The sequence below is a fragment of the Symsagittifera roscoffensis genome, chromosome 6, assembly GCF_963678635.1.
Source record: "Symsagittifera roscoffensis chromosome 6, txSymRosc1.1, whole genome shotgun sequence".
NCBI classification, from domain to species: domain Eukaryota; kingdom Metazoa; phylum Xenacoelomorpha; order Acoela; family Convolutidae; genus Symsagittifera; species Symsagittifera roscoffensis.
Window position 1 is genome coordinate 8877517 of NC_087067.1, and position 72089 is coordinate 8949605.

At 36.5% G+C, this 72089-nt stretch overlaps 2 protein-coding genes and 1 long non-coding RNA gene across 3 annotated transcripts; all 3 read right to left on the reverse strand.

The window, feature by feature from the left end:
* Positions 1–8128: 8128 nt before the first annotated feature.
* LOC134847777 (E3 ubiquitin-protein ligase RNF217-like) lies at positions 8129–29438 on the reverse strand. The gene is made up of 4 exons (XM_063864994.1): positions 28514–29438; positions 10133–10462; positions 9372–9585; positions 8129–8533 (listed from the first exon to the last, which is right to left on the reverse strand). Exons 1-4 carry the CDS (start codon positions 28940–28942, stop codon positions 8370–8372), a joined length of 1137 nt encoding a protein of 378 aa, XP_063721064.1. The 5' UTR covers positions 28943–29438; the 3' UTR covers positions 8129–8369.
* Positions 29439–37682: 8244 nt separating this feature from the next.
* On the reverse strand, positions 37683–41711 carry LOC134848308 (uncharacterized). Its single transcript, XR_010162921.1, has 3 exons — positions 41375–41711; positions 38442–38633; positions 37683–38086 (listed from the first exon to the last, which is right to left on the reverse strand). It is a non-coding gene; the product is annotated as an uncharacterized LOC134848308 (long non-coding RNA).
* Positions 41712–51359: 9648 nt separating this feature from the next.
* On the reverse strand, positions 51360–53840 carry LOC134847683 (UDP-GalNAc:beta-1,3-N-acetylgalactosaminyltransferase 1-like). The gene has a single exon (XM_063864854.1). The coding sequence runs from the start codon at positions 53384–53386 to the stop codon at positions 51971–51973; it is 1416 nt and encodes a 471-aa protein (XP_063720924.1). The 5' UTR covers positions 53387–53840; the 3' UTR covers positions 51360–51970.
* Positions 53841–72089: the final 18249 nt, after the last annotated feature.

Here is a 72089-nt window from a genome sequence, read left to right on the forward strand (position 1 = left end):
AAAATTCAAGAAAAACTCACATTTTTTTGCACAATTTTAATTTAAAAGTTTTTTTTTCGTAGCGTGATAACTCATTTGGCCAATAATACTTTTTGGTCAAACTCGATCACACTGTTTTTTCTTGGTCAAAACGGTCAATTTGAGTCAAGAATTTCGAAACAAACCAGTTTTGGTCGAGTCAGTCGAAACATAAATCGCAAACCACGACCCAGGAACCAAAATTAAAAAAAGGAAGTAAAAAATTAAAAAGATCTTTTAAGATCTCCATTTATTTATTTACTTATGAAATTCAAACTGCTCTTCACTTATCAATAGTGATTATTACAAATACGTTAAAAAAAATCAAAATAACCCGGTTCGAAGTTTGTTATTTGTATCTCAACCGAGATGGGTCGAACAATGTCAGCTTTCGACGAAAAATCCACAGTCGAGAAAGCCCTAAAGGTGAACTCACTGTCAAAAAACAAGTCGCTTCGGTCGAAACATTGTCGAGCACAAAGTTGCAAACTAAAGTTGAACGCAAAGTCGAGTTAATCGAAAATGAAAATCGATTTCAATTTTATGTGTTGAAAATTCCGATAAAGTTTTCGAACGCTTTCGTGAAAAACATTGAAAAAAAACTTTCGGCTCAACGAAAACCCTCCATTTCAGAACACTGGGCTTACTTAAAGTCACTTCAGGTGATTTGTGAGTGCAAACCGTCATTTTCAAAAAGTTCAGCTGAAAAATTAAAGTTTTAAGGGCTCCTGCGGTAGTTAATAGTGGTTTGCAAGAAAATTTTTTAATTGCTCCTAGTTAATTAAACAATTTTGTCGCAAAATTCAAGAAAAACTCACATTTTTTTGCACAATTTTAATTTAAAAGTTTTTTTTTCGTAGCGTGATAACTCATTTGGCCAATAATACTTTTTGGTCAAACTCGATCACACTGTTTTTTCTTGGTCAAAAACGGTCAATTTGAGTCAAGAATTTCGAAACAAACCAGTTTTGGTCGAGTCAGTCGAAACATAAATCGCAAACCACGACCCAGGAACCAAAATTAAAAAAAGGAAGTAAAAAATTAAAAAGATCTTTTAAGATCTCCATTTATTTATTTACTTATGAAATTCAAACTGCTCTTCACTTATCAATAGTGATTATTACAAATACGTTAAAAAAATCAAAATAACCCGGTTCGAAGTTTGTTATTTGTATCTCAACCGAGATGGGTCGAACAATGTCAGCTTTCGACGAAAAATCCACAGTCGAGAAAGCCCTAAAGGTGAACTGTCAAAAACAAGTCGCTTCGGTCGAAACATTGTCGAGCACAAAGTTGCAAACTAAAGTTGAACGCAAAGTCGAGTTAATCGAAAATGAAAATCGATTTCAATTTTATGTGTTGAAAATTCCGATAAAGTTTTCGAACGTTTTCGTGAAAAACATTGAGCAAAACTATCGGCTCAACGAAAACCCTCCATTTCAGAACACTGAGTTTACTTAAAGTCACTCCAGGTGATTTGTGAGTGCAAACCGTAAATTTCAAAAGGTTCAGCTGAAAAATTAAAGTTTTAAGGGCTCTTGCGGTAGTTAATAGTGGTTTGCAAGAAAATTTTTTTATTGTTCCTAGTTAATTAAACATTTTTGTCGCAAAATTCAAACAAAAAAAACATACATTTTTTTGCGCAATATTAATATAAAATTTATTTTTTCGTAGCGTGATGACTCATTTGGCCAACAATACTTTTTCGTCAAACTCGGTCACACTGTTTTTTCTTGGTCAAACACGGTCAATTTGAGTCAAGAAGTTCGAAACGAACCAATTTTGGTCGAGTCAGTCGAAATATAAATCGCAAATTGCGACCCAGGAACCAAAATTAAAAAAGTAAACTAAAATGTTTAAAAAGATCTTTTTAGATCTCCATTTATCTATTTATTTATGAAAGTCAAACTGCCCTTCACTTAGCAATAGTGATTAATACATTTTGCGATCATGATCATTGTTGAAACCATTTATAAACTGTCAAATATGGAATTTTGTTTTCCTATATTTAAATACTTGCTTCGAATCACAGAATTTTTCTAATAGGTGCTTCAAGCTTGACAAACTGGATATGTTTTCGGCCATGCAACAATTACAATATACAAAAAGTTCTTGAATTTCGTTGGAGTCGCATTGGTGCCACTTTTTGAATTCCGTAAGCATAAGAAATATTCAATAGATCCATAAATGCTAAAGAAGAGTATTAATTTTTAGTGAAATAACTCCGAAACATGATTTTTTCTTGTTTTGGCATGAATTTTTTGTGTCAAAACAATTTTTGCAAAGAATTTACTTGCAAACTTAATTTTTGTGTATAACATAGTCCTGGGTACACGAGTATTAGATTTTTCCTTTTCGTTTATTATATTTTTCAAAAACGCTCAAAACGCTTCTTTTTTTGTATGGAAGTTTATGTATGCCTTGATCAATGTCTGGTAAATTAGGAATTCAAAATTTAGATTTAATCATCTTGAAAACTTTTGCCAAAATTCAAAAGTTTGATACTTTCGTTGTATTATATGTGTGAGACAGAATGAAGAAATTCCAGTCCGCTTCCAATCCATTTTTAATGCAAGACAGTCAAACCTTTGGCTACTTTACATTTTTCTACATGATTTCTTTGTGAAAGTCAAATTGCCCTTCATTTATCAATAGTGATTCATACATTTTTCGATCAAGATCATTGTTTAAACCATTTGTCAACCGTCAAATTTGGAATTTAGTTTTCTTATATTTAAATACTGATATTAAAATTTCATCCTTTTTAGCGATATTTTGATTGTTTCCTGTTTATGAGAAAATAATGAAAAAAAAAATTTCAATAGAATGCAAAAATGGATAAAATGCAGATTTTCCCAGGTGACAAATTTTGCAAAAAAAATATAATAACCTCTCGGAAAAAATTAATAGTTAGGACAGAAAATTTATAAACTAGACACGATTAGAGTTAAAATAACAGGATTAAAAGCCAAGAGGATTGGCTGGAATTTTTTAACCAAACTCTAAGTGATAGTATCTCACTAAAAAACCAAATCGGCAACGCATAAGCAATCAAAACAAAGGCGAGGGATGAATGCAGGGACTTTGTGAATTTCATCGATTGGGTTTCTTAGACTTGCAGAAAACTCAGTTGGTATGAAATTGAACCAATACGTTGAAAAAAATCAAAATAACCAGGTTCGAAGTTTGTGATTTGTATCTCAACCGAGATGGGTCAAACAATGTCGGCTTTCGACGAAAAATCCATAGTCGAGAAGGCCCTAAAGGTGAACTCACAGTCAAAAAATAAGTCGAGTCGGTCGAAACATTGTCGAGCACAAAGTTGCAAACTAAAGTTGAACGCAAAGTCGAGTTAATCGAAAATTAAAATCGATTTCATATTTATGTGTTGAAAATTCCGATAAAGTTTTCGAACGCTTTCGTGAAAAACATTGAGCAAAACTTTCGGCTCAACGAAAACCTTCCATTTCAGAACACTAGGCTTACTTAAAGTCACTTCAGGTGATTTGTGAGTGCAAACCGTAAATTTCAAAAGGCTCAGCTGAAAAATTAAAGTTTTAAGGGCTCTTGCGGTAGTTAATAGTGGTTTGCAAGAAAATTTTTTATTGTTCTTAGTTCATTAAACATTTTTGTCGCAAAATTCAAACAAAACTCACATTTTTTTGCGCAATTTTATTTTAAAAATTATTTTTTCGTAGCGTGATGACTCATTTGGCCAACAATACTTTTTGGTCAAACTCGGTCACACTGTTTTTTCTTGGTCAAACACGGTCAATTTGAGTCAGGAAGTTCGAAACAAACCAAATTTGGTCGAGTCAGTTGAAATATAAATGGCAAATTACGACCCAGGAACTAAAATTAAAAAAGTAAAGCAAAATGTTTAAAAAGATCTTTTTAGATATCCATTTATCTATTTATTTATGAAAGTCAAACTGCCCTTCACTTAGCAATAGTGATTAATACAATTTTCGATCATGATCATTATTGAAACCATTTATATACTGTCAAATATGGAATTTTGTTTTACTATATTTAAATACTTGCTTCGAATCACAGAATTTTTCTAATAGGTGCTTCAAGCTTGACAAACTGGATATGTTTTCGGCCATGCAACAATTACAATATACAAAACGTTCCTGAATTGCGTTGGTGTTGCATTGGTGCCATTTTTTGAATTCCGTAAGCATAAGAAATATTCAATAGATCCATAAATGCTACAGAAAAGTATTTTTTTTTAGTGAAATAACTCCGAAATATTATTTTTTCTTGTTTTGGCATGAACATTTTGTATCGTACTAGAAGAAAGAAAAGTATGTTTGAAATCGCTCCCAAAAATTTTTTGTTTTTTTTGAGCGCAAACTGATTTTTATACTCAAACAAACATTTTTTGCAAAAAATTTACTTGCAAACTTAGTTTTTTGTGTATAACGTAGTCCTGGGTACACGAGTATTGGATTTTTCCTTTTCGTTTAGTATTTTTTTCAAAAACGCTCAAAACACCTCTTTTTTGTATGGAAGTTTATGTATGCCTTGATCAATGTCTGGTAATTTAGGAATTTAATCATCTTGAAAACTTTTGCCAAAATTCAAAAGTTTGATACTTTCGTTATATTATATGTGTGAGACAGAATGAAGAAAATCCAGTCCGCTTCCAATCCATTTTCAATGCGAGACAGTCAAACCTTTGGCCACTTTACGTTTGATTTATTTATGAAAGTCAAACTGCCCTTCACTTATCAATTGTGATTAATACTTTTTTCGATCATGATCATTGTTGAAACCATTCGTCAACCATCAAAAGTTGAATTTTGTTTTCTTTTATTCAAATACTTGCTTCAAATCACAGAATCACAGAACTTTTCCTAATCGGTGCTTCAAGCTTGACAGACTGAAAGTGTTTTCGGTTCTGCAACAATAACAATTTACAAAAAGTTTCTGAAAAGCGTTGCAGTTGCATCGGTGCCATTTTTGAATTCCGTAAGCATAAGAAATATTCAATAGAGCAATAAATGCTACAGAAAAGTATTATTTTTTAGTGAAATAACTCCGAAATATTATTTTCCGACATATCTGAAATAATAAACTGAAAGAGTTTAATTTTAAGAATAAAGCTTCTGGAAAGTATGGTTTAGACCATGTAACGCAACAATATACCCAAAATTTTTCAACAATTTCTAGCTTTGGCATATAGTTCTCGGACTTACGCATTATTCCAGACAATTGCAATTAAATTTCAGATAAACGCAATATATTTTCAGATTATGGCGATCATAAGAGCAGTCGTGGTCAAGTGGGTTAGGCACATCTCTCTTAACACGAGGGTTATGCGTTCGAATCCCGCTTCGGTCACGGCTGGAGGGGTCCCAGTGTCATCCGCCTCCTCAAGGTGGGACCGGCTGCGGCAAAATGGATGACATCTCCCCCTCCCCCACGGTTGGTCCTGCACTGAGCAGGCCGGGGGCAAATAAAAAAAAAAAAAAAAAAAATCATAAGGCGACATATCCACCAATTTTGTCCATGACTGTCCATGACATGCGGAAAGTCCACCGGTGCAACTTCTTAAGACTGGACATAGGTCGCATACCCGCGTTGTGATACTCAATTTGTATCGAAAATTTGTATCTCATTAAAAACATCTTTACGAGGCCAAACTGTGCACTGGATAGGCGCACATTTTGGTGTTTGTATGTCTCTGGAAATCAGAGACAAGTCTTTAACCACGTTAAAATTTTGTCGGAACGATTAAAGAAAACAAAACAAAAAAAGAAGAACAAAGGTAGCTTGCTTGTTGCGGAATCTGCTGGCAACTCCCTAAATACACAAAACCAAAAAAATTGCTGGACAAAACCAGGTATTTTTGGAGCTTCTCGAGCAAACTCGGGTATGTTGCCCCCAAAATGTTTTTTTTTGTGTTTTTTTTCAACCGCAAATTGATTTTTATTCTCAAACAAACGTATCTGTGTACAACGGTATGTGTGTGTCTAGTAATTTTAAAAAAAAATTTTTTGAATAATCATCTATGAAAATTTTTGCCAAAATTCAAAAGTTTGATATCCTCGTTATATTGTTTGTGTGAGACAGAATTAAGACATTTCAGGCCATTTCCAAGGCACTTTTAATGCGAGACGGTCAAACTTTTGGTTACTCTACGTTTGAGTAACCAAGGTTTTTGTCACTTTCGTTCGGTTACGAACACAACCAAAAAATTTTGAGAAAGTAAAATGTAGAAAATCGAATTTTTTGGTGTATGGAAAACTGCTAGTTATACAGTTTCCATATACGAAAAATCACTAATCAGAGACCTTTCATGCAATTTTCTGTACTAATGGAATTGCATGAAAAATGTATAACTAGAATTTTTCCATATATGAAAATTGTCTGACTAGTTTTTTGGGTCAACCCGGGCTCCATAAATCCAAAATGGTTATCTTACATTTCCATACATCAAATGTAATGAAAAAAGCTTATTTTACAATTTTCATACAATTTCAAAAAAATAATTGAAAAAAGAAATTCGAACAAGTTTCTAGGGCTATTTGAACCAAAGTCTGGTGATAAGAACAACTAGGTTTCTTTTTTTCTTGGAAAAAAATGGTTATCATACAATTTCCATATATAAAAATTGTATGACTAGCATTTTTTTGATGGCGGCAACAAAAATTTTTCCAAGTATTTTAATTTTTTGTCTGCAACTTTTACACAACTCAGGTCGTTTCCAATGCATTGTAAATGCCAGACGATCAACCCTTTGGTGACTCTAGTTTTGATTAAACCATGGTTTAGTCACTTGTGTTCGGTCACGAACACATCCCAAAAATTTCGAGAATTAAAATTTTTTTAAAAATAAACTTTTTGGTTTATGAAAAAATGCTCGTGCTACAATTTCCATTATGGAAAAATGCTTATTTTAGAGTATTCTTAACTTTTTCTTTATCTATGGAATTGTACGAAATTGAATGATAAGCATTTTTTAATATATGAAAATTGTTTGATAATCCTTTTTGGTCAACCCGGGTCGACCCAAACCCCTGGGTCGAGTAATTTGTTTCGGTGAAGCACTGAAGTTGTACTCGACTTGAAAAGTCAATACGTAAAAAAATGTTAAAAAAACACATATCAAAAATAACCAGATGCTTTGCAATTTGCACAGAATGCTCCAATAATGTGATTTTTTATGCCAAAAACTAAGAATAAAAAAAACTGTCATTTTTTTTCATTTTTTGTTTTTTTTAGGTTGGTTGATGAGCGATAGTAACCAGAAATAAAAAGCTAGAAAAAACATAAACGCCAGAAAAAATGGAGGAAATTTTAGTTTAAAAGTTCCGCAGTCTGAAAAAAAAGTAGCCTGAAAAATGAAATTTTCAGCCTAGTTTTTCTCCTCACTGAGAGAATTTTTTGGAGTTTTTTAGAAACTGAATCAAGACCGATGAATGTTTAATATGATACCACACATGATCTTCTCTTAAGCTAATCTAAAAAGTAGAAAAAAACTTCGCCAGTGTTTCGGAGCAAAAAGAAATTTTAGAAATCAACAGACTTTGACTGTGGTCAGAAGCACATAGCACGAAGTGATTTTTTTGAAAGAAAAGAATTAAAAATAAAACGAAGGTGTCAACTCTAATTACAACTTTAGCAAATTGATTTAGATAAACCAGAGCAAGTTAAGGCAATACAACCCCGGTTTGAAAAAGAAGAGGAAATCCTTTATAGATCGATGCAATACTCAATTTAGCTTCAGTGCTGAAACCAGGGGCGGATCTAATTTTTTCTCGAGGGGGCGGGGGCGGATTTTTTTTATTTTGGTCGACCAAATGCTTTCCGAGCTCCCCTCAAATATACTATTATTTGGCGCCCAAGGCGCCTTGATTTTAATGACCGTCGGCCATACATGGAGATCTCAAAATAGCACAAAGGGGGGACCCTTTGGGTCGATAGGGGGTCAAATCCCTGAAAAAAAGAAGGCATTAATACCCCCCCCCTGGGTAAATCCGCTGGTGACTAAAACATTGATCAATAAGAGTTTTTCATCAATGCATCAACTTAATATCAGAAACAAATTTGCTTTTCTTTTTTAGAAAATATCCAGTTATATAAAATTACATACTACTTGCGATTGCTGATAAATATTCCACGCAAACGCCAAACGTCACAGCAAATGGTCTTAGAGCTAAATTGCCACCTGCCAGAATCCTATACAGAGAGGACATTTTACCGTTAGAGCAGCGGAGAAACATTGATTTCCTCTGCGATTTCAAGCCGAGGCCGAGCTTGTTTTAACTAAGATTTGATTAATTTTTATTTTTGTCATTCGTCTTGTAATTTTTAGGATTAATGATCGCTGACAGTTATGATCATGCAGGCACAATTTGTTCCTGAGTTTGTGCTTTGCAGCAGATTTTAGCAGACGACATGAATAGCAGAATGGGCAGGAATGAGATCACGAGGAATGGGAGTACAGCTAATACTAATACTCCCACCACAATGAAACACGGGAGCAGAACCAACTTCTTCGCGGCTAAAACAAAAAAAATTGAACCTAAAAAATTAATTAAAAAATGCATGCAATTCTTAACCATCAGGGACAAAACGGTGGTTCTCCGTTGGAAAAGAGAAGCTCGTATGTGGGTACTTCAACATGTGAAAGAATAATAGTCTTATTCTATCTAAATTTTAGAAAAAAAAACTGAACCATTTTGTCAAATTCAGAAGTTTTGTCAGATATAACCAATTATAGCTGAAAATGCTAAATCTAGACCTAAGAAACAATTTAAAACGGAACATCCCTATGTCAGAAGACCTTGGATGTACACACTACATCGTGGCAAAAACTCAACAAAAAGGAAATTTAAGGATTCAAAAGCTGTCTAAAAAAATTCAATGTATTTTTTTTATTTCATTATAATTATTTTATTATCAATTAGTTAATCATCATGCCAAAATTTGGAGCAAAACTTTTTGGAGCTCTCCTAAATTGACTTTTTCTCAAATGCTCTATCACCAGAGAGTTTCAAATTTGGCGAAAAAATATACTCTGTGGGCAAATTGATTAAAAGTTGAGCCAAAAAAGCGTCTTTTGGAAAAATTATTTAGACTTGGGTGGCCAAAAAGTGATGGAAAATCGTCCCTTAGGATTATGGTGTCAAAAAAGCAGTGAGTTTTTGTCAATAAGAGACCAAAAATGTGGTCTTACAGAAGCCCGTAGATTCTGACTATGATTCTGACTATGATTCTGACTATGATTCTGACTATGATTCTAGCCGTGAATCTGGCAATGATTCTAGTAGCAGACAATAGTCAATTCGAAAAAGCATGTGCAGTTATTTGTCATTAAGAAAAAAAATGTGTGCTCTTACAATAGACCATGATTCTGACCGCGTTCCTTTTGACCCTTGACTCCGGATACAATAAAGTGGGACATCCGACAATGCTGTACTTGTCGTAGTGATCCCCCACCAGCATCCGGTAGACCACACCCCCTTTGAAGGCCCTGCCACACTTGTAGCAGAAATCAGTCTTGCACCTCGTGCACTTCATATGCGTGCAACCGCCATCACGCTGAATATTGATCTGCAAAAAAATTATACACGCTTTTGCCTAATAAATAATAATCATCGTTGTTGTTTCAGTAACAATCATGATTTCAAAAAAAAAAGAAAAAAATTGAACAGTGTTTTTTTCCTTCCAGATACATATTAGCCAAAACGTAATTAAAAGCGTTTTTATTTCCAAATAGATCAAATTATCACCCTTTCTCCGAATTTTTGGTTCCGTAACTCCGAATAAGCAAATTTACCTGAAGTCATTTAATCGGTCGACCACCCAAAATTTACCCCTTTGCTAATCAATTTGTCGACCTATGAGAGGATGATACCTTTGTCGAAGCCTTCCTCCTGAACTACATCTTACTCGGATCTAGAAAAATCCTAGATCCACACTCTGACCTTAATTTACCAAATTTTGATTTGGTTGATTTTCTTTTGTGTTTTTTATCCTGAGCATATGCTTTCAAAATGCCTGAGTTTGCTTTAAAACTGCTAATTAGGTTTCAAAAATGGACGTCGTGACATTAGCTCAGGGGTGGCATTTGAAGAGGGATAAAAACTGTTGCAGCTACCTGGCATTTAGGACATTTCTGGGCATTAGGGTTCCAGTCAGTGTCCAGAGTTGCTCGCCACTCACTGAAAGTGTTGTCTGGTCTCTGATATTCTTTACAATTTTTGCCCTTATGAGACGGAGAGTGGCAGTAAAAGCACCAATTTAGCCCACACTGGCTGCATATAACATCCAGTGAGGCCTCGGAAGATTGGGGTTTGGTTTTGTTTGGAGTCACTTTTTCCAGGAAGTCGCAGCGGGGACACAGTTTCTCGTTCTTCTTCAGGTTTGCAATCAGAAGAAGACGAGCAAGCACTTTTTTCGTTTTGTCGTCAAGACAATCGAGGAGGTCCTGTAATTAAAATTTGCAATGTTACTCAAAAAATGTAAAACTGGAATAACTTTTATTGATTTTTTTTAGCTTTCTTCATCAATTATACCACAACTTTTTGTATTTTAGACCAAAATTTCTGGTCTCATAAAATAAAAGACGAAAAAAAGTCTTTGGTCTCATAAAATAAAAGTTAGTTAGTTTCTTTGGTTCAAAATGTTTGATTGTTCATAGTTTGAACAACTCGTTTAATTTTATAGTTATATATGTATTTATCAGATACTCATTTTGAATAAATTGAAGATAGTAGTCACGAGATAACTAAACTCAATAAGTGGAAAGATCCAATAAATCAAATTGATATATTTTTAGCGCTTTTTACCAGACCAGCAATTTACCAGATAGCTTAAATTAGGGCCTTTTATCATATTAAACATGCATTGAACACCCATGGGTTTTAATCGATTACAAAGGATTTCCGCGACAAAAACAAACAATTATAATTAATTACACATAAGAAATTCAGACCATCGATCCATAACAATTGATAAAAACCCATTTTTTAGAAATAAAACTGATTGTTTTGCGGCAAGTTTGTTGTCTTAAATGGGGAGCTTAATTGGGGGGAAGGGAATGTATCTCATGATGTTAAAACAAAAAAATATTCCATTCTCAGTAGAGTAGTCTAGTTCAGCGACAAACATCACTCATTTTCTCGCAAGTTAGACAAAAACGGAATAACAAAGATAAAATAATCAAGTCTCATCTTGAAATTGAAGAGGTTACACCGAACAGTAAAATAAAAATTTTACTGTAAAAGAAAAAATCAATACATATGTAGTGTAGAGGTTTTATTATGAATCTAAAACATGTTTATTACTTTTATTATAATTGTGTAACGTCGTATGACTCTCAAGGGCAACATTATAGTGACCGTACATTAAAACAAAACTTAGCAGAAAAAATCAATACAGATGTTGTGTAGAGGTTATACTATGAATCTAAAACATGTTTATTACTTTTATTATAATTGTGTAACGTCGTATGGCTCTCAAGGGCAACATTATAGTGACCGTACATTAAAACAAAACTTAGCAGAAAAAATCAATACAGATGTAGTGTAGAGGTTATATTATGAATCTAAAACATGTATATTACTTTTATTATAATTGTGTAACGTCGTATGGCTCTCAAGGGCAACATTATAGTGACCGTACATTAAAACAAAACTTAGCAGAAAAAATCAATACAGATGTAGTGTAGAGGTTATATTATGAATCTAAAACATGTTTATTACTTTTATTATAATTGTGTAACGTCGTATGGCTCTCAAGGGCAACATTATAGTGACCGTACATTAAAACAAAACTTAGCAGAAAAAATCAATACAGATGTTGTGTAGAGGTTATATTATGAATCTAAAACATGTTTATTACTTTTATTATAATTGTGTAACGTCGTATGGCTCTCAAGGGCAACATTATAATGACCGTACATTAAAACAAAACTTAGCAGAAAAAATCAATACAGATGTAGTGTAGAGGTTATATTATGAATCTAAAACATGTTTATTACTTTTATCATAATTGTGTAACGTCGTATGGCTCTCAAGGGCAACATTATAGTGACCGTACATTAAAACAAAACTTAGCAGAAAAAATCAATACAGATGTAGTGTAGAGGTTATATTATGAATCTAAAACATGTTTATTACTTTTATTATAATTGTGTAACGTCGTATGGCTCTCAAGGGCAACATTATAGTGACCGTACATTAAAACAAAACTTAGCAGAAAAAATCAATACAGATGTTGTGTAGAGGTTATATTATGATTCTAAAACATGTTTATTACTTTTATTATAATTGTGTAACGTCGTATGGCTCTCAAGGGCAACATTATAATGACCGTACATTAAAACAAAACTTAGCAGAAAAAATCAATACAGATGTAGTGTAGAGGTTATATTATGAATCTAAAACATGTTTATTACTTTTATCATAATTGTGTAACGTCGTATGGCTCTCAAGGGCAACATTATAGTGACCGTACATTAAAACAAAACTTAGCAGAAAAAATCAATACAGATGTTGTGTAGAGGTTATATTATGAATCTAAAACATGTTTAATACTTTTATTATAATTGTGTAACGTCGTATGGCTCTTAAGGGCAACAATATAGTGACCGTACATTAAAACAAAACTTAGCAGAAAAAATCAATACAGATGTAGTGTAGAGGTTATATTATGAATCTAAAACATGTTTATTACTTTTATTATAATTGTGTAACGTCGTATGGCTCTCAAGGGCAACATTATAGTGACCGTACATTAAAACAAAACTTAGCAGAAAAAATCAATTCAGATGTAGTGTAGAGGTTATATTATGAATCTAAAACATGTTTATTACTTTTATTATAATTGTGTAACGTCGTATGGCTCTCAAGGGCAAAATTATAGTGACCGTACATTAAAACAAAACTTAGCAGAAAAAATCAATTCAGATGTTGTGTAGAGGTTATATTATGAATCTAAAACATGTTTATTACTTTTATTATAATTGTGTAACGTCGTATGGCTCTCAAGGGCAACATTATAGTGACCGTACATTAAAACAAAACTTAGCAGAAAGAATCAATACAGATGTAGTGTAGAGGTTATATTATGAATCTAAAACATGTTTATTACTTTTATTATAATTGTGTAACGTCGTATGGCTCTCAAGGGCAACATTATAGTGACCGTACATTAAAACAAAACTTAGCAGAAAAAATCAATACAGATGTTGTGTAGAGGTTATATTATGAATCTAAAACATGTTTAATACTTTTATTATAATTGTGTAACGTCGTATGGCTCTCAAGGGCAACATTATAGTGACCGTACATTAAAACAAAACTTAGCAGAAAAAATCAATACAGATGTAGTGTAGAGGTTATATTATGAATCTAAAACATGTTTATTACTTTTATTATAATTGTGTAACGTCGTATGGCTCTCAAGGGCAACATTATAGTGACCGTACATTAAAACAAAACTTAGCAGAAAAAATCAATACAGATGTTGTGTAGAGGTTATATTATGAATCTAAAACATGTTTATTACTTTTATTATAATTGTGTAACGTCGTATGGCTCTCAAGGGCAACATTATAGTGACCGTACATTAAAACAAAACTTAGCAGAAAAAATCAATACAGATGTAGTGTAGAGGTTATATTATGAATCTAAAACATGTTTAAAACTTTTATTATAAAATTTGTGTAACGTCGTATGGCTCTCAAGGGCAACATTATAGTGACCGTAAATTTAACGTACAGCCAGTAGCTAGCGTGATTGTAGTGTGTTAAAATTGATTCTCTTTTTTTTTAATGCAGGCGAAAATATTAAGAAGTAGTGCAATGGCACATTTCTACAAGGCACAGTCAAATACGGATTCAGTCTATCGCGGCCCAGAAGATTTTTGGCATGGACCATCCTTGGAACCCCTGTTCTATGAGAGGATTGCATCCAGAGATTTCATTTAACTGTTATCGCAAAGAAGATATCGAGTAAGAAGACCTTCTCAATGACAATCTTTTCTCATAAAACGTTTACCCTACTTTGCACAGAGAAGCAAGCGGCACGAACAGAACAGGAGACAGGGAACAAAGAAACCCTTAATTCTTTCATTGGATGGCTACTCATAGTGAAAGACTACTCTGTTATGACTAATCTCGGGCCTTACTTTAGCCATTACGTATCAAAGCTACTTACGTATAAAGGAATCTTCTTCAAATAAGATGGTCGTTTCTGCACAGTTAAGGGCGCTAATCTTGTATTCGATGAAGGAATCTAATCAAGAAAAACAATTGGATTTATTTCTTAGAACCTTTGTCCCAAACCCAGTGAGCGAGTAAGTCTGTGTGGATCGCTTCTCTAATTTTCCGACGGTTCAAATAACTTGACGTACAACCGCAGCAGCAAAAAAAAAGAAATCGTAGAAAACTGAACTAAATTAAATGCGATTTCCAGTGTGAGAAGAGCGAACCAGGGGTCAGGTTTTGTGGCAAAAGCAATAAGCGAAATCTGTAAAAAAAAAACAGTATTTTAGTTAGTATTTTTAGTATTTAGTTATTATTTTATTAGCAGGTAATCACTGAGCCACAGGTCTGGTGTAACGGTGCATTAAAACGTTTCAACCAAAAACTAATGATATGTTCAATCCAAAAGCGAAAACCAGCGTTTAAATTGATAGTAATTGAAACTATGTACAATATAGTAACTACAATTCAGTCGATGGGAGATACACGGTTCGAAGCGCATTTCGATAGAAAAACGAATACTGTTTGGCACATGAAAACTCGCAACGCATCATTGGCAAACTTTTGATGGCAGCATGTTTTCTTTGCGATAAATCGGAACAAGAAAATGTTTTCTGTACAAGTTATGCAAGATTACGGACGATCAGATGAGAAATTCACCATGGGCGTGTTCGATAGGGCGAAACACTCCTTGGCTCCGAGTGCTTCAACCCAACGAACCTTGACGAATAAGAACAGCAACTTGACGCTAAATGGAGCACTAGTGTTGGATTGTCACAGAACAGATTATATAACTTTTCGGAAAACCAAGGATGGAATAAAATCGAATTCGTACTTTGAAGAGCTCAGAGACAAAGTTGTTCGGGAAACTGACCGTATATTTACTTTGGTTTCAGAAAAAATTATTCGAAACTTTGACATCTCGATAAATATAGGCACTCAGTCCAAGTCGCGAACAACCAGGTTAGCAATCAAGATCAGCCTGAAATTTCTGAGCCGTGATGCAAGGAAAACATCAGAGCTGACAGCATCGTCCGAATTACAGCCGCGAAGATCGGATCAAAACTACAGCAGATCGTCAGCAACCAACGACGGTTCGGACAATCACATTAGTTTCGACAGCTCGTCGGATGGTCACACCACAGACAGTTAAAACAGTGCCTCACTCGAGTTCCGAAGACGGTAGTGTCTCACGTAAGGAGGCAGCTCCCGAAGTCAGGCCAGCGAGCCCAGTTATGCTATTTTCGACGGACGAGGCAGAGGAAGAGGAATATGACCAGACGAGCGGTCAGGGGTCGTTTGAGATGGACACTCAGGACCCTCTAACACCTGAGGTAGAACTCAACTCGGCGAGGAAGAGAGCGATATAGAGATGGAAGGCCTGAGTAAACCTTCGCCAAGTGCCGGGGCAGTAAACAGAAGGGATTCGGTGAAGAAACACCGAAAACAGCAGTAACCCGACGCAACACAAGACCGTTACGGGAAAGTCGACCGCCAAAGGTTCTGGGAGATTGATTTTGTGCAGTATCAAAAAATACAAATAGAATCAATGCAGTCTCACAGCAAAATACATCTTAGGAGGAGCGAAACGTCTCGCCAAGAATTACGCCGTGCATGGTGTTACGAACTGCGAGCCGAGCGCGTGGTGGTAGCAATGTCATTGTTCGGGAGAGAAAGAAACCGAAAACCAGCAGCCCATCAAAAGAGATAACGAGTTAGAAGAAGCGCTGCGCTGAGGACACCTGCTTTGATAGGGTCATGTGTCGGTTCTACTCGGGGAGTGATTATGTCCAAGATGATATCCTGTGGCCGGATGGGGACGTATCTGGACGTTTTGTGGATGTGTTGGACAAATCTAAGCGAATTGTCAAGCTTACATTAGATATAACCTCTGTGATTGATTCGCATGGCGTCGCAATCGATAGTTTTAGATTGCAGTCCCTTTACCAAGGGTTAGAGGAAGTGATTTGCAATAGCCAGGAAGAACCCCAACCCAGGGAGGTTAGTCGATATCGCTCAAGCCGAGATCCAACGAACGCGAATATCAATTCACAAGGCAGGAAGAAAATTGATCAATAGGATCGGGTTGGAATCAGTGGTGTGAGTACCAATAACAAGGAGGATCAGAAGTGCTACGCCGGTTAAGTAATTGGAGCGCCAGGCACGATAGTGCAGTAACAAGGAATGATAAAACGATGGCTGTTAAATGATGAATTGACTGTATTCTAGTTCGCATAAATAAGAGAGTGAACTAGAGGTCAACGCATAACAGCTAGACAGTTCTAGGCTGATTGACAGGCAGGTACCAAACTCACACTTAATTATAGTGTGAGAACTCTCAGAGATAAGTAGATAAAGAAATAGCAACTAGGATGAATGACAACTGAACATTGTAGCCCCTGACATTTCCGTATGGATGTAAAATTTAAATACATAGTAATTTAAATTTATTATAATAATTAATAATATTCAACCTGCCGCCTCAACTAACACAATACAACAAACTTGAGTTTTAGGCTTATGGCCATCCCTCTCCCTGGGTAACGAGTTTTAAATGAGTTTTAAATAAGGTTCACTTTCCTTCTCCCCCTGGATGTTTTCCTTTTTGTTCCGCCCCTTGGATATTTTCGATCATGACTCCTCCCATTTTATCTACTGGCTTTCTTCTTCTGGTACTCCTTCTGGTCCCCGAGCTTTCACTTTGACTGCCAGATTCGACGTCTTTTTCTTGGCTACTATTCATAAGGCATTCTCTCGCCGCTAACGCCGGTCGGTCTTGGCTCCCCTTTCCTTAGTTTCTGTCCCCCTTTTCCTCGCCTCGCTTTCGTCCCTCTAGTTTTTGCTCTTGCTCCCGTTCCATGTTCTGCTACTGCTGTACTGCCGCTTGGGCCTTGTCCCGCCGCAATCGCTTCATGTCTCGCTAACACTTCTATTGGCAATCGTGCAGGGATAATATTTAGTGGCTGGTAATCTTCACTATCCGAACTGTCAGACTGGAAGGTGGCTACCGACACTTTTTTCATAGCCTTTGGTCTTTTTGATTTCGGGCTTTCGACTACCCCTTTCTTTGCGCTCGATAACATCTCCTTGAGCGTAGCCAGCTTCAGTTTCTTGGGAAGTATGGGTTTTTGCTTTTCTGCCACTGCACTTTTCCTAAGAACAGATCCGTTTTTTAGCTTGATAGCATGTTTGGATTCAGAGATAACATTAGATTTTAAGAGTTTGTACCGATTTAGGGTCTTGCTGGTTGTACGCTGGTACAGGTGGCGTGCGCCTCCACTCCCTTGGACGTTAGGGCCAGTGTCTTTACTCCCTTGGATTTTCGGGGCAACTCCTGATCCCTCCCCTGGACACGTGTCCATTTGCTGATCGCTATCAAGCATGATAGGGGCCCTTCTTAAAGATGGAGCGTATGTCAGATCGGACCTTTCCTCCCATTTCGAGTGCTGAGGGAATTCAATTTAACTCAACTCAGGATCATTTTCGTCTAAACACAAACATTTTTGTTTTAAGACGTTCTTCCAATTCAAATTTTTCAAACTTGGTTTTTTCGTAAGATTGCGTAAAACGCTGGTAGCCTCCCGGCCGTGGTGGGCTTCAAAAGGTGTTAATTTAGTAGTTGCATTTTTGGAAAATCGTAGCGCGCCTAGCGCTTTATCGACCATCGATTCTAGAGACTTATGCTCTTTGTCAGTCGCATAGGTTAGGACAAAATTCTTCAAACTCCCTATTGTCCGTTCATCGGACCCCGTGCCTCGATGATCGTTCACTGGTGAGTACAATAGCTCGATGCCTTCGCTGTTACAGAAGCTTTTAAACGTATTAGATGTAAAACATGATCCCTGATCAACGTGTATTTTCCGGGGTACTCCATGTTGAGTTATGTATTTATCGAGAAATTTTAAGACTCTATCTGACGTGTTAGTGGTAGTAACCATTGCTGATGGCCACCTTGAGAACCGGTCCGTAGCAACCAAGACATATTTCTTACTCTCGTTCAAGTAGTTTATTGGTCCCCAGAAATCCAATTGTATACATTCATTGGGTTCCCTTGGTTCAGGGACCTTCCCCATGTCACCCTTGGGTAATAACGATTTTAGATTCTTACCCGCTTCCGTGCATTGCTGACAGTACGTGGCCTTTGCTGCCAAACTTTTGTCAATAAGAGACCAAAAATGTGGTCTTACAGAAGCCCGTAGATTCTGACTATGATTCTGACTATGATTCTGACTATGATTCTAGCCGTGAATCTGGCAATGATTCTAGTAGCAGACCATAGTCAATTCGAAAAAGCATGTGCAGTTATTTGTCATTAAGAAAACAAAGTGTGCCCTTACAATAGACCATGATTCTGACCGCGTTCCTTTTGATCCTCGACTCCGGATACAATAAAGTGGGACATCCGACAATGCTGTACTTGTCGTAGTGATCCCCCACCAGCATCCGGTAGACCACACCCCCTTTGAAGGCCCTGCCACACTTGTAGCAGAAATCAGTCTTGCACCTCGTGCACTTCATATGCGTGCAACCGCCATCACGCTGAATATTGATCTGCAAAAAAAATTATACACGCTTTTGCCTAATAAATAATCATCGTTGTTGTTTCAGTAACAATCATGATTTCAAAAAAAAGAAAAAAATTGAACAGTGTTTTTTTCCTTCCAGATACATATTAGCCAAAACGTAATTAAAAGCGTTTTTATTTCCAAATAGATCAAATTATCACCCTTTCTCCGGATTTTTGGTTCCGTAACTCCGAATAAGCAAATTTACCTGAAGTCATTTAATCGGTCGACCACCCAAAATTTACCCCTTTGCTAATCAATATGTCGACCTATGAGAGGATGATACCTTTGTCGAAGCCTTCCTCCTGAACTACATCTTACTCGGATCTAGAAAAATCCTAGATCCGCACTCTGACCTTAATTTACCAAATTTTGAACCAATTTTGCGCAGTTTTGAAATATGTACGGAGGGGGGATTTTGAACGACTAGCCTGGTTGATTTTCTTTTGTGTTTTTTATCCTGAGCATATGCTTTCAAAATTCCTGAGTTTGCTTTAAAACTGCTAATTAGGTTTCAAAAATGGACGTCGTGACATTAACTTAGGGGTGGCATTTGAAGAGGAATAAAAACTGTTGCAGCTACCTGGCATTTAGGACATTTCTGGGCATTAGGGTTCCAGTCAGTGTCCAGGGTTGCTCGCCACTCACTGAAAGTGTTGTCTGGTCTCTGATATTCTTTACAATTTTTGCCCTTATGAGACGGAGAGTGGCAGTAAAAGCACCAATTTAGCCCACACTGGCTGCAAACAACATCCAGTGAGGCCTCGGAAGATTGGGGTTTGATTTTGTTTGGAGTCACTTTTTCCAGGAAGTCGCAGCGGGGACACAGTTTCTCGTTCTTCTTCAGGTTTGCAATCAGAAGAAGACGCGCAAGCACTTTTTTCGTTTTGTCGTCAAGACAATCGAAGAGGTCCTGTAATTAAAATTTGCAATGTTACTCAAAAAATGTAAAACTGCAATAACTTTTATTGATTTTTTTAGCTTTCTTTATCCATTATACCACAACTTTTTGTATTTTAGACCACAATTTCTGGTCTCATAAAATAAAAGTCGAAAAAAATTCTTTGGTCTCATAAAATAAAAGTTAGTTTTTTTGGTTCAAAATGTTTGATTGTTCATAGTTTGAACAACTCGTTTAATTTTATAGTTATATGTGTATATATATAAATATATACACACACATATATTGTGGTAGCAATGTCATTGTGCGGGAGAAATCAAGAAAGGAACCGAGAACCAGCAGCCCACCAAAAAAGATAATGAGTTAGAAGAAGCGCTGCGCTGAGGACACCAGTTCTACTGGGGGAGTGATTATGTCCAAGATGATATCCTGTGGCCGGATGGGGACGTATCTGGACGTTTTGTGGATGTGCTGGACAAATCTAAGCGAATTGTCAAGCTTACATTAGATATAACCTCTGTGATTGATTCGCATGGCGTCGCAATCGATAGTTTTAGATTGCAGTCCCTCTACCAAGGGTTAGAGGAAGTGATTTGCAATAGCCAGGAAGAACCCCAACCCAGGGAGGTTAGTCGATATCGCTCAAGCCGAGATCCAACGAACGCGAATATCAATTCACAAGGCAGGAAGAAAATTGATCAATAGGATCGGGTTGGAATCAGTGGTGTGAGTACCAATAACAAGGAGGATCAGAAGTGCTACGCCGGTTAAGTAATTGGAGCGCCAGGCACGATAGTGCAGTAACAAGGAATGATAAAACGATGGCTGTTAAATGATGAATTGACTGTATTCTAGTTCGCATAAATAAGAGAGTGAACTAGAGGTCAACGCATAACAGCTAGACAGTTCTAGGCTGATTGACAGGCAGGTACCAAACTCACACTTAATTATAGTGTGAGAACTCTCAGAGATAAGTAGATAAAGAAATAGCAACTAGGATGAATGACAACTGAACATTGTAGCCCCTGACATTTCCGTATGGATGTAAAATTTAAATACATAGTAATTTAAATTTATTATAATAATTAATAATATTCAACCTGCCGCCTCAACTAACACAATACAACAAACTTGAGTTTTAGGCTTATGGCCATCCCTCTCCCTGGGTAACGAGTTTTAAATGAGTTTTAAATAAGGTTCACTTTCCTTCTCCCCCTGGATGTTTTCCTTTTTGTTCCGCCCCTTGGATATTTTCGATCATGACTCCTCCCATTTTATCTACTGGCTTTCTTCTTCTGGTACTCCTTCTGGTCCCCGAGCTTTCACTTTGACTGCCAGATTCGACGTCTTCTTCTTGGCTACTATTCATAAGGCATTCTCTCGCCGCTAACGCCGGTCGGTCTTGGCTCCCCTTTCCTTGTTTCTGTCCCCCTTTTCCTCGCCTCGCTTTCGTCCCTCTAGTTTTTGCTCTTGCTCCCGTTCCATGTTCTGCTACTGCTGTACTGCCGCTTGGGCCTTGTCCCGCCGCAATCGCTTCATGTCTCGCTAACACTTCTATTGGCAATCGTGCAGGGATAATATTTAGTGGCTGGTAATCTTCACTATCCGAACTGTCAGACTGGAAGGTGGCTACCGACACTTTTTTCATAGCCTTTGGTCTTTTTGATTTCGGGCTTTCGACTACCCCTTTCTTTGCGCTCGATAACATCTCCTTGAGCGTAGCCAGCTTCAGTTTCTTGGGAAGTATGGGTTTTTGCTTTTCTGCCACTGCACTTTTCCTAAGAACAGATCCGTTTTTTAGCTTGATAGCATGTTTGGATTCAGAGATAACATTAGATTTTAAGAGTTTGTACCGATTTAGGGTCTTGCTGGTTGTACGCTGGTACAGGTCGCGTGCGCCTCCACTCCCTTGGACGTTAGGGCCAGTGTCTTTACTCCCTTGGATTTTCGGGGCAACTCCTGATCCCTCCCCTGGACACGTGTCCATTTGCTGATCGCTATCAAGCATGATAGGGGCCCTTCTTAAAGATGGAGCGTATGTCAGATCGGACCTTTCCTCCCATTTCGAGTGCTGAGGGAATTCAATTTAACTCAACTCAGGATCATTTTCGTCTAAACACAAACATTTTTGTTTTAAGACGTTCTTCCAATTCAAATTTTTCAAACTTGGTTTTTTCGTAAGATTGCGTAAAACGCTGGTAGCCTCCCGGCCGTGGTGGGCTTCAAAAGGTGTTAATTTAGTAGTTGCATTTTTGGAAAATCGTAGCGCGCCTAGCGCTTTATCGACCATCGATTCTAGAGACTTATGCTCTTTGTCAGTCGCATAGGTTAGGACAAAATTCTTCAAACTCCCTATTGTCCGTTCATCGGACCCCGTGCCTCGATGATCGTTCACTGGTGAGTACAATAGCTCGATGCCTTCGCTGTTACAGAAGCTTTTAAACGTATTAGATGTAAAACATGATCCCTGATCAACGTGTATTTTCCGGGGTACTCCATGTTGAGTTATGTATTTATCGAGAAATTTTAAGACTCTATCTGACGTGTTAGTGGTAGTAACCATTGCTGATGGCCACCTTGAGAACCGGTCCGTAGCAACCAAGACATATTTCTTACTCTCGTTCAAGTAGTTTATTGGTCCCCAGAAATCCAATTGTATACATTCATTGGGTTCCCTTGGTTCAGGGACCTTCCCCATGTCACCCTTGGGTAATAACGATTTTAAATTCTTACCCGCTTCCGTGCATTGCTGACAGTACGTGGCCTTTGCTGCCAAACTGCGGTACATGTAGGGATACCAGACGTCACGCGCTGCTTCATACATGTTCCTTTTACCGTGATGGTAATAATGTATCCGCGACTCAATTGGGACTTGTAATGGCAAAGGAATGACCAGCCGTCCATCTAGCCACACACAATCATCCCGCAATGACAAATCGTTTGCGTATTGGGCCCAGTACTTCCCAATCTTCAGGAGTTCTTCTTTCAAGTTAATCCTTTTCTCCAACGCTTCTTTTACTCGTACTAAGTTCACATCCGCCGGTATGTTTGAGGCAATAAATTCTAGATTAAATAATTCTGGTAACGCTTGGGATTTCTTGATAACCTTGCAATCCCGGGGAATGATAGACATAACTTGTTGATTTGGGTTAACGGTCGGAAAAAGCTCGCCTGGGAATTTCGAAGGTATAGAAAGTTCTGTATTAATTTTTGAATCCCGTGTATATTTAGTAATGGCAACAATTTCAGGGTTAATGACAGTTATTTCATCGCTACTCAATTAGTTTTCATCTAGTCTAAGCGGAGAGTTGATTTTAGAGTGTAGTCTATTCGGAGGGTTAGTTTGGGAATCGATTTCAACATTTTCAATTTCAAATACTGGGAAAGAACAATTCGACTCACTATCCATTTTGTTTGAATTATTTGATATAGGCCAATTTAACCGTCTTCCAAGGGAACAATATATAGAGCACACTGAATGTCCCTTGGATTTCTTTGATTTACGCGTTATGCAAACTGATCGTTTCCTATTGGTCGGTGTCTTCACGCATGACTTTCCGCCCTCAACCGTCGCTGTTTGTAAGCATGTTTTCCGTTCTCGCTTCTGATTGGATGAAAACTGTCTAGACTGTTTAGAACCAGTTCCTTTAATGTCCTGATGATTTCGTTCACCAAGGGCTTTTAAATCATCTGTGAAACCAAGGGTTTTTCTAATTGAAGCGATTTTTGCCACGGTGAACAAATTATCATATTGACTTATCGGTTTAGGGGGTTCGCTAGGATGCCTTGACAAGTAATCTGCTAATCCGATCTTGGCGCCTGGTTTGTGTTCTATTATAAAGTCAAAAGGAATCAGTCTGTCTAGCCAACGTGTCAGTCGTGAAAAGAGTGTTTTGTTTTTCTTGTTATTCCCGTTAAGTAATGAAATCAGGGCCTTATGATCCGTGATAACTGTAAAAGATCTTCCTAAAATGTAGTTTCTGAAATATTCGGCCCCCCATACCACCGCCAGCATTTCAAGCTCGTTAGTGGAATATTTCTTTTCGGCTGCGTTTAAGAATCGTGATGCAAACGAGATAGGGCGCCACCCTTCTGTACCCAATTGCTCTAGAACCGCTCCAAGACCATTATGGCTTGCATCGCAGACAACTCTAATGTCTTTATGAATATCAAAATGTTTTATTTCAACTATGTTTGCGACCCCCAATTTAATGTTTTGAAAAGCATTTTCACATTCCGCGGTCCAGTTATATTCATTTCACTTGCTGAGAAGTGGCCTTAATGGAGCTGACATCTCCGCTATCGCTGGTAAATATTTATACAAGCTGTGAATTGAGCCCATAAATGATTTCAATTGAGTGACTGTTTTAGGAGCATTTAATGCGTCTATCGGCGATGTTTTGCGTTTAAGCCGCGTAACCCCCGTTTCGGTTATACGATGGCCGAGCCACTCGCATTCTCTTTTCGCAAACTCGCATTTTGGTAGTTTCAGTGATATGTTTTCGCGATTTAGTTTCCTGAGGATCTTTTCAACCAAGGAGATGTGTTCTACATCCGTTTCCTTGGTTGTAACCAAAAGATCATCAATAAACGCGTTCGCTTGTGGGAATTTGTTCAAAATTGAGTCCATTACTCGTTGAAACTCTGCCGGCATGGACGTTAGCCCGTAAAACCCTGTCCGGAATCGGTATGATCCCGTTGACCGTCCGCCCACCAGAGAAAAATTACAGTGCACGCTTGTTTCTTCACTAAGTGGTAGTTGCCCATACGGGTACGTTAGATCCATCGTAGTAAAATACACCTCCCCTTGTTTTTTCTCGGAAATAAGTTGTCCTATTGTATCTACAAGTTCTTCTATATTTGGCATTTGGTATTCGTTTTTATGAACTTGTTTAGTAAGCTCTCGAGATTCCAATGCTAACTTCACGGACCCGTCTTTTTTTACGGTGATGACGATCGGAGAAACAAAATATCGATCCGAACATTCTTTCAACTTTTCTATATGTCCCTGGGTTAATAGCTTATCAATTTCCTTGTCCACCTTTTCTTGGAGCGTTACCGGCACTCTCCGTCCCTTCTGCTGCACTGGTACAAGATTTTTGAAAAATTCCACTTGAACCTTGTAGTTCCAAATTTTTCCGACTCTAGTAAAAAGTTTTGGGAATAGCTTACTGAAGTATAATTGCCATTGGTCCATCTGCTCATCCTCCGATTCGTTGTGCCCTTCCTCACATGAATTGTCTTCCGTCCCCTGGATGTTCATTACTTCCCCCCTTGGATCTGCTTGCATCAACTGGAGTCCGAGTTTTCCCATCAAATCACGACCCACGATGGATGGTCTGGTCCCCCCAATGACTCGGACTTCTGCTTTCGTCTTCCAGCCGTTTGATGCTAACTCGAGTTCCATTCTGCCCAACATCTTGATCCAATTGTTGCTGTAATCCCGGAATTCGTCATTGTCAGCGTCATCTTGTTTTAAGTTAATTCCCGCTCTTCCCACTGTTCTCCTCAAATCGTCTAATGTTAAGATGGATATCGGCGATCCACTGTCGATCCAGATGTTCATCGGGTGTCCATTGATATATATTTTGAGTTTAGGTCCGGCAACTTTCAATAAGGTCTCTTTCTTCCGTCTGATTGCCATAACCATGTAGTCGTCGGAACTTTCTGATGACCAGCTGTGGTGTTCTCGTTTAACGAAACTTACTGAATTCGTTGCAACTTGGGGCCCCACGTCATCCGAGGGGGTATCTTCTTCCTCGAATAGCTCATACCCTTGGATTAGTCCAACCGGTTGCCCCCCCTTGACTGTCGTTTTCCCCGGCAAGTCCTCTCAAAATGCCCGACCTTTTTGCAAAAGTTGCATGTGATGGCTCTTGCTGGGCATCGCTGTCGGTGTTCTGGTGTGAAGTTCGGTTGATCGCAATTGTAACATCTTCGTTCTTGCATTCGTTCTTGTGTTCGACCTCCTCCACGATTCGAGTATTGGCCCCGTCCCCTTGGCATTCCTCGTCCCCTGGATCCACGAATATTGCTGATTGGTTCCGTTTTGATCTGCAGGGAACCCCCTGGCGATGGATAAACCGCTCCCGTGGAACCGGATGCGACGCCCTTGTAAGTCTTTGCGCACTTGTCCCCTCTTTCATACGACATCGCGATTCTCAATGCTTCCTCCGGGGTCTTAGTTTCCCGACACAGATCGTTCTGCGCGTCCCTGTTCCTCATATTGAATATAAATATGTCTCTCACCATTTTCCGCTCCTGGGTGCCCAAATTGCATCTTGCCGCCATTCCGCTAAGTTCTGCATAGAACGATTCTAAGCTTTCCCCCTCCTTTTGTTTCCTCGATAACATCTGGTACATCTCGTACGTTTCATTTCGCTCTTTCTGGAAGAGAGCTACACAGGTATCCAAAAAACGTGGGTATCGTATTGTTTCCATATTTAAATGTGGGTGCTGATTATGCAAGGCTCTCTGTCCCTCGTGTCCCAGGCATAGGTACAGATTCGATATCAGTTTACGTTCACCTTCTTCCCTTGGTTTGCCACCAATGTCACCCAGGTCATTAATCTGTGCTTCAGTCAATGTCGATGCAAAGTAAAATTCCGACGAGACTAGTCCATGTTTCGCCACCATTGCCCAATGAAATCGTTGTTTCCAGTGTTCCCATAAGAGTTGTGGTTCCGCCTGATTCGGAGGCCAGAATGCCACAATTCCAAGGGGGTTTTTCCCCCCTTCATCCACTGGCTGCGCCATAACAAGGAATGATAAAACGATGGCTGTTAAATACTGAATTGACTGTATTCTAGTTCGCATAAATAAGAGAGTGAACTAGAGGTCAACACATAACAGCTAGACAGTTCTAGGCTGATTGACAGGCAGGTACCAAACTCACACTTAATTATAGTGTGAGAACTCTCAGAGATAAGTAGATAAAGAAATAGCAACTAGGATGAATGACAACTGAACATTGTAGCCCCTGACAGCAGAGTACACCCTTGGTAGTCAAAGCCAACTAAAATTGAGTCAATGAGAGATCGTGTGACAGCGCCAGCGGTAATAGCAGTCGAGGGATCGAAGGACGGTCCAGGAGTTTTGAAAGGAACAGACCTAGGAACCGGCGGAAGGGTGGGGGAAGAAGAAATGTAGATAGAAGATAGCCTGTAGGCTGCGAGCTGATTAGTATAAATTGATTATATACAATAAAGTTCAGTGCAGTAAAATTGATTGTTATTGTGATAATAAAAAGACATCCTAGAGCATGTCTTTTTATTATTGTTTAAAATTTACGAAACATTTCTTTTTTTAGTTCTAACGCTTCACTTATAGATTTTTGAGTATTTCACTTTCTTTAGCTTATCATTGTGAATCAGTCCCTGCATATCCCAGCTATCGGGGAAACCAATTTAGCTATCACCGGCAAACAGCGCCTTACCCCCTTCTGATTTTCATAAAAGGGGAAACAGATTTTAAAAAATCAGATATCGATGTAATAATTTTGCGAGGGTGATTGGGGGTGTCGTAATTTTCATACAATTTTTAAAAAAAAACTTTTTTTGGGGCAACCCAATCTAATCAGAGAGTATCCTCCTTACACTATACAAGTCAAATTTCCTCAAAATCTGGCGTTGCAGACAAAATATTATAAACGCTCTTTTAAACTTCTGCTAGTTTTTCGGCTGTTTTTGCGCAAAATCTTACCATGTAATGAAAAATTTTATTACTCAAATTAGTTTAAAAGCGTATTTTCAAACAATCGGATCTCTTTAAAATGAACTTTGCAATCTCAACTCATGTTAGAAAGCTTTGGTCTTATGCACTAAACGAACCAAATTCATCAGTTCTACATTCTCTTCAACTGAAATTAGAATGTGGTTGAATCCGATTGGCTAATTGAAGTTATTAAGTTATTAGCAGATAAAGTTATTAGCCGAAATGATTCACAGTTTAGAGTTTTTGTTTTGTCAAGCCATTTTACTAATTTTTTTTTTTGGCTGGGCAAGGTAGCACGAGTGTTTCGAAATTAATTTGATTAATTTACAAAATTCCACCATTCGGTAATTTTGGCTTATATTTTTATCTGCTGGAAATGTTGATCGGAATGCTTGACCGCGTTGCTTGATATTGATTAGCTAAAATCTGCCAGTCAGATTCGATCGCATAAATTTTAGCTCACGATATAGAAAAGTTGGTTTCGGACCGTTTAGTGCATCAGACCCGAAAACTTTCTAATCTGATGCATCTGTTCATTCTTTTTGACCTCTCATCTAAATTAGAAGCTAAAATTTTCAACAACTATGTTAAAACTAATTTTGAAACTTTTCGGTCCGAGATTGAAAGTGAGGAGGAACATTGAATTTGGATTTGTTTTTTTTTCTCCACGCAAACACAAATACCCTAAATTAACATCGATCGAAATGGATCGAGTGATTTTAAAAAAATTTCAGCCCTGGTGTAAATGATGCTTAAAGTATGATAACTTTGTCCCAGTGACGAGAAAAAATTTATTTTTCGAGTTATAGTTTAGTTAGCGACAAAGCGAGCAAGCGAGCAGACTTATTGTAGAGAATAAGCCAATAAATTTAGTTTTTCTTCCGTAAAATGAACCTTGAAGGTTTTTCGTCTATTTTGAGATTTGAAAACTTCAAAAAAATTCTGCAAACAAAATGAAATTTTTTGAAAGTTATGATTTTTTTGATTTTCTAGTCATTTTGCATTTTTCGACTAAAATTGCTGTCCAAATTGATTTTTTTACAATGACTATGTGTGTATATTATATTTTTGATTTTGAAAAGAAGAGCCTACCGTGTGTTTTACTGATTTGTCGCAAAAGGGACAAGAAACATCAAATATTCCACCAGAAATCTGTGTTTCAACGTGAAGTTTGAAGCACATATAGCACACAAAATTTTTGCAGCAGCTCAGTTTTTCACCGCTGGCTAATTCTAAGCAGATAAAACATAGCAGCCATGTTCGTCTCTCGGTCGAAAAACTGGCTTCGGATTGCGTTTCAGGTTGTATGATTGAATTATTGTGATGAGTATCATTAGATGATTCTAGAAAATTCTCTGTGCTGTAATTGGCTGATTCTGCGCTGAGTTGGATTTCAGTAAACTGTGACATTTCGAGCTCGTCTGGCGTTTCTCCGGAAGTTTCTTTCCCGGAAGAGTTGCCCTCTTCAACTTCCGTTCGTGGGTTCTCATTGTCAGGTTTTACAGGAATTTCAGAAGTCATAATTTTTCACCAGTATTACAATCCTCGAGTTAATTTTCAACTGGAGCAAACATAAATTTTTTTTACAAAATTGTTCATGTACCCGTTTAAGAACTAATTAAATGAAGGAAATAAAATCAAAACAAACGGAAAATGATATTTTAGATTTTGTCAATGATATAGACTTACTCAGCTCCTAAACCACGCCGATTTAACTTATCTTAAAACAAGTAAAATTCATCGCTCTTTGGTTTTGACGCGGAAATAATAACTATTTGGAAAACTTGATACTAAAGGAATCTTCTAAGTAAATTTAATTGAAGGCAAAAGGTGAATAACTTAAAGAGACTTTTTGCAGGTCTTCTGAATAATATTAAATTATTAATTTTGGCGAGATTTTCTTTTCAATCAAATGGTGCAGAATATTCACATGATGAAAATATGTAAAAGACCATTGTTTTGGTTGTATCTTTTATGGTTCTTTTTGGTCGCATTTGAGAAAATCAGAGTGCAAGTAAAAAAAGGTTTAAATATAAATAAACGTGCATCGCATGGTAAAACTAAGCACACATTTTTGATTTCCAATATTTTTACACAATGCATCGCAAAGCAGAGCTCACACAAATAAAAAGAAAAAATTCAACCGTTTGAAACTTAATAGGTGTATAATGCAGAATATCAAATTATCAAAAATTCGAAGGTGCAGAAAAACGCTTGAGTTTTGAAAAAATAACAGCGGGCCAAATAGCTAATGAGCCTAAAGTCGACTCTTTTTTGTTGTTAGGTTTCTGGGATTCTCCCTGTTAATATCATAGAAATATCTATTAGTTTTTTCAGTCCCAATACAAATCCGAAGCGTATTCAGACGTGGAAGGCTCTGTTACATATCAACAAACCGGTGCCAAGTAATTTGAATGAGTAAATATTTTAATTGCTACAGGATATCAAAATAGAAAAAAATGGACACAATTTGAATGAGTAAATATTTTAATTGCTACAGGATATCAAAATAGAAAAAAATGGACACATTACGAGGCCAAACTGTGCACTGGATAGGAGCACAATTTTGTGTCTGTATGTTCCTGGATTCCAGAGACAAGTCTTAAAATATGTTCCAAAATGTAAGTGGATTCCACAAACAAAATTTCAATTGATTCCGCATACATATACCTGTAAGGTAAATTTTGTCGCCACATTTGTTTTGTTGCGGATTCCGCAACAAGCAAATATAGCTAGTTGTTTTGGATTAGGCAACTGTAAGTGGATTTCGCAAAATGTATGCGCAATCCGCAAATTTATGTGGATTCCGCAAACTGTAAGTGGATTCCGAATTCTGTTCAATACTGAACTTGCATATGAACAATTAAAAACTTAGCTGGAATTCTTATCTCTAGCGATGCGGAATTTAAAAGCAAAGACTTGAACCTTGTCAGCGGAATCAACAAACAAGTCTTAAAACATTGGTAACCTAAATCGGTGGATGTCATCTTTTAGTATTTTGGAAACAAAACACCGAACAATTTCAATATTTGGAGTCATTGAGTTGAGAGTGTATGGAACACACATCATATCAACAAATTAGGTCAGTATTTGGGATTGCGTCAATCCCAAATACTGATTTTGGAAGCATAACGCCGAATAAATGCAGTAATTGTAGTAATTGGGTTGAGAGTGTATGGAAACACAACACACAGCATATCGTCAAATTAGGTCAGTATTTGGGATTCCATCAATCCCAAATACTGGTCAGTATTTGGGATTGATGAAATCCCAAAAACTGGAATAATGTGGAATAAATATGGAAAATATCCATTATTTGGAGTCATTAGGTTGAGAGTGATTAGAAACCCAACGCTTAGCAAATCGTCAAATTAGTTCAGTATTTGGGATTCCATCGATCCTAAACACTGGTCAATATTTGGGATTGATGAAATCGCAAAAACTGGAAATAATGTGGAATAAATATGGAATTTATACATTATTTGGAGTGATTAGGTTGAGAGTGATTAGAAACCCAACGCTTAGCAAATCGTCGAATTAGTTCAGTATTTGGGATTTCATCGATCCCAAATACTGGTCAGTAATTGGGTTTCCAACAATCTCAAACACTGATCTAAACTAATAAATTTCTATTCTAGTAAACTTTTATTCTAGTGAAATCAAATCATGTATAATGATATAATCATGATATAATTTTAAAGGCTACTGCACATATAAATATATCTAAAGGGAATCCGCAAACAAAATGCGGATTCCACTTACAGTTTGCGGATTCCACTTCCAACTTGCGGATTCCACTTAGAGTTGCGGTTTCCGCAACAGCTCAATTTCTTGATACAAATGTTTTATCATTTGTTTGTGGATTCCACAAACTGTTCTAGATTCCGCAAATACAGTTGCGAATTCCGCAAATTCGCCTACTTTTCGAGCGATTTTGAGCGGTACAATGATTAATGTATTTGTTTGTGGAATCCAAAACAGCATAGAAGATCAAATTAAAGTAGCAATGTTGCGGATTACGCAACAAATCTGATTTTGGCCTGTTGCGGATTCCGCTTACGATGCAGAGAATGCACAGTTTGGCCTCGTAATGCACACCATAATTGACAAACGCTACAGAAATTTTTGCGCATGACACTTTTCATATGAACAATTTTACTCTTAAGTGAAATTTCGCGACAGTCAAAACAATTCTCGCAGTAACAAATGATGTGATATGAGAAGCTAGTCTTGAAAAACCTCTCATGTGCGAAGGACCGAACGGCAAAAAAACTTGCCAGCTAAGCGACATTCGTTTTTTCCTAATTCAAAAGAAATAAGGATTGAAATCAATCAATATTGGACAGTTTAAAGCAGTAGCGGGTTTAGGTCTGCGGACGCATCTTCCCTAAGGGATTCGACCCCCTGCCGACCCAAAGAGTCCCAAATTTGTACTATTTTGAGATATCCACTTTTGGATGACTGACCTTCAAATTTTTCTAAAGGCGCCTTGAGCGCCAATATATACTAATTTTGAGGGGGGGTAGCACCAATTAAACGCAATTTTTTGAAAAATGGCCAATACAGGGTTATAGAGTGATTTGGTAGAGCTCAGAAAATTTGAAGATCATTAGAGTGATTTGAAAAAAGTCGAGAAAAATTTGAAAAATCCGCACCCCCCCCCCCCCCTCACGCTCGAGAAATTCCCAGATTCGCGCCTGGTTAAAAGGACTTTATTGTTCCGTCCATTGGTTTTATTGTATTCGTGTGTGTTTTATCATTTTTTATTTTTGTTTTCAATGCAAAATCAGGAACCACAAATAAAAATCGGACTGCGTTGAGTGATACATCATGTTAAAGCCCTTACAGTCGCGGTTTGAAGGACATTTATGTACTTAAAAAAAACAGTTTTGAGAAAGAACAGTTTGAAATTTTTGATTTTTTCTGTCTTATTTCGTGCGAATAGAGTGAGCGAGCAGTCTTACTTTGATTGCTCAAAAACTAACAATAGCTTATTTTAAGTTATAAAATTTTAGTTTTACTTGAGTAACCTTAGTATAATATAAGTATTCTAGCGCATTATTGAAATCAACGCATTCAACTCAAAAAACTGCAAAAATAGGCTCGAAAAAAATTTTGCAAGTTTTTGTTTTGCTTTTTTTCTTTTTGTAGTAATTTATCTCCAAAAATTGCTTCTCATTTTGCTTATTCTACTATGACTATTGAGTATAATTAAGCTCCAGTTTTTATTAAGCTCCTTTTATCACACCACGCCGAAAGAAAAACATTAATTTGAAAAATTTCTGGTATTTTTGAAGACTATGGTCGGAACATTATGTGCTTCTTGCACAGTAACCGGCTATCCTTGTGTTATTAGTTCAATTGTCGAAATACATGATGCTTGGGGTAAAACAGATTGTTCGCCATTCAGCTTTAAGTGATAACATTGAAGGAATTTATCGCAAATTTTAAACAGTACTTAATCAATATCGAGCGCTGATTTAAGCTATCCGGATAGCACGAACAAAAATGAACTTTCAAACGCGTTTATCTGAAATTGGGTTATATTTAAATAACTAGTGAACAGAAAAAAAACTTCACCAGAACTAATATGATGTAACTTACTCTTTAAAAATGCGGCTAAAATTTTCCCCCAAAGATGATTGATTTAGGTGTCTTACTTCATCAAAAGTAACATTGAAACAACCAAGTTAATTGATGAGCACGTTATATCAAATGAAGACTCTTGCATAGCCTAACAAAGTTTAAAGAATGGTAAAATTTTCAAAAATTTGCTTGAAACGTTTGAAGCTTGTCCTCAACAAAACTTCTGATTTCTGTTCAGTAAAAATTACCGTTTTTGGTTATCCACAAAAATTATATTGTCTCACCCGGTTTAATTATACAAATCCATAAACTAAGTCTATAAAAAAATTTTAGTCATGCAAATTTCATAAAATTTGCTGAAATGAAATCATTGAATTTTGAAAATTTTTTTATTTTGGCATAAATTTCGAGGTATCGTCTAAAACAAGGTTGATCATACAGCTTCCACATATTGAAGTTCTATGACTAGCATTTTTTAATGGCAGCAGCAAAAATTTTTCGAAGTAGTATCAAAAATCCTCAGGAAAAGGGTTTTTTTAATCGCAAAATGAAATTTGTACTCGAAAATTAATTTTGTTGTGTGCAAAAAATAGCTCTGAATACACAAAAACTAATTTTTTCTGTTTCTCAAGATAATTTTCAAATTTGCTCAAAACGGTCTATTATTTTTGTTTGGCATGTTTTTGTTTATGACTTGATCAATGCAAGATTGAAAAAAACTTCAATTTTTTTAAAATCAGCACTGAACATTTTTGCCAAAAATTAAAAGTTTGATAGTTTCTTTATATCAATTGCTTAAGACAAAACTAAGACAATCAAGGCCTTTTACGATTGATTGTAACTGCGAGACGGTCAAACCTTTAGTGACTCTCCCCTTGAGTAACCAAGGTTTTTGCCACTTGTGTTTGGTTATAAACACAACCTAAAAATTTTGAGAAATTCAATCTTTTATAGAACAAATTTTTTTTGTTTAATGGAAATTTGCTAGTGATACTATTTGCATATATAAAAAATTGCCGATCATAGACCTTTCATGCACTATTGAGAACTGATAGAATTTGCATGAAAAGGGTTTGAGTAGCATTTTTTCTTCCGTATATATAAATTATATAAAAAAGCATTTTTGGTCAATGCGGGTATATAGGTTTTTGCAAAGTTTCAACTTTCTAGAACTTTGTTGGTCTGTATAAGAGGCTTCTCTTGATAAAATTTTCTCATCAATTTATTTGGCTTTCAGCGTAATTCTTGATTGACTAAAAAAAGCAAAATCACCCATTTTTGAGGAAAATTTTGACAGCGAATTTTGAAAGGCTAATTGCTTCATAAAAATTCTGGTGAAAATATCAGCAATTTTTTTTTACTTTTTGCCTAAGTTTAATCCAATTTGAGAAAAATGCGAATGAAATTTCAGCTTTTGTTCGTTTTATCCGGATAATTTAAATCAAAACTGTAATAGAGCAGAACTGATTATTTCCAATGCCGGAGATAATTCGAAGCCATGAACCGCTTTTACGCTGCACAAATTCTCTTTGATAATTTGATCTACTGATTCTTTTTTAATTTATGAAGAAAAAATGAATGTATTCAGCAAGCAGATTTACACTTATATCACATCAAAAAATTAAAGCTGTTTCTTTGACTTGTCAATTTCGATCATTGTAAATATGATATGCGGCTGAAACAGAATTGATTTCACAAAGTCAATAATAGTAACTTGTTAATTTTTGCTTAAGGTTTTCATAAAAAATATGCTTTCATTTATTATTAGGATCGTCACCCTGTGTGAAAATACTACAAAAAATATGTTTGTTAAAATGGGTCATTTGTGAGAATTTCTGTATGTGAAACTGATGCCTTAACTAAAATTTGTTGGTATAGTTGAGCACGATTGGATCCCTCAACTAAAATGAATATTCAAATGATATGAGAGATGTATTTAGGGTAGGGGGACGCAGCTTCTATTTCAGGAAATCAATCCCCTCACCAACAAAATGGTCCCTGTTTCTGTGACAGCCAGTTTCGGCGACTAAATTCAAACAAAATTTCTGATTTCTGTTTCTTAAAAATGACCGTTTTTGGTTATCAAAAAAAATTATATAGTCTTACCCGTGTTAATCATACAGTTTCATGAACTAAGTCTTTGAAAAAAATTAAGTCATACAAAATTTAAAAATTTAGCTGAAATGAAGTCATCAATTTTTGAAAAAATTCTTATTTTGGCATAAAAATCGAGGTATTGTCTAAAAGAAAATTTTTTGTCAAAAAAGGCTGATCATACAATTTCTACATATGGAAGTTCTATGACTAGCTTTTTTTGATGGCAGCAAAAATTTTTCGAAGTATTATCGAAGGTCCTCAGGAAAAGGTTTTTTTTATCGCAAAATGAAATTTGTACTCAAACAAAGATTTTCTTTGGAATTTTTTTTTGCATGCAAAAATTAGTTTTGTTGTGTGCATAACACAGCTCTGAATACACAAAATTTATTTTTTTCTGTTTCTCAGGATAATTTTCAAAATTGCTCAAAGCAGCCTATTATTTTTGTATGGCATGTTTTTGTATGACTTGATCAATGCATGATTAAATAAAACTTCAATTTTTTTGTAAATCAGCACTGAACATTTTTGCCAAAAATTAAAAGTTTGATAGTTTCTTTATATCAATTGTTTAAGACAAAACTAAGGCAATCAAGGCCTTTTGAATTGATTGTAACTGCGAGACTGTCAAACCTTTGGTGACTCTCCTCTTGAGTAACCAAGGTTTTTGCCACTTATGTTTGGTTATAAACACAACCTACAAAATTTGAGAAAATCAATCTTTCATAGAACAAATTTTTTTGTTTTATGGAAAGTTGCTAGCGATACTATTTGCATATATAAAAAATTGCCAATCATAGACGTTTCATGCCCTATTGCGCACTGATGGAATTGACATGAAAAGGGTATGAGTAGCATTTTTCCTTCCGTATATATACATTATAAAATAAGCATTTTTTTGATCAACGCGGGTATAAGGTTTTTGTAAAGTTTTAACTTTCTAGACCTTTGTTGGTCTGTGTAAGAGGCTTCTCTTGATAGAACTTTCTCATCAATTTATTTGGCTTTCAGCGTAATTCTTGATTGACTAAAAAAAGCAAAACCACCCATTTTTCGGGAAAAATTTGGCTGCGAATTTTGAAAGGCAAACTGCGTCATAATAATTCTAGTGAAAATATCAGTAAATTTTTTTTCTCATTTTTTGCCTCAGCTTAATCCAGTTTGAGAAAAACGCGATTGAAATTTCAACTTTTGTTCGTTTTATCCGGATAATTTAAATCGACACTGTAATAGAGCAGAACTGATTATTTCCAATGCCGGAGATAATTCGAAGCCATGAACCGCTTTTACGCTGCACAAATTCTCTTTGATAATTTGATCTACTGATTCTTTTTTAATTTATGAAGAAAAAATGAATGTATTCAGCAAGCAGATTTACACTTATATCACATCAAAAAATTAAAGCTGTTTCTTTGACTTGTCAATTTCGATCATTGTAAATATGATATGCGGCTGAAACAGAATTGATTTCACAAAGTCAATAATAGTAACTTGTTAACTTTTGCTTAAGGTTTTCAGAAAAAATATGCTTTCATTTATTATTAGGATCGTCACCCTGTGTGAAAATACTACAAAAAATATGTTTGTTAAAATGGGTCATTTGTGAGAATTTCTGTATGTGAAACTGATGCCTTAACTAAAATTTGTTGGTATAGTTGAGCACGATTGGATCCCTCAACTAAAATGAATATTCAAATGATATGAGGGATGTATTTAGGGTAGGGGGACGCAGCTTCTATTTCAGGAAATCGATCCCCTCACCAACAAAATGGTCCTACTTTCTATGACATCAAATTTCGGCGACTAAATTTAAAAACGCCAATGTATACTAATTATGAAAGGGAGCGCGCGCCAAAAAAACTCAATTTTTCGGTGAAAAAAGTTTTTAAAAACTGCCAAAAATTGTAGTTTTTTCAGTTTTTTAAAGCATGGCCGCGGCGCAGCCAATTTAGTCAAATTTGGTTCTTTATAGTGTTCGAGAGCGGTCGTTCTGAAAAAAAAAGTCCACTAAGTTTTTAAAATTCCGTTTCACCCCTCGAGAAAAAGATAGAACAGCCCCTGGTCATAAACAAGCTGTGTTTTCCCCAATTGTCTGTGTTTCAAAGAGTGTACTGAACCATGTATTTGGGCTGTTTTATTTCTCTAGACAAATTTTTGACTTTTAGGTAGCGTTTTTTGACAATTTAGTATACAGTATGATAGATAAAAATTTGCCCATGTTGATTTTAATCATTATCGTTTTTCCATAGCCGTAAATATTTAGTTTTAAGAAAAACACTCAATGCTTAAATTTTCCATACTAGATGCAACTTATATATGCGATACGAGAAACTTGATGTTTAAATTTAAAATTTTTTTGTAGTGTCGAAAACACTGATTTCAAACTTTATTGAGAAAACATCAAAATTTAGTTCTTTTCCAGTTGACCCAACCCCCCCTCCCCGGAAGATTACAAAATTAAACTTTTCAAAAATTGTTCACTCGGCGTTTTGTATATAAAAAGTGTTGTAAGAATTGATCACTGTTTACGCTGAAACGTTTTGATGCAGTTTATAACAAGAAAAGTAATTTTAGACTTTCGTATATTGAAATTCAGAAGAAAATGAAATGGGTGAACTGGAAAAGAGCCCAAAGTTTATTTTACAAACGAGCAATAGTTCGAGAGGGAAGCACCATGTAGTGGTAGTTGAACATTGTTGGCAGCCATGATATGACGCAGCAGTTTCATTTTAGGCTTGGTAACTCTCGGTTTCCTGGACAAAACATATGCCATCTCTAACTTTTCAGTCAGCATTGATTTGTGACATATATAACACGTATAAACCAGCGCTACTTGGTTGTCTATGTAGAGAAATAGTAAATTCGGCTCGGTCGTTTTTGGAGGATACAGATGTGGACTGTTTTCAAAGTCGTATAATTTGCATAAGAGTCTGTTAAATCCGATACATCCCAATTCATCGAACTTTAATGACTGAACAAATTCACCTTTGTGTTCAAACGTTTAAGATTAGTGCTATATTGTGTTTCTGTTAAAGTTATGTTTTTGTAATCTGTATTGCAACAAAGTTGTGTGGCTTCATTTAAAAGATTTTCATCTAAATTTTCAAAAAACTGCAATTAAATGTATTTAAATGCAATGTATGTTTGATTCTAGCAAGATCAAAAAAATCCGAACGTGCCTGAAATTTTTCTCTGATAAAAACCCAAAACAAGATTTTTGAGGAAAAATTGATGACAAAAAATGTTTGAAAAAAATTGAAAAAGATGAAAAAATTTAATCGATGTAAATAAAACTACTGAAGTCTAAAGTGCACAAATCCTAAAAACTGCTGGCCTTAACCTCTCTTAAGTCCATTTTCGTGCGAACTCCAGTTTGTCTGCAACCTTTGGTTCGATTGTGAGCTTCTGTTCCCTGGGTCGTAACGTCTTTCATTTTTTGCAGTCTGGGTAAGAAATAATGGCTCAGCCATACATTCGTATCTGTTCAGCCAGTAGAAGCATGAAACCATTCTCATCGGTATTTGGGTTACTCCTGAAATGTAAGATGAAAATTGAGATAGCTGAACATTCGCACTTCACGGGTCGAGGTCCGCGACTTATTTTTAGACTTTCAAAGTCTCGCAAAAGTTAACTCTTGCAAATCATAGTCTAGACCGAATTTAAAGTCGCCGACAAATATTTAAAGCATTGAATTGCAATCGCGAAAGCCGGCCCGAACTGAGAAACTTGAGATTCAAATCGATTTAAATCGATTTTTGTACAAAAAAATATACCTTATAGAAATTGATTTTTAAAAACCCATTCAAATACGCAAATCGATTTAGATTGGATTATATGTTTTTACGATAGAAACAAAATCTTTTTTATTGAATAAAAATTGTATGTAAATGGATTTTCCCAAAGTAGTGAAAATCATCAAAATCTTATCAAAATGGATTTAACTTAACTATTCAGTCACGCTGCCGTCACAATTTGCGATTAGTTTTTTTTTCGGGTCGTGTTTTTTAGTTTTTTTCGCGGTTAGTTTTCTTGGTTGTAACGGTCAGACCTATTTTTCGTCGGTCACGCCGGTCGAGCTTAACTTTTCTGCGGTCGTGCCGGTCGCATTTACTTTTTTCGGGTCGTGTCGGTTGCAAACGTTTTTTTTTAATCGCTCGGGTACTGGCTAATTTTTCTCTGATTTTGATGCTGGTTGTGATTAACATTTCATTGATTGCTGTTTTTTGTCTGAAGTCGTCTCTAACTTTTCAAGGATTGCGCCGCTCGTGTTTAAGATTTCCCATTTCCCTTTTGTCTAACGTCGTGTTTAGTTTTCATTTGGTCTCGACGAGCAGATATAATATTTCTCCGGTTGCGCCGTTTGTAGTTAACCTTTTTTTAGCTCACGCCGATCGCGGTTAATTTTTTTCAGTCAGGCCAGTTGCAGTAATTTTTATTTGGGTTATGGCGCTCTCTAGCATTTTTTTTGGTCGCGCCAGACGCTGTTTCTTCGTTCACGTCGGTCGCGGTTAACTTTCCTTCGATCGCGCCAGTCGCGGAAACATTGCCTCGGTCTGCAAAGTCTGAAAATACCAAAAACACGCAAATTCGTTTGCAACAGTTTGATATAGCAAAACTCGTCGCAACCACTGATCATAAAACCACAGCATAGACCCGGGTGATGCCTCTTTTTTGGCATGGCCAGTTTGAAATCAATTAACACGCAGTTACTGATCGCTGAATACTTTCTTGCCTTGTGCAAGTGATTGCTTCTTGGAGCTCTGTAGAACGTTAAGACGTATGACTTTAATATCTGCTTAGTCGTAGAATCATGTATGTACTTAAATCGGTATGTACTTATGAATTTTTAAATTTTTCTGCGGCTGAGCCGTCTTGGCTACTTTTTTATGATTGCGCCGTTCAAGTCTAATTATTTTTCGGTCACGCTGGTCGCGGCTAACTTTTCTTTGGTTGTGCCGACCGCATTTAACTTTGCTTTGGTTGCGACCTTTAAAACGGAATTTTTTCTTTTAGGACAGTTGCAGTCTGTTATTCTTCGTTTTTTCCATTCCCAGTGATGTCTTTTTCCGGTGGCGCCGGTTGCGTCTAGTTGTTCTTCGGTCACGTCGGTTGCGGTTACTTTTCTTCGTTTGCTCCGACCACGAATATAAATTGTTTTATCACGCTGGGCACATTTAATTTTTTTTTTGGTCGCGATGGTCGAAGTTAAATTATCTTTGGTTGCGATGATCGCAGTCGATTCTTTTTGGTCGCAGTTTATTTTTCTTTGGTTGCTCCGGCTGCATTAATTTTTTTTTTCAACCACGCCAGTCCCAAACGAACTTGTATTCAGTCGCGCCGGTTGTGATTAACTTTTCTTAGGTCGCGCTGGTCGCGCCTATTTTTTCTTTTCTCGGGCCAAAGGGTAATTTTTTCCTTGGTTGCGCTGTTCGTGGCCCATTGCGAGGCCAAACTGTGCTTTTTGGGAAATATAAGCGGATTCCGCAACAAGGACGCTCCCTTTGTTCTTTCATTTTCATTGATCGTTCCGACAAAGTTTTAACATGTTTAAAGACTTGTCTCTGGAATCCAGGTACACACAGCCACAAAATTGTGCGCCTATCCAGTGCACAGTTTCGCCTCGTAATGCCGCATCTCCTCGGGTGGACAAACCAGCAACTATCAAATTTCGGTCGCAATGGTCTGGCAATACCAAAATTTGGCCGCGGTAGACTAATCATAAAACAGCGATATCGGTACGGGTAGCAACCATTGGAACAATTAGTTTTTTGTTTTTGTAAGATATGTTGTTTATTGGAAACGGTGAAGGAGTCAAAACTTGACATAGGTTTTTCGATTGTTTCTTGCAGGTATCGTAAAAGTTTTTGATCAAAGTGCCTTCAGTAGTTTTTTAAATATTTCAAAATAAGAAATTTTAACATGTGAAAAGACTTGTCGCTGGATTCCAGTGTCCTAAAGACACCAACTTGAGCGCCTATCCAGCGCACACTCTGGTCTCGTAATGAAAGCTATGAATTGGATAAAGCACCAATGAAGGAATTCACGAGGATCAGTCCATCTTTTTTTTTCATTATTTGCTAAGTTCGGTAGTGATAATTTTTTATCAAATGAACAAAAAAGACTTGTAGTGTTAAGTCAATCTGAGTATCTACCCAGCAATAACTGAACGGATACGTTTTAGTTTGATCAAAACTATTTGTCTATTTTGTTTCTATTAAAAATTTGTTAATTTTTTTTCAACAGTAAACTTTTAAAATAAGGCAAACTTATTACCTTCAGATTCAACTGCAGCTGAAAAATTTGCTATTCTACAGATGGGTACAAAGAGCTGTTTGGGAAATTTGGGGCAATTCACTTCTCTTTGGGGGTAGGAAGTTGACCTATGGGTCACGTGCCACTTTCCCTCGAGTTCAGCTGGCCTGACCTTAACGTGAGTTCTGACATCACAAGACAAAGAAGGCGATGACCAAAGAAACGCGCTGGAATTTAAAACAGAACATAAAGAAAATAACAAGTAGTGTTTGATTGAAACGACTTTTTGCAAAATTGAGCTTCTCATGGCAAAAATCAGCTGGTAGAATAAGTTTATGCGATATTGACTAATTGACCGACCTTTCATTAAAGCAAAGCATTAAAGTTCAGAACGATTTGATTCTGAATAGGTTAGTTTGCTTTGTATTTACAATGATATGTTTTCAGAAATGAGGGTTGAAGTCCAGTCAAGCAGTAAAGTTTTAGAATCTTCTGGCAACAAAAAAATGAAGTTTTAATCCTGGGAAGTTGTTATAAATTAAAAAAGACCTAAGGTCAAGGCTTGATTAACCGATTTTTTATACGTTTTGATATACCGGAACCGGAGAATCAAAGATATATTTTTTATCGATGTCAAAACTTTACGAACTAATCGTTAAAAATAGTTTCAACTTCACTCAATTTTTTTACAGGAATGTCTTGAAAAAACTGGGTCTTTTGGCCGTAGTTTTGAGAAACAATTACAATCTAAAATTTCGAATCAAGGGATTTACAGCTTATCGTCAATTAGGTCAAACTTACAAAAAAAATCCTTAAATTTCTACTAAATTGAGTGAAATGTACAGATTATATGAATTATGCAACTATATTTTCCAATAGCTATGTTAGTAAGACGAAATAAAATACCTTACACTTCCCGCTTTAGATGGCTTTCAAGTTCATTGTTTTCTATACCTCAATAATTACCGAAGTGACGGAATTTTTGTGGCCAGGGTGATTTTGGTACTGACAAGTATCGGTTTTTCAACTAGAACTCTTCGATAGAATTGATAATACCATCTAAAAGATAACGATGTCCTGAAATCAAATAGAAAATACCAGGGCTATTGAAAAACTATCAATTGCCTAACAAGACTGCTCGTGAATCAGGGCAAAGCCTTGAATGTTCCGACTGTCCCTTAATTCATATCGAATAATTTTGGGAAAAGAAAATATTGAAAACCTATAAATTTTGAACAATAACACAGATCAAGTGTGAAAATTCAACTTATGAAACTAATCCGACCAATTAGTTAGCCTCAATTCAATTAGGAACGATTTTGTTGTGCGGGATAATTCGCCACGCATAAATAATTCGCGTTAGGCTCTCAGCATTATGGATAAACTCTCCACAGTGCACTTAATTTAGTCTAGAGCATGACCACTTTGGTAACTTTCAAACCTCCAGAACTATATAAAAATTAATCGAAGTTGAAATATTTTTTTTAAATTTGAACCCAGGAGGTCGATATCTTCAATGAGGTATAAAAAAGTTATGTTGAAAACTATTATTTCGATCGGCGAAAATGACTGAACAAAAATCACACCGAGCATTAATATTCCGTTTTATTCAAATGTCGGAACAATTAATTGCCTAAAAAATAGACTGGTTGTGATAAAGTTGAAAAATAGTTTCAAAAAATTCATGTAAGTAGATGCAAATTATAGCGGTAACAACAACACAAATGAGCACGATTCAAAGTTGCCGGTCTGCGGTTTCATGACCAAATCAATGGCTTCAAAAACGAGAAGAACTAAAGCAACGACGCGCTCGTGTCCGTGTGCTGAAGATGAGTAACGCAATTATCAAGTAGAAGGCGCTTTGGCAAAAAAAATCATGAGTTAACTAGCGGGTCAGTTGAGCCTATGATTCCAAATCTAGCGAGAAAAAGAAGGATCAAATTGAACGTATGGTCTGCGTTGCGATAGGAACAGCCATTAAAAACCTGAAAAGCGAGATGTTAACGGCTGCCAAATTCAAGCTTCCTCTCAATTAATTTCAATAATCTGAAATTGCTTCCAGCTTGCAAAAAGCTAAAATAATAAAATCCTCGAGACATTCTTTGGATCTTCGGAGTTGCCCAATACCAACGATAGCACATAGAGTGCCATCTTGTTGTCATAGAGGAAAACCGATTGTTGTTTGCGTTTCAAACTGTCGAAAGAATCAGTATTGAGTCCACTCTTGTTTTCGGTACCTAGTTATTTTAGGCCTTGTTGAGTTGTCTCACAGATGAAACTTTTTGCACCTAGACCGGTCATGATATTCTAAAATAATTCAAATCTTAATGACAATTATTCAAAACGGGCTGCTGATATATGACTGCACTGCTTTTTTTTAAAAAAATTGATTTTTTATTCAAAAAAATTCACTAAATTGATTTATTTCGAAAAAAACTGGCAGCGTTTTGGAAGGAGTTTATTTGAAACTTATAATTTGAAGATACTTATATTTTGGGAAAAATGGAGCTATCTTGCACAAAACTTGTTCTGCCGAAAAAAACTTTAGAACTTTTAAGTGTGCGCACTATTTTATTCATATTTTTTGTTAAAAACCGCCAAACTTTCTACATAAAAATGAAATTTCATGTTTAATGTGGCCATACGCAATAGTTTATGAAAAAAAAAACGATTATGCTTAATCTCTCTAATCATTTTTAAAGTTATTTATATTTTCGGTTAATTGAAATATTGATTGAACGCTGCACAGCTTGCTGATTAAAGTTGTAAGCCCCCGCTGAATATTTGATTTTGAGAATTCTACTAGTTTTCGAGATACGGCAATTTTCCAATTTTTGATTTTTCAGTCTTACGAATTTTTCTGATCTCACTGTCAGAATTCTTCGCGTTTCAATATAACGGTGGTTGAAAAATATTCGAAAAACCATGTTCTATGTAATTTTTAAAATTCCGTTTAATGCATTTTTCTTTGCGTTGTCTGTTAGTATCAAATGGCAAGGTCGGTACTTGTGACTTGCTCAAAGAATTGACTAGGTTCAATAAAAATATTTTCAATGAAGAAACCCGGGTTGACAAAAAATGCTTATCATACTATTTCAAAAAATGCTTATCATACTATTTCATAGAACAAAAAAAACTATAAAAATAGCATGATAAGCATTTTTTCATACTATGAAATATCATGATAGGCATTTTTTCTATACTCAGGCAAAAAAAATGTTCGCAAAAAATCATATTTGAGCACAAAAGCAAGTTTGCAACCAAAAAAGGGATTAAAAACTTTTTACCTCAAATTTGTGTTTTTGCTTGTGAAAAAATGCATATCAACAATTTTCAAATATGAAAATTATATGATAAGCGTTTTTTGACTAAAATTAAAATCATGTTTTCGAGAGTCAAAATGCATTCTTTCAATAATTTTTTTAAAACTCATCTAAATTTATCCAGAAACATCGTTAAATTAATTTTGAAGATTTTATTTATTCTATAGCAAAATGCCTAGCTAACAATTTTCAAAAATGAATAAATTATGATAAGCTTTTTTTGACCGAAATTAAAATCATGTTTTTATTCAGCAGAAAGAATCAAAATAGTTTTAAAAGTTTTAAGAGTTTTAATGCATTTTTTAAATTTTGTATGAAAATTGTATGAAAAGCATTTTTCCATAGTCGCCATATATGAAATTTTGTGATAAGCATTTTTCTTTTATGGACGTCAACCCGGGAAATGTTTTGTTCAAATTGTTATTGTTTAATGTTACGTAATAAACAGATCGAGTGAATAGAATAGATAATTAAGTAAATGTAGAATTTTTTTCTCAATTTAGCAGTCTTGGTAGTTGAGTTCAAGGGTGCACGCATTTTAATAGGCGAAGTGGATTGAAAAAACCTTAACTCAGAAAACAATTTGCATGTCGTGAGCTATAATAGTTAACAGTTTAAAAATCGTCAAATAATAAAGGGATCAGTGAATTATCAATTCATTTAAGCTTTGCAAGCTATTGGTGATTTTTCTTAACTGAACTGGAATTGATCTTTCTGATTCAGTTTAAACTGAAAGATTACTTCCCAATTTTTGTTAAAATTAGCTGGTGAAACATGACCTTTAGTCATTGGTTCGAGCAACTTTGTGCGGGTGATTTACCATATACATTTGATCTGATTTGCTACTAGAATTATCACTGAAATCTCATCAATTCACTCCTTATTAATCAACCGTTTGTCGCTGCAATAACCAAAAATAAGTTATGAGCCCAGATGACCAATCACGAGTGAGAAGTCGGGAGTCAAGATTGACTGTTCGTTCAAACGAATAAAAAAAAAGCTGAGATTTGCAGTGGAGTTGTGATAGTGGAAATCACAACTTGAAATATACAACTGATCAGTTAGATAACTGCGAGAAAAGAAGCAGGCCAAAACAACTTGGACAAAGACGATTGATCAGACAGAGATGCGCAAAAATAGAAAAATGGCAACACAACTTCTAGAGATAGACAACTCTGACGATAGAAGCAGGGAAACACAACAGAGAAGATAGAAGACGGTCAAAAGCTACAAGAAGGGGCATTCAGTGAGCACAGCAGTGGAAGAAGCACTACACTGTTGATAGTGAAAGAAAACTGAACCAAACTGATAAATTACATGTTTTATTCGTAAAAGTTGCTGAATTATACTCAATTTTTGCGGAAGGATAAATTCGTTCGTACGCGGTTGCTCAAAACCGACAGAAAATCAATCCAAGGAATACATTGCAACTAGAAGAAAAAGAAACTGATACACCAGAATAAAAAGACGAACTTCTATTTTGCTAATATATATATTACCTAGTATGAAATCTGAGGAGGGACCTTAGCTTTGCTAAGTTGCTAATGTGTTATTCAGTACGCACTCCGTTAGGTTCCAAATCAGATTTAGGTAATCAAATATACTTGCATAGTTATATTAGCGGGCGATATTGATGTTTATTGAATATGATTTTGATGTAAGAAAAAACGGGGTCATTGAACTTTACCAAGGGTAATACTTAATTTTTTGAATTTTGGATTGGAGCTTAACTTTTGTATGAGAATTAAGTAAAAAATAAGAACAAGGATTGGGAAAGAAATGTCAAAAACTGATAGAATAGTTTTTTCGGGAAATGAAGAAGATTTTTCCTACTTCGAAGAGCAATTCGAGGCACGAATTTTTCACTTGAAGTTAAACAAGAACTTAGATGAGACAGTTGATTATAGAATTTTTATGCCAAGTTTAAGACCGAATGCAAGCAGTGATCAAAAACAAGCTGCGATAGATAAAGTAAAAGAGATTTTTGAAGAAAAACAGTTGCATATCTGGTACGAACTTGTGCAGGCTCTAGATAAGAAATCAGTTTTGTTTTTAAGACCTTATAAAGGCAATGGTAGTAAAACTTGGGATGTTTTACGGAAAAAGTTCAAGAGTTTTGAAAGACCCAGGCTGCAAAAACTAATCTCCGAACTTACATTTTTGAAAAAGAATAGCAGAGGAGATTCAGTATAGTTTAGAACAAGTGAACGAAGAAATGTTAATTTCAATTATTTGGAAGGACTTCCGAAACAATTTGAAACTTTTTCTACTATAGCTAATTTTAGAAGAGATGAAAAACGTTTAGATGAGTTGAAAGGAGATTTAGTGAATTTTGATAGCGAGAGACAAGTAATCGAAAAAGAGCATGCTTTTAATAGCGAGAACAGAGTTTGTTTCAAGTGTCATAAAAGAGGACATGTGTCGAAACAGTGCAGATAAAACTTAAGCAGCAGACGAGATAGTGAAGATAGAGCTCGAAAAATTCAGTGCTATGAGTGCAAGGAGTTTGGACATATTGCAAAATTTTGCCAAGCAAAGAAAAAATTCATTAGTAAGACTAAACGAGAACAGCAAAACCTAGTAGCTGAAACAGAGGCTCATTTTAGTTTCCTGAGTGGAGTGTCTCCGGGCGAGGACTTAGCTGTAGACTCTGTAGCTACCAATAATATGATTAAGGATCGAGACATGTTTGTTATTTTAGATGAGAACTTCAAAGGATTGGTTAGCAATGCAAAAATTTTAGGGAAAGGTGAAGTTAGATTCAGAGTGAAAGATGAGGAAGGCGAGTTTAAGATGATTGAGCTGAAGGATACTTTGTACGTTCCTGAAAACTCAAGAAATTTGCTGAGTGTATCAAAAATGAAGAAAGCAGGAGCAGAAGTTGTTTTTAGTGCGAGCTCGTTTGTTCGCCAGGGAAATGGATCAGTTTACCCATTAAGAGGTCTCTTTTTATGGGACACTTTTGTAGGAAAAGACGAATGTTATGTAGTAAGCACATTGAAACAGTGGCATTGCAGGATGGGTCATAATAACTACAAAGATTTAAGTCATTTGGAGCAACATATTGAAGGCATGAAGATTACTGATTTTAAAATTGAGAATTGTGAAACTTGTGAGTTGAACAAAGCAAAAAAGAAGCCAGTCCCAAAAGATTTTTATATCAGGGCAACCAGGACACTAGATATTGTTCACACAGATATTTTAGGTCCTATTGACCCGATAGCAGAGGATGGACATAGATATGCTATAGGTTTTGTGGACAGTTTTTCTAGATATCTGAAAATTTATTTCATGAAGACGAGAGAAGAGGCAACAAAAAAGTTGGATAGGTTCATAGCAGACATAGGAGTCCCTCAGACTTTAGTTTTAGACGGCGCAGGAGAATACATAGGTCAAGATTTTAGGCGAGTTTGTAGGAAACAAAAAATAAGACTGGAAACATTGGCTCCTTATACCCCTCAAGAGAACGGAAAGATAGAAAGGGTGTGGGGAACAATTACTCCAATGGCTCGCTGCATGATTTTTGATGCATTTTATCGAAAACTTATTGGCCTTATGCTCCTAATATGGCTACTAATCTCAAAAATATGTGCTTTCATTCTGCTATAGGCAAAACACCCTACGAGTCAATGTATGGAGAAAAACCCAACCTTAATTTTGTGAAAATTTTTGGGTGTGTAGCGTATAGTTTTGTGGAAAAACAGTTTCGCAAAAAACTAGACAAAAACTCTAGAAGGGGAATTTTTCTGGGGACATCGGAAAATAGTAAAGCTTATCTGATAGGAATTGAGAGTGAAGGAAAACTCAAAGTGCAAAAGTTTAGAAACGTTAGTTTTGACGAATCTAAGTTCTACTTTAAGAAAAAGATAGAAAGTGACGAAGGAGAAAGAGTAGGTGATGTAGTATTTCTTGGAGAAGTTCTCGAAAATATACCGAAAACTGCTAAGGAAGCTTTAGCAGACCTTGACTGGCAAGAAGCAATGAAAAAAGAGTTCGATTCATTAGAGAAAAACAAAGTTTGGGAACTAGTTAGAAATAGAGGAGAGAAGCCTATAGGCAGCAGATAGCATTTTGCTTTGAAGTACGGACCTAATGGTGAATTTTCCAGGTTTAAGGCTAGGTTTGTTGCTAAAGAATTTAGCCAAGTGGAGGGAAGGGGTTTTCACGAAACGTATTCGCCTACAGCCAAGATGTCGACCATAAGAATAGTCCTGAGCATAGCAGTTCAAAATAGGTATCAGTTGAGACAGTTAGACATTAAAACTGCATACTTGAATGCCAAACTAGATGAAGAAATTCTTATGAAGAAAACTGAGGGGTTCGAGAAGTTTGATGAAGAAGGAAAACCTTTAGTTTGTCTTCTGAAAAAAAGTCTTTATGGACTGAAGCAGTCCGCTAGAAACTGGTATAGGACTCTAAAAAGCTATCTTGAAGAATTAGGTTTTAGAAATTCAGTTTTTGATGAGTGCTTGTTTGTTGGGAGGATTGAGGGAGAGAAAAAAGGTTTAATTTGCTTGTGGGTCGATGATATAGTGGTTTGTGGAGCAGACAAAAATTTCTGTAGCTGGTTTGAAAACAATATCTCTGAAAAATTTGAGATAAGCGAGATAAGTGATCTTAAATGGTTCTTAGGAATGAAAAATGATTACTCAGGAAACGAAATTAGGATAAGCCAGGAGAAATATGTTGAAAAATTGATATCAAGATTTAGGATGACCAAAGCAAAGCCGATAACGACCCCTATTGGTGAAAACGAAAAACTGACAAACGAAGATTGTCCTTTTGAAGGTAGCATAGAACAAGAAAATATGAAAAAATGTGACTATCGAGGACTTGTTGGTTGTCTAAATTACCTAGCTTTATCAAGTAGACCCGACATTTGCTTTGCAGCAAATCTTCTAAGTTCTTTTGTGGAAAACCCAGGTAAAAAGCATTGGAAAGCCGGAAAAAATTGTCTTAGATATCTGCTAGGAACAAAAAATTTAACTTTAGTATACAGGAGGGATAAGGCCTTTAATCTTGTTAGCTATTCGGATGCGGACTGGGCTGGAAATATAGACAATAGGAGAAGTACCTCAGGATATTGTTTTAAACTCAGTGACAACTCAGGTGTAATAAGTTGGTCTAGCAGACTTCAGCGTTGTGTATCAACTTCAACAGCCGAAGCAGAACACAATGCTGTGGTCGAAACAGTAAAGGAAGGAATTCATTTACAGGGCATACTTAGCGACTTAGGCATAATTTGTAATAGGCTTTTAGAAGTTTTCGTTGATAACCAAGCTTGTATTGCCCTTTGTAAACACTCAATGAACCACGGCAAGACGAAGCATTTTGCCATAAAACTACACTTCCTTCGAGAGTTAGTTGAACAGAAGAAGGTGACCTTAACTTTTTTTATTAACCAACAGCAAACATGCCTCCAGACGCATTGACAAAAAACTTGGGAAAGTGCAAAACTGCAGTTTTCCGAGATTTTCTACTAGGAACCACCTAATTTGAAAGGCGGGGTATTGGTGATTTTTCTTAACTGAACTGGAATTGATCTTTCTTATTCAGTTCAAACTGAAAGATCACTTCCCGGTTTTTGTTAAAATTAGCTGGTGAAACATGACCTTTAGTCGTTAGTTCGAGCAACTTTGTGCGGTTGATTTACCATACATATTTGATCTGATTTGCTACTAGAATTATCACTCAAATCTCATTAATTCACTCCTTATTAATCAACCGTTTGTCGCTGCAATAACCTTGATAATAGTTAACAGTTTAAAAATCGTCAAATAATAAAGGGATCAGTGAATTTTCAATTCATTTAAATTTTGCAAGCTAAAGATTTTTTTGCAAAGCGTCCGAAAGATGCAATCTTTGATTAGATTGGGTATTGTATTATGAGTGCAGCAAAGAAAAAGTAAACTTAATGCAGAAGCAAATAATTTAGTTTGATTAAATTAAGTTTCCGAGCGCTCTTAAAACACCAAATAGACTATTTTAATAAATTGTTGTGCCGCAGGTGATTTTTCGATTTAGAAAAACTGGCATAAAAAGACGTTTTTGAGAACTGTTTGGATGCTTTTGATCAAAATTGCAATTTTGGACCCTTCAAAAAGATGTCGTAAGCAGTAACAAAGGGCGTGCCTTTTAGATGTTGAGGGGGTCGAAACCGTGACAGAGGGAAGACGTCCTCTCCCCTAATTACATCCCTGATTTCCGGCATAAGAGACTAATTTAGAAGCATTGATACCATCTAAGTTAGACTTAATAGTCAAAAATGTGAAGCTGTTTGATTACAGCTCGAAGAAAAACTGAACAATTCAAAGATACTAATTAATCAGTCGGCGCAACCTTATTTTCTTTACTTAGAATAAACATCGGATACCTGCGTAGACTGGACAGAAAGATCATCATCTACAGATTCACTTCAAAATCGCACTTTTTCTTTGAGATAATAAACTCAATTTACTTAAGGTATATATATGTATTTGAAATGATAATTCGCCATTGGCTATTCCACTATCGACTACTGTACCATTCTTCCTCCCCCCGCCCACAAACCCCCCCCCCCCCCCAACCCCAACCCCCCCCCCCCATTCAATGCAATGCCAACATTTATAATGTGAAATAGTCGGGGGGAGGGGGAGGGAGGGTTGTGGAAAGCAATTAGTTTGCACACAAACTTACTCAAAACGTTCAAGAAGATAAGTTTTATTGGTTAAAGGAAAGAGACAAGACAAAAATATTCATTTATAGAATATAAATCGAAACAGAGATATGTTTAAATATTTAAAAACTATGAAACTATGTGGAACTGCTTGATATGATTATTATTTCAGCACCTGGCTTTTCGGCTCTTTAACCGTTTCCCCCAACTGAGATTTTTATGATCAAAGACATTTGTTCACATTGCTTGACAATTTGTTAACTTAATCGGCTCTTTTCCAGTCCCCCCTTTCATTTTTTTCTGAATTTCAATTTACGGAAGTCTATTTAAAATTAACTTTATTGTTATAAACTGCTTCAAAACGTGTCAGCGTGAACAGGTGAACAAATTCTTACAACATTTTTTACATGCAAAATTCTGTGTGAACAACTTTTGAACTGCTTTATTTTGTAATTATATACCATTATATACCAGGGGGTGGGAAACTGGAAAGGGGTCTTTTAAAAATAATTTTCAATCAATTTTGAACGCACTTGCTCTCCATGCTTTTAAGCTTGTAACACCAATAGCTCCTGAAAAAAATCCGTGTGGGGTAGGAAAAAAGTCAAAGAGTTTTTGTTTTAGACTGTGTTCTTTTTTTTATTCCAGGTTTTCATCGAAACTGCCATTTTTCAGACGTCTGCTTTCATCATAAATAAGAGCTGAGTTGTTAGGAACAATTTCAAGGCGATCTTTCGGAAAACTGTTGCAATAATCAGGCGTTGCCTGTCCTTTCGTAAACTCTTGGTGAACAAAATTCAACTCTGAAGGAGTCAATTGATGAATAGCAATTGAATTTTTCCTGTTACAATAACGTAGGCCGAACGCAATTTGACCTGCGTGCAAGGCATATTTGGAATTCAAGTATTCAAAACGAACTCTAATTTTGGAAGCTTCGATTGCAACTCCAACAAAAATGTCTTCAAGAGGAAACTGATTAATTCTACTGGACGTTTGGTAAATTAACTTCGCCAAGTAATTATCCATTCCGTAGGCCATTCCAAAACAGTAACGAGGCACCGTAGGCTCCGACCATTCCAGATACGAGACGTAAGAGCTCTCTCGTGGATTTCGGCTTACAAACGATCGATTTGTGGTACAATAACCAAAAATGGAAACCGGTTCTAAGTTTGCTACTACTTTATACAAGTTTGAATATACTATATACACATCGTCGTCGGCCTTTAAAACTATGTCGGCGTTCGGGCAGTTCCAGACAAACCAATGAAAAGCCATCTTCGTTTTAGAAGTCATCGACCGATAGTTGTCTTGGAAGTTTCCGACAATCATGTCTTCGTGGATTTTATTTTCAGCTTCCAGCTTTGAAACACTTTCCTTGTTTTCCGTTGTATTTTTCATTCCAATCAAAAACATGACCGTAAATAAAACGTTTTTTAATTTTCCCTTTTTAGCATAAGTCGTTCGGATTGCTTGACGAGCTTCGTAGTTCTCGGGTTTTGACGAGACAAAAATCAGAACTTGTTTTGCACTTTCGTCCGAGTTATTTACTTTGTTGTCTATATTTTGGCACTTAGTTGGATTTTGGATCAGATAGAAGGCATTTTTACCGAGTTCGTCCGATATTTTTTTCCCGAAAAATGAAGCTGGAGGCGGCGTTTGGGCTCTCGCCTCGTGCATGTCTTTGAACGCCTCGGGGATGTTGTCGTAATTTATTTCTTGTTTCGAGTATAACGCAATAGCTTCGATATGACTTGGGTTCGGAAATTGAATGATTGCAATACATAGTAAAAAGTAGACAAATAGAATTAAAAGCACACATCTAAGGCGACTTTTGACGTGCATGATGAACCTTTGGGAAAAGTGAGGCATGGTGAAAAAAGGCGAGGTGCGATGCTTCCGCGGCACTACAGGAAGAGAGGAGTTTAGTTCTGATCCGCTCGCGGATGAAATGATGTCTTCGTTAAAAATTCCAGCCACGTGCGTTTTTTGGAAATCATGACTGTTTTTGCACCGCTTGGAACGGATTTTAAAACGATTAAATTGCACTTGAAGCATATTTTATATTGCGTTTTCTGTAAGATTTCGGCTCAGTTTCTTGAGGTTTGATAGTTTTTTTACTGCAGCTTTCAAGAACAATTGGTACTAAAGTATAACAAAGAGATTAAATGTTTTGGAAATCAGCAAAAGTAAATATAAGCTTGAATAAAATGGAAAGCAATGGAGCTATTTTTGAATGCTTGTGGGATTAGTAAACAATTTATTCTTGAGAAAAGCACTTTTTCATAAAATGTATAAGCTTGAAAAGACTGATACGCACTTAGCTCACAATTTTCTAATGATGCTTTGTGAATATTTAATTTATATGGTAGAAAATGTGCCAAAAAACACGTTGAAACAAAACTAGTATATAGATTTCTTCAGTCACCAAATCAATAAAGCGACAGTAATGATTTCAATTTAGTTTGAAGCTTCCAATTAAGCGAAAAAATTGGCGTTTTTAAAATGAATTTGTCAATAAACGTACTGTAAAATTTCACAACTAAAAATTTTCAATATGCTACCACAGCATGTTAAGTATAATTAAATGAAAAATGTTGAAAAATGCATGGGAAAAACTAAAAGTATCTGGTTGAAATTTTGTTTTCCGCTTGACTGAAGCTGTAACATGAAAACTTGATACCACTTATCGTTATAGATAATGGTGTTTTGTTTGCGTTTTGGCAAAACTTACAAATTGTTTGTTTTCGATCTACAAAAAGGTTCAAAAGTTCTCAAGATTATTTGTTATTTGAAGTTCTCCTGCCTCGAGTAATGTTATAACGATCAATAATCAAACAGCAACTAGGTCAATATATTTTAAACCATAATCAAACGTTTGAAAATTGTGTAAATTTTGGAGTAAAAGCAAGTAAAGTTTGAAATCATTGGATTTGAATAGATGTATTTTGAAATTTTCAACTGATTCCTCAAGATATTTCAGTTGACCAAGTTGGTATTTTTGACGTTTGACTTTTGCGGAAGTGGAAAACACAGGATTTACCGCTGTTTTGGTCAAAGATTTTTGGTTCTTTTGTCCGTTGGATGGATCATTTCGACAAAAATTTTGCATAGATATTTCATTTCGGTGCCAGAAAACAATACCCAACTGCAATCATCATTTTTCAATCCCACAATTCTTGCTCGGGTTTTCTCTCACGAATGTTTGCTTCAAATGTGAACAAGTCAACATTGAAGTGATAACTTTTGGGCACCTAGCTAGATATCATTTGAATTGCAACCATGATATTGAATCTCGGAGAGATCAAGTTTGAAAATTGAATTTCAAACACATTAAAGCCTGATTGTTTTTGATTCCGACTTCAAAAATGTCAAAAAAATTAACTTTGTTGAGAAAATTTGCAGAAATTAATTTGCGCGAAAGAAGAAAAGTAAAAAAAAGAGCTTGTTATCAAACTTTACAGCCTTTTAACGTGATTTTTAGCTACTATCAACTGATTATAGCATTATTGTTTCTAACAATACCCCTCCCTTCTAAAAATAGAAAATATGATGGAGAACCATCCGTTTTTTATTTTTTTTTATTTTTAAATTGATATTATTAAATTACTAGGCTCGGAACATTTTTTTGCTGTTGTGCATTGGCAATCGGATTGCGATCGGCAATCGGACGCAAAAAACTTCTCATTCTTGAGCTTTAAGTTTTTCTTAGCAATCAAAAAATCATTTTCACTATGATTTCATTTAGATTGAATCAGAATATTTTCTCTATTTTTAATTATGGCACAAACCCTTTACAAAAAAAAATAAGTGACAGCAAGAAAAAGGGAAGCGGCCAATTTTTTTTGTTGGAAAATACTCAAGAAACTATACAACAAAGAGCGTCGGTTTTCTCTGCAGTGTCGAATAAAAGCATACAAGATAAAAAAAAGTATGGGGAAAAAATCACTATGCAAGCAGGAACACTGTCATGTTCAAAATTTTAAGGCCAGCTGGCGCCCCCTGTTGAGAACTTTCAAAAACCAAGTTTTTCTTTGATAAAAAATATTTTTATTTGCTACAACTCAGTTATCGTCGGCTTAAGCGTTCTCTTTACAACGAAAAATTGGTCTTTGTTTGTTGAAATATCAGTTGAAGAGCCGCTCAGCAAGCGGTGGTAAAAAACGCGAAGCTGCAATTGCGATAAGAAGAATACTTGTCTATGGTTCCTTTGTTTTAGAATATGCCATTGAATAAAGTAAAAAACACAAAATGAAAAATAAAATTAACTAAATTAACATTAAGAATGAACTAAAAAAATTGAAAATCAGCGTCTGATTGAGACTATTAATTTAGTCTGAAAAACCAAAACATTCAGACCAGTTTTCGCTGATTTCTAGGCAAGTTTTTAGTATCCGAATAACAACCAACAGAGTTTAAATAGGTCACCACACACTTTTTAACCATTATTAACCTCATCATTAACCTTTATCAGTTTATTTGGTTAAGTAAAAATGATTTAAAAAACCATAACTAGCATACAGTTTCTTCAAACTTTGTGAAAAAGGTCGGAACACCATAAAAGGTGGCTGCTATGACAGTATCACAGAGTAATTGTTCACGATGTTCTTGTAGATTTAATTCGAAACTCAAGAATAAAACGGAAAAAAACTCAAATATTCAATTTTGCTAAGCAAAAAGAAAACAACTTGCAATTTTTTTTGAATGTGTAAGAACTTGTACAAAAAAACGGTATATCACATCACAAATTTTGACTACAGAATTTTGTCTACAGTTTTTTAAAGAAGGGAAAAATTTAATGTCATTTTTGTCCGCGCGAGGTCATTTTTTAGAACTTCTTCAGGAATTCTAAGTCCACAGTTGAAAATTTTTAAGATTTGAAAATCAAAACCGTACAAGTAATCATTGACAGTGTTCATTCAGCGTGAAAAATAGCAACTCTGGTCAAACACTTTTCACCCGAAAAAGGTGGTCATAACATTTATTCGGCAACATAATACGACAAATCACAAGAAAAGACCAAAAAAGACTCATACAAGATAAATCGCAATAAACTCGTATAATCATTACGAGGCCAAACTGTGTATTTTATGCATTGTAAGCGGATTCGGCAACAAGGACGCTCTCTTTGACCTTCTTTTGTTCTTTCATTCTCTTTGATCGTTCCGACAAAAATATAACGTGTTTATAGACCTGTATCTGGAATCCAGGAACATAAAAACACAAAATTGTGCGCCTATCCAGTTCACAGTTTGGCCTGGTACTGATAATCCCTGACAAACACTTGCTCGAAAAGGTATGAGTATATTTGTTCGATTAATACCAAAAAGAGTCCAAAAACTTGATTGCATTCCTTGGTATGTAATCATTTTGATTCTTAAAATGATTCTAGTCATTCAAATAAAATTGCAATTCAGTACTAGTCAGGGCAGGAAAATAATCTTGATCTTTGAAAGTGAAAAGTATCATTTAGTTTTGTTTAATGAAAAAAGCGGGCTAACAGCTTGCCGATGTTTGGAAAGTACTTGATAACCACAAGTACTCACACGTGATGATATATTTGTGGAAAAAAATTGGATCTTTTACGTTCCTCTTGGACATTCCGTTATGCCTCATGAACAAGAAAATGAAAAATAGGATTTCTATGCGTGTCTCAATTTTTTCGCACTTTTTCAATTTATAATTTCATAATCATTGGTTCAAAACAAATTAAAAAGCATGACCGTTAATCGTGCATAGCAATTACAAATTAACGATGAATATGCGAAAAAACAAGGTTTGACACATAATTCCGAAATATAGTTCTCACTAATTGCAGTATTTCTGGGTGGCAAATTTTTTATTTTTCAAAAACATAAGGTCATGCAAAAAAATAAAGCTCGAAAAAGACGCAAGAACATCCCCGATCTGTTTATCAAAACATAACCAGTATCTGAAACATCCCAAACTTACTTCGATTGCAAGATTGGTTCAACGAGAAATTGATCTTGGAGTTGTGCCAAAGACCGGGGGGGGGGCAACGCATATTCAATGGAACTTCAAACCACAACACAAAGTGGGGAGTTTTTCTTGGCTCATGACGAGGGGTCGAAGGATTCCGACCGACTTCTTGTGTTCCCCATTGAGGCAAGTTTGGACATTCTTGAGCGTTAAACTGGTGGCAGATTTAAAAAAAATCCACCGCTGTTATATCAAGTTCGGGCATTACATGAAGCTAACTCACGATCAAAAACTGTTGTTGGTTTCAAAAAAGCAGCAATTTTTACTTGCAAATTCGAATTCCCCACAGGGTCCGTAAGAGGGTGCTTTTTTAATTTGGCGAAATTTACAAGAATTAGAACTGGCGGTTGAAAACAGAAAAAAAACGAAGACTTAAGACAAAAGAGGATATCAATTTTTGTGCTGGCTCTTATTTCTGAATAAGACTTAAAAAAATCTCGCCACAACAACAACTGAGAATGAGCAGCTCCTCTCATATCCTGATTAAGCAAAAAAAGGTGGGTGCGGGATAATATACGTCGAGTTTTACAAAAAAAGATCCAGTTTTCAAACCAGCTTTATGGAATCAGCTCAGCAATCCGTTTATTGGAGTTCAAAAAAATGCTCACCCACTGTATCAAACAAATTTAAAGGAGCAAAGTTTAACCGCAAATTGCCTTGATCTGGTTGAAATCCAGAAAAAAGCACTGTGAAAATCTTAAATACAATCAATTGCAACAAAAGATACCAGAAACTCTTAAAAACTATCAAATTAATAATCTCACTTCGCAGTTAGAAGCTTTTTCACTTAATTTTTATCTGTAGAACCCCAAAACAAAACTTTTCACCTCAAAGGCTTTGATTACCGCTTTTGTTTCATATTTAGATTAAAGGAAAATTTAGGTTTCTTCCGAACTTTATAGGAGTTTTAAGTTTCTCTTTTAAGGTGTCTTTTGTAGCAATTTTTCGCAGTACCCTTTTGCATGCAAGAGAGATGGCTCCCACCACAAAGATTTTTAAAAATTAAAAGAATATCTAAAACATTGTGAAAAAAAATTTTCTGAAGAAGTTCTAAAAAAATGATTTTTAAATGGCGCGATGAAATAGGTCGAGCATAAAATCAAGTTGCACCTAGATTATGGTCAAAACGTAACAAGAAATTGCCATGTAAATTTGAGATTTTTTGAGCTCACTCATTAAAACCCCAAGATTTTTCAAGCACAGTCAATCTTTCAATTAAATTTTTCTAAAAATGAAACTTCGAGCATCGGACTTGACAGTAAAATAGCGACTTTTGAGGTAGAAAAATTTTGAGCAAACGGGTTGAAGTTTAAGACATTATCAACAGAATTCTCTAAATTGGCTCATCAGAGAGCGCTGGAAATATCAAGAATATCATTTGCGGAGAAATTTGTTTTTTTTTCTAACGTCACCTTCAAACAACCTATTCAAAGTACAATATGATACTTTTACCATATAGTAACAAAATGATTGGAATACAAAGCATGTTTCAACTCAATTTGGACCAATTTCTAAGCACGAAATATATTCCACGTTAAAAATTGGTTAAATTGGAAATTGTTTTAAAGCCATAAGTTTACTCAAAATTGATCACTTTATTCTACAAGTCTTTTAGATGAAATTGAACTTTTTTTCAGTTTAAGCTCAAAACAACAAGATCTTTCAGATGATTTACAAAAATGGCTAACTATATAGAGAAAAAGTGGTTTGTAGAAAAAACTAACCGGGCACAAGTTAGAAGCTATAACATTGTATTGCTCAAAATTGCTTTAAAATAATGAACGTTTACCGAATCCAAAACAAAAATGCGGTGTTGCCGAAGCAACTACATTTTCCCAATCTTTATAAATCAAAAGTCACTGTGATCAAACATTTGTAATCTCTGTGATATAAACACTCTTGAAACAAACCAGAACTAAGAAAGTTGACTCTTGGAGCCATGTTTTGACCTAAAGTGACAAGTCAACTACATGTTTTAGCGAGCAAAAAAGCCGATCTCATCAACTTTCGTACAGCCTTACAGATCACAGAGTTTCTTATATAGTAAAGAAGGAATACAATCCGCCCTTTTTTGGAATTTTCGGAAAAATTTCAGCAAATAATTTGGTTTGGTAAATTGGTTAAATTCTACAAAACAGCGAACAACACAGCGACACAATACAGCGATATAATACAATTAATCCAAAGATACAATACAGTGGTACAAATGTATATTTTGGATATGTTTTGAATACTCTTTCAGAAGATTGGATTCTCATCTCGCAATTGTATGATACTGACAATCAATATACACTGATCAGGTTGTGAACATTTATTCAAAACTTGGATGCTTTTCTTGGTTTGAACTACTTCTCTAATAAGCTGGAATTTGGGCTTCTCCTTCATAAATATTAGAAAAAAGAAGAATTGAAAACAAAAGGAAGACGAACAGTTGAACAAAATACAAGCTGAAGAAAACCAAGATTAGATGTGGGCAAATATATTTTTTAAAGTTTAACCCCGAATTGTCTCGTTTTTTTCTCACACACTTTCAAAAAATCCAGAAAAAAACATCCTCGAGCCTTTTGTTTTTTGTAGTAGTTTTCGTTGGTCGCTGCCTTAAACATTTTTGACAATTTATTTCAACCTCTTCCCAAAAAAAGAAAAGAAAAAGAAAACTGTCTTATTAGACTGTGATAGAGATAGCCAATTTCTGAACACACTGAGAACAAACAACTTCTTGTAGTTTTCCTTGTCAATTCATCTTGTTTGTTGTAATTTTACTTCGCAAAATATAACAATCATCTTGGTTCGAAATTTTGTACGTGAAAGCAAAAAGTTGAATTTGAATTTGAAGAGAAAACGAAACAAATAATAATTCCTTGCATTTTTTTAAAAACAATAACGCTTCTTGTTAAAGTGTAATTTGACATATCAAAAAGTAACAAATATACTGGCACTTGATGCTGCAGATTTGAAGACTATGTCAACTTAAAAAATTTGGTTAGAATTGCATTGAGCATAACAAAAAGTCTTTTTGACAGTTTACGGAACAACGCTTTGTTTGTTTTTCAATTTTTGATTGACTTTAATTACGCATGCCTTAATTGTAAAACATAATAAAAAAAATAAAAAAAACCCTTAGACGGACATTTAAAAAAAACCCTTTTCTAAATCATAGACAATTCCTGGTTTTGTTTAATTTTCCTTTTTTCTAACTGATTTGCGCATCGCCTCGGTTTTTTAGAGCCGTTCTCACAATCTACATACAACAGGATCTTCGACGATCAACTTCAATAGCAACAGAAAAACAATGTCAGCGTGGAACAGATTTCGCATTTGCCAAATGCAGCTCAATGGATCTCTCGACTTCTTGCAGAAAAAACTCTGCTCAGTAAAATCAACTCGTTCTTTGAGTTCGTTAGTGGCAGCAGCAGAATCCAGACTGCAGGAACTGAATCAATTGTCAGCGGAAACCATGGATACCGGATCGCCCGAACAAACTAGGTTTGTCACGGCAACAGCTACAGACATTGCAGTACGCCTCTTACAACTACAGAGTGACATCAACGATAACGATTCACTAACTCAATACAACGCGCAACTTATCCACGACTTCGAGAGAAGAAACACGAAATCAGACAACGCGCACGCCGACATGGCCCCATCATCAGTTACAGACAATAATCGAGCAGAAACAAGCTATTCACTTCCAGACGATCAGCGAGCAGAAACAAGCCAACACTTAAAACTTTACGACCCAAACAGCGGATACAACAACTTACATCATCGTCCAAGACATTCTCAACCTAATATGAGCTCGGCAATAACCCACAACTATTCCGAAAGCAACGAACATCCGACAAACAGACAAGATGTTGTCACAGAGACAAGAATTTTTGACAGCAGCCATCATCCCCCGTCGTTTGCAAACAACAACGCTTTTTCTCAATGCCAGCAATACAAACCAATGAATGTCAATAACTTCGGAGATACAGGTGCTCAGCTGAGTACGGATACAACAATCGAGATCGACGACGATGTAAGTTCGGAAACTGTAGTCTACAACCAACAGCAGCCCAATACAGCAAACAGCACAGTCCAAACAGCAGGGTTGCAAAGCCCACCGTTTGCTTTTACAATTCCGCAACCTCATCACCTAATGCAACCGGGACTACACGAGCAGCCTAGCGACAATATCGATCTCAGAACCCATCTCACAACAAGCACCTACAGTTTTCCACAAGAACAAATTTTCCAATCTCATCAGCAGATACGTTCAACTGAACAATCTTCACACCATAAGTTACCGAGCCAGAAACACCAAATTGGAGAACAAACAAACTCTTCCACAGATCAAGGTTTCTACAGGCCTTACAACCCCAACAACCAAACTATAAATGATTATCATTCAGAAAAACATATAGCGGCATCCTCTTGTTTAGCGCAAACTCCTGTAATGCGAACTCAAGGACATCCGTCAGTATCAACTGAAGCCTTTTGTCCAACTTACAATTTAGAAAAACATGCATTAAACTTTGATGTTTTTCCAAACAATTTCAACGGTAGGGGATATTCTCATCAGATCTCGAAAGATATCGATCTAAACCTCAATACTACAACGACAACCAAAACCTCGGATTTAACATTCAGATATCCCTTGACGCAAACAACCTCTACATTTCCGTATCAAAGTACCTCGCAAATTAACTCAGTCATACCAACGCAACCTTCATGGCAACCAATGATTCATATGAATCCGGTTTCTTTAGTACCGGAGGCATCAACTTTCCCACAACCCAAACTGCATCCTTATATGCAACCAACATTCAGCATGCATCAACAGACAAGGATCAACGCCGCGTCGATAGCTTCTGGACTAAGTTGTAATAACGCTTTTCTACCAGATAATAGAGAGCAAAGAAGCAACCCTCACCAATCTGCAAACTATTTTCTCCAACCATCTTTGATTCAAACCATTTCGCCACAAACAACATTACCAGAGTTTAAAGGGCAAGTCAGCAATTATCCTCAACTTACCACCTATTTTGACATAAATCGAGATAACAAAGGAAAAATTGACTTCAAAACCACAGTCAAGTTACCACCAATTCAAATTCCATCATTTGATGGTAATCCTCTGGCTTTCCATGACTGGTTGAACATGTTCAATGCCACTGTTGATAGCAATACAACCATCAGCGATACACATAGAATTACCTACCTACAAAACGCCGTGACTGGCAAGGCGAAAGAGCTAATCAAAGGCTACTCATGCAATCCAGTCTTCTATAAACCAGCGCTAGAGGATCTTAAATCACGTTTTGGCGATACATTTATTGTCGTCAACGCGTATATAAAACAATTAGAAAAATGGCCAGCAGCCAACAAAAGCAGTCATTCTTTTGTTTCTTTTGCCGCCTTCCTGAAAAAATTGGTGCAAACCTTTAAAAATCTCAATTTTAATGCAGATTTGAATTCCTCTTTTTTGACAAAGCTTGTCAAAAGTAAAGTCCCACAAGATTTGCTTCTTAAATGGACGGCATACACCGTGCGAAACGACATACAGGACACCGATGTTCAACACTTACAAAATTGGCTAGAAGTGCATGCGAAGACCTACGACAAACTTCACAATCAATTTCCATCTTTCAACAATGCAGAACCGTCAACAGTTAGCAGCAATACCCTAGCGCACTGTTCCTCAAACGTTATATCAAGCAATCCGCAGGCTTCCAAAACAATTGGACCTGAGAATTTCAACCAATACAGAACAAAGCGTAAGCAATGCCCTTCTTGTAAGAACGAACATAACATCATGCAATGCCCACAGTACAGTTCTTCTACGCCACCTCAACGCTACAACATCGTAAAACAACTTGAACTTTGTGTCAATTGCTTAAGCCCTCATCACCTCCGAACTACTTGTGTCTCAAACAACCCTTGTCAAGAGTGCAACGGATTTCATCACACAAGCCTTCACGACCCAAACAAGTTTAAAAAATCAACTTTCGTTGACAACGCCCATCATGACTTGTTTCACAAAACTATGCATCCAAACTTACAAGAACCAGTTTGGGGTTCCGACAATTTTTGTAAATCCGCACCCCAGGAAACCGGAAAATTTAATCAGCAGTCTGCAGATTTTAACCAAAAAAGCAAAGAGTACAAACCTAAAAGTAGAAGGTTTCCAAACCAACCAGACCTAAGCCGATATGGTGCCCAGCACTCTTACAAATCAGAACATCAGCAATAAAAAAAAAGAGATGTAATCGCAACAAAGCAAAGACGCAGCATGCGCAGAAAATCAGGAAGGATTCACTGCCTGTGAGTTTTCCAGTTTTTGTTCAGAACAACCTCAATGGTTTGAACAACTACAACTAATGCCGGTTTCATTCTGCCATGGTGAAACGAGCACAACTACTTATGCATTAATTGACCACGGGAGCCAATTTAGCTTCATCGTTGATGAAATAGCAGATAAACTACAAATTCCAACTATGGAACACACATCAATGTCTCTTCGTTATATCGACATTGATCATGAAATGCCAGTTGCAAAGGTTGATAATGCTGTTCACATCTCACCGCATGACAAACCGGATGTAAAGTTTTCAATGAATAATTTGTACAAAACTCCTTGCTTAAACATACCGGCGGCAGATGTGTTTAATTTGAACGAGATTTGCAGCTCTACCGACACACTTCGCCATATTCATTTTCCACACCTCGATCATGGGAAGATTGGAGCTTTGCTTGGTGTAAACTCATTCTTGTTTACATATCCTCTACACGTTATTGAAGGGAACAACTTTATACATTCAGCTGTGCAGACAAAACTTGGATGGACATTAGCCGGCGAACACCAACTGAACAAAAATAGACAACAGCGACACTCATCCAAAACAAAACATCGGCCCTTTGTCTTCCACGTTTCTCGCAACAAAACAGCAGAGCAACCTCTGGACTACCTTGTACAGCAGTTTTGGAAAATCGAGGAAAACGGAATCACTGCACTCAACAAAAACTACAGCAGCGACGACAAGCTTGCTCTCCAAATCTTGGATAACACGACAAGACTTGTAAATGGACGTTACGAAATAGTTCTTCCCTGGAAACCCAACTCAACTCTCAGCAACAACTACTGTGTAGCTCTGAAACAATTGCAATCATTGCAGAAAAGACTCGGAAAAAACACCGATCTACAAAATTTATATGAAAAGACGCTAGTTACGGACCTGGAAAAGTCTTACGCGCAGCCAGCAGTTTTTACCAAAGAAGTACCTTCTAGGTTGTGGTATCTGCCTCACCACGAAGTCGTAAACCCTAACAAGCCGGGAAAGGTTAGGCGTGTCTCAAATGCTGCCTCCAAATTCAAAGGCCAATCTCTAAATTCTAATCTGCTAACAGGCCCAGATTTGCTCGCAAATCTTACTGGAGTCCTTCTGCGGTTTCGTAAGTTTGGTATTGGGACACTAGCTGACATTGAAGGAATCTTTATGCAAATAAGCATAAAAGCAGAAGACCGTTCCTCGCTACGTTTTCTCTGGGATCACAAAAATGTTATAAGACATTACCAGTTTTCAAGACTAATCTTTGGAGCAACTTGCTCTCCATTTTGTGCTATCTACATTCTACAGAAATGTGCCAAAGACAACATCGTGAATTTTCCGCTTGCCTTTGAATCCGTCAAAACAAATTTTTACATGGACGACTACCTTCACTCAGCGTCTTCACCCAACGACGCATTGGAGTCCGCTTTCCAGACAAAAGCAGCTCTACAACAAGGCGGATTCAGACTAACCAAGTTTGAATCGAACAGCACTAAGGTACTTAACGGTTTACCAGCCTCGGAAAAAGAAACACCTAAGACAAAAACTAGAGTTTTAGGACAAAAATGGAATTTGACAAATGACACACTATACATGGAGCCTCCAAAGGCAATTAGTGGGGATGCCCACGAATACACACAACGGAAACTTTTCAGCCTAGTGTCCTCCAATTTTTGATCCTCTGGGAATATTAGAACCAGTAACCATTTTGTTCAAAGCAATTTTGCAATCAACGTGGAAATTAGGCAATTCTTGGGACTCATTATTGCCCGTTAACAGTCAGAAAGAACTACAAAAGCTGCTAAACCTCTTTGTGTCAATGAAACCAATCAGTCTTCCCCGAACACTTTTCAAAAGGCAATTAACAACACGGGATAATGTTCAACTTCATAAGTTCACGGATGCGTCCTTGATAGGAATGTCAGCAGTCGTATACGTGAGAGTCGAATATCAACCAGAAAAACAATTGGCAACTCACTATGTAATAGGTAAGAGCAAAGTAGCTCCAATCAAGCAGCTGAGTATTCCAAAATTAGAGCTTGAAGCAGCAATTATTGGATTTCGACTAGTTGCATTTGCTAAAGAACAACTTCAGCTTAACATCGATCCTGACGTACATATGTGGACAGACAGTCAAGTTGTAATTGATTGGATCAACTCGAAGAAAAAACAAAAGTTTTGTGTCAAATCGTCTAGCCGAAATAAACGCAACTCAAGAAAACAATAACTGGCACCATATACCGACTCATCTGAACCCTGCTGATCACGGCAGTAGAGGATTAAAACCTATAGATATCGAATCAAAATGGTTAGCAGCCCCATCCTTTCTGATGTCACAATCATTTGAATGGCCACAGAAGTCTTCCGTAATAGAAACTAATAGCGTCTCAATAGTCGCCTCAGTGTGTGCATCACAAAAACCAATTTCAGGTCCTCCAGTCTTTGACATCAGTCGTTTTTCCTCGTGGAATAAACTTTTGTTGACCATCGCCGCAGTTTTCAGTTTTTTCACAAAACTGAGCTCATCATCTGCAAAAGACCAAGACTTTAACGGAAAACATCGAAAAGAACGACAGCACTCAACTAGTAACGATATGGAACGAGCGAGAAATTATATCATCATATCAGCACAGCGAGAATCTTTCAGTGAAACGATCGAACGTCTACAACAGAAGCGGCGCCTGGAAACGAAGAACAAACTGAATAAATTCAATCCATACCTTGACCAAAAGCATATGCTTCGTTCGCGCAGCAGGCTCGAATTTGCCCCAACAATGGAGGTTGGACGTTACGAAATAGTTCTTCCCTGGAAACCCAACTCAACTCTCAGCAACAACTACTGTGTAGCTCTGAAACAATTGCAATCATTGCAGAAAAGACTCGGAAAAAACACCGATCTACAAAATTTATATGAAAAGACGCTAGTTACGGACCTGGAAAAGTCTTACGCGCAGCCAGCAGTTTTTACCAAAGAAGTACCTTCTAGGTTGTGGTATCTGCCTCACCACGAAGTCGTAAACCCTAACAAGCCGGGAAAGGTAAGGCGTGTCTCAAATGCTGCCTCCAAATTCAAAGGCCAATCTGTAAATTCTAATCTGCTAACAGGCCCAGATTTGCTCGCAAATCTTACTGGAGTCCTTCTGCGATTTCGTAAGTTTGGTATTGGGACACTAGCTGACATTGAAGGAATCTTTATGCAAATAAGCATAAAAGCAGAAGACCGTTCCTCGCTACGTTTTCTCTGGGATCACAAAAATGTTATAAGACATTACCAGTTTTCAAGACTAATCTTTGGAGCAACTTGCTCTCCATTTTGTGCTATCTACATTCTACAGAAATGTGCCAAAGACAACATCGTGAATTTTCCGCTTGCCTTTGAATCCGTCAAAACAAATTTTTACATGGACGACGACCTTCGCTCAGCGTCTTCACCCAACGACGCATTGGAGTCCGCTTTCCAGACAAAAGCAGCTCTACAACAAGGCGGATTCAGACTAACCAAGTTTGAATCGAACAGCACTAAGGTACTTAACGGTTTACCAGCCTCGGAAAAAGAAACACCTAAGACAAAAACTAGAGTTTTAGGACAAAAATGGAATTTGACAAATGACACACTATACATGGAGCCTCCAAAGGCAATTAGTGGGGATGCCCACGAATACACACAACGGAAACTTTTCAGCCTAGTGTCCTCAATTTTTGATCCTCTGGGAATATTAGCACCAGTAACCATTTTGTTCAAAGCAATTTTGCAATCAACGTGGAAATTAGGCAATTCTTGGGACTCATTATTGCCCGCTAACAGTCAGAAAGAACTACAAAAGCTGCTAAACCTCTTTGTGTCAATGAAACCAATCAGTCTTCCCCGAACACTTTTCAAAAGGCAATTAACAACACGGGATAATGTTCAACTTCATAAGTTCACGGATGCGTCCTTTATAGGAATGTCAGCAGTCGTATACGTGAGAGTCGAATATCAACCAGAAAAACAATTGGCAACTCACTATGTAATAGGTAAGAGCAAAGTAGCTCCAATCAAGCAGCTGAGTATTCCATCATTAGAGCTTGAAGCAGCAATTATTGGATTTCGACTAGTTGCATTTGCTAAAGAACAACTTCAGCTTAACATCGATCCTGACGTACATATGTGGACAGACAGTCAAGTTGTAATTGATTGGATCAACTCGAAGAAAAAACAAAAGTTTTGTGTCAAATCGTCTAGCCGAAATAAACGCAACTCAAGAAAACAATAACTGGCACCATATACCGACTCATCTGAACCCTGCTGATCACGGCACTAGAGGATTAAAACCTATAGATATCGAATCAAAATGGTTAGCAGCCCCATCCTTTCTGATATCACAATCATTTGAATGGCCACAGAAGTCTTCCGTAATAGAAACTAATAGCGTCTCAATATTCGCCTCAGTGTGTGCATCACAAAAACCAATTTCAGGTCCTCCAGTCTTTGACATCAGTCGTTTTTCCTCGTGGAATAAACTTTTGTTGACCATCGCCGCAGTTTTCAGTTTTTTCACAAAACTGAGCTCATCATCTGCAAAAGACCAAGACTTTAACGGAAAACATCGAAAAGAACGACAGCACTCAACTAGTAACGATATGGAACGAGCGAGAAATTATATCATCATATCAGCACAGCGAGAATCTTTCAGTGAAACGATCGAACGTCTACAACAGAAGCGGCGCCTGGAAACGAAGAACAAACTGATTAAATTCAATCCATACCTTGACCAAAAGCATATGCTTCGTTCGCGCAGCAGGCTCGAATTTGCCCCAACAATGGAGGTTGAATCACGTCACCCGCTGATTCTATTAGCAACTCATCCAACAGTTAAACTCTATCTACAGCATGCACACCAAATTTGCATGCATCAAGGACAAGAGTTCGTCAAATCTTTCGTGCAGCAGCGCTACCACATCATTGGGATACGACAAGCTCTTCGTTCAATCGCTCATCATTGTTTCTTGTGTCGACGATACAAAGCAGACAACCTCCAGCCAATCATGGCACCATTACCACTGAAGCGATATCCCGACGAAAATCATCTTTTCCCGTTCACTAATGCTGGAGTAGACTGTTTGGCCCCTTCTATATTGAAAACAAAACAGATATTGAGAAACATTACGGAATAATTTTTACTTGTTTTGCAACTAGAGCTGTTCATTTCGAAAACTGTCCAAATCTGAACACTGATTCACTTATGAATGCAATAGGTCGGTTTACAGCTAGACGGGGAACTCCAAAAACGCTAACCAGTGATAACGGAAAAACGTTTGTTGGAGCCTCTAAAGAACTAAAAGACGCCATAAAAATGGTTGACAATAGAGCCTGTTCTTTCAAGCTACAACGGCAAAACATCCAGTGGTTCTTCAACCCGCCATATGGCCCTCATTTCGGTGGCGCTTGGGAGCGCTTGATTCAGATTGCCAAGAGAACAATCCTCATCATTCTTGGATCGCGAAAACTCACACTTGATGTTTTTCAGACAATTTTAGCCGAAACCGAAAAGATACTGAATTCGAGACCCTTGACAATTGTAACTGATTACCCAGAAAATGACGAGCCACTGACACCAAATCACTTTCTCATTCAACGACCTTTCAGCAGCCTTCCACCAGGAGTATTCGACGACAGCATGCCATTAACCTACACTAAATGGACCCACGTTCAACAGATGATGAACCACCTGTGGAAGCGGTTGAAGAAGGAGTACCTACCTTCACTAATGAAACGCCCCAAGTGGAACGTAACGCAACCACCATTGAAGGTTGGAGACATAGTGTGGGTACTAAAAGACCTCACGCCGCGAGGTATTTTGCCGATTGGACGTGTGGTGGAGGAACATCCAGGAAGAGATGGCACAACACGAGTGGTGACCGTGAGAACGGCTTACGGCACTCTCAACTGCCCCGCTACCGCTCTTGTTAAGGTTTTTTGATTTTTTTTGCAACGCCTTTTGCGCCGTTCCAGACAATTCGGGGCCCCGGGAGTATGTTGCCGATGCAACTACATTTTCCCAATCTTTATAAATCAAAAGTCACTGTGATCAAATATTTGTAATCTCTGTGATATAAACACTCTTGAAACAAACCAGAACTAAGAAAGTTGACTCTTGGAGCCATGTTTTGACCTAAAGTGACAAGTCAACTACATGCGGAACCCGCAACAAATGCAGAAACAGTTACATTTTGTGGAATCTGCAAGCAAATCATATAATATGTGTGTAGTACATACAAGTACACTGTCGCCAAATCTAAAACTGCAAGTGGAACCTGCAAAATGCAAGCAAAATCTTTCAAAGGTGAGAGGAATCCACGGAATCTTACATTTGAGAAATCCGTTTATAACTTGCGAAACCCGTTTACATATGCGGAATCTGAAACTATATTAACTCGATGTGGAGTCCGCGACAAAATTTTTGTCTGCGAAGACTTGTTTAAAGACTGGTGTCTGGTTTCCAGTCACCTACACGCCAAAGTTTACGTCTATCCAGTGCAGATTTTGACCTCGTCAAAAAAATTTTCACGCCACACGCTTATATATACTACAAAGGGATGTATTTAGCGTCCCATATCCTAATCATAAGACCGAATGGTTCGCTTCAATTCAATTTGATCCGCCACTTACCCATACAATACGACCGCAGTATATCGCGCAATAATTATCCCAATCTGGCCAATTTATTGATGCTCCAAAACCACATAATTTCATGAAAAATGACCCCAGGTTGAAAATACGTTTATTAAAATTTGAGTTTTAGTCAAAAAAGCTTAGTTAAAAGTCGATACTTGACTGATTAAAAAAGCACCCCAAGTTTAAAAAATGGAACAAAAAACGAAATTACAGGAATAGATGGGAGACACTCTTTTCAGGGACTCGACCGGTTTAAAGCAATTTTATAATACTCAAACTTGATCAACCTAGTTAGAAGAGCCAATCTGACCAACCACCGAAACTTCTTTAGTGTTTTAGAAGAGCTCAAAAATCAATTTGTTCGGCCTGAAAAAAAGTCTGACAAATTTTCTGTAGCCCATTTTTTCTAATACTATTTTCAACTTTCAAACAATATTTTCAATTTTCAGTTTTGTGGTTTTTATCTCAGTTTTCTGGCTTCGAGTTTATATCGCCACACTTGAATTGAATTTCTTATACCATCTGAAAGATATTGAAACGCCCTGAGTTCAAGTTTTACAATAATATGGTGGTTTGAGAGTCGTCAATTTGGCCAAACTGTGACGAATTATTTCTTGCAGATAAGGCATCTGCGCCAATTCAATTCAGATCAGAAAGCATTCCAAATTAAAATCAGGCGCGCTATTGGTTTTTAATACTTAAGGGATTTTAATTACATCACTTGTGCTTTACATCGGAAATCAAAAATCATTTTTTCTAAAATTACATCAGGTTTTGAAATTTATTAACAAAATTCATTTCATAGGCGTTAAAGGGTAGTCGAAACCTTCCTGGCTTTTCTTTGATTGGAGTTATTCTTCTTAGTCTTCTACCTGTTTATTAATATTTTAACGAAACATTCGTGTGTTGAAGCAAACAAAATTTTAGTTTAACCGCAAGCTAACTTTTGTTAACTTCAATTGAATTACCGCAAAAAGACAATTGTAAATACGTAGAATATTTTTTTTTACGTTGAGATTGATAAAATCTAAATTTCTTTTGCTTAACTCTGAGGCTTAAAATCGAGTTTTTGTTTTCAAATGTTTCAGAAGGTTCGATCACCACAGTCAGTAGATAAGTTTCTTCGGAGTTGTGAGGGAAAATTTCTTCGGAGCCTGTTCGATGGAGATTGTAGTTATAACAAGGACGGCAATGAGAATCGTTTGGAATATCTAGCGAGCGGAATATTCTGATTTTCCGATGGCGCCTCCTCTAGAAAAGAAATGAAAACACACTCTGGTTTTCTTGACCTCTGTTTGGATCAAAACCAAAAGAAACACCCCTCCATCCCCCCTTAGATAGACCAAGTTGGTAATCTCCGCTTCAAGTAGACCATTTATCATCAAAAACTCACATCTTAAAAGTTCACTAATTTTTATAGGAGAAAAGTCGATTTTAATTGATTATACTTTTATCAGTTTTTTTTTCAACAACTTTTAGTTCTAATTCTTATAATCGATTATATTTCGTTTTAATTGTTAACAATCAGTGTTTTATCAAACTGATTTTGTCAGCAGATATCAACAGATATCGTCTTACCTTATTTCACAGAAAATTTCACAAATTATTGAAACGAAATAAAAAATTTTGTTATATATATATCACCGCAGCCAAAGGAATTGAAAATAGCTACCACGACCGGTGTGACCAAAATAAAAGCCCGGCGGCGCGACTTAAGAGAAAACTGGCAGCGAAGAATTCAACCCGCGGCATGACTACAAAATTCAGTCTCGAAACAATTTGCGGCACGACTTAT

Bases quoted from the DNA above. Each gene is read 5' to 3' on its own strand.
- LOC134847683 (XM_063864854.1), bottom strand. From the start codon at position 53,386: ATGCTTCAAGTGCAATTTAATCGTTTTAAAATCCGTTCCAAGCGGTGC.
- LOC134847777 (XM_063864994.1), bottom strand. From the start codon at position 28,942: ATGACTTCTGAAATTCCTGTAAAACCTGACAATGAGAACCCACGAACG. The intron at 10,463-28,513 runs GTAGGCTCTTCT...TTTTAATTACAG, and splicing joins ACAAATCAGTAAAACACACG to GACCTCCTCGATTGTCTTGA. The intron at 9,586-10,132 runs GTAGCTGCAACA...ATTTTTTTGCAG, and splicing joins AGAAATGTCCTAAATGCCAG to ATCAATATTCAGCGTGATGG.